The sequence below is a fragment of the Onychomys torridus genome, chromosome 7 (assembly GCF_903995425.1).
Source record: "Onychomys torridus chromosome 7, mOncTor1.1, whole genome shotgun sequence".
Taxonomy (NCBI): domain Eukaryota; kingdom Metazoa; phylum Chordata; class Mammalia; order Rodentia; family Cricetidae; genus Onychomys; species Onychomys torridus.
Window position 1 is genome coordinate 49,400,763 of NC_050449.1, and position 68,701 is coordinate 49,469,463.

The window sequence follows — 68,701 nt, forward strand, 5'->3', positions numbered from 1 at the left end:
TTTAGTGGTATTGCTTTGAGTTTCTCTCCATTTAATTTGATGTTGGCTGTTGACTTGCTGTAAATTGCCTTTATTATGTTTAGGTATGTTCCCTGTATTCCTGATTGCTCCAAGACCTTTATCATGAAGGGGTGTTGGATTTTGTCAAATGCCTTTTCTGCATCTAGTGAGATGATCATATGGTTTTTTTTTCTTTGAGTTTGTTTATATGGTGTATTACATTGACGGACTTTCGTATGTTGAACCACCCTTGCATCCCTCGGATGAAGCCTACTTGATCATGGTGGATAATTGTTTTGATGTGTTCTTGGAGTCTGTTTGCCAGTATTTTATTGAGGATTTTTGCATCAATGTTCATGAGGGAGATCGGTCAGTAGTTCTCTTTCTTTGTTGCATCTTTGTTTGGTTTAGGAATCAGGGTAATTGTAGCCTCATAGAGTTTGGTAATATACCTTCTGCTTCTATTGTGTGGAACAATTTAAAGAGTATTGGTATTAAGTCTTCTTTGAAGATCTGGTAGAATTCTGCACTGAAACCATCTGGTCCTGGGCTTTTTTTGGTTGTGAGACTTTTAATGACTGATTCTATTTCCTTAGGGGTTATTGGACTATTTAAATGGTTTATCTGGTCTTGATTTAACTTAGGTATGTGGTACCTATCCAGAAAATTACTCATTTCTTTTAGATTTTCCAGTTTTGTGGAGTAGAGGTTTTTGAAGTATGACCTGATGATTCTCTGGATTTCCTCATTGTCTGTTGTTATGTCCCCCTTTTCATTTCTGATTTTGTTAATTTGGATGCTCTCTCTCTGTCTTTTGGTTAGTTTGGATAAGGGCTTGTCTATCTTGTTGATCTTCTCAAAGAACCAACTCTTTGTTTCATTAATCCTTTGTATTGTTCTCTTTATTTCTATTTTATTGATTTCAGCTCTCAATTTGATAATTTCCTGGTGTCTGTTCTTTCTGGGAGACTTTGATTCTTCTTGTTCTAGAGCTTTCAGGTGTGCTGTTAAGTCACTAGTATGGGATTTCTCCAACTTCTTTATGTGGATATATAGTGCTATGAATTTTCTTCTTAGCACTGCTTTCATAGTGTCCCAGAGGTTGTTTTATTGTACAGGATTCTTTTGGCTATCCTGGGTTTTTTGTTTTTCCATATGAAGTTGAGTATTATTCTTTCTAGGTCTGTGAAGAATTGTGTTGGTAATTTGATGGGGATTGTGTTGAATCTGTAGATTGCTTTTGGTAAGATCGCCATTTTTACTGTGTTAATCCTGCCTATCCATGAGCATGGGAGATCTTTCCATTTTCTGACATTTTCTTCAATTTCTTTTTTTCAGGGACTTAAAGTTCTTGTCATATAGGTCCTTCACATGCTTAGTTAGAGTAACCCCAAGGTATTTTATATCATTTGTGGTTATTATAAAGGGTGATGTATCTCTGATTTCCTTCTCAGCCTGTTTGCATATTGTATATAGGAAGGCTACTGATTTTTTTGAGTTGATCTTGTATCCTGCTATGTTACTGAAGGTGTTTATAAGCTGTATCAGTTCCTTGGTTGAATTTTTGGGGACACACGCCTTTAGTCCCAAGAAGTGAGCCTTTAATCCCAGGGAGTGACCACAGAAAGAGAAAGATATATAAGGCGTGAAGACCAGAAACTAGAAGCATTTGGCTGGTTAAGCTTTTCAGCTTTGAGCAACACAGTTCAGCTGAAACACAGGGACACTTTGATCAGCCTGGAAGGAGGGGACTGGACCTGCCTGTACTGAATCCACCAGGTTGAATTGAATCCCCAGGGGAGTCTTGGCCCTGGAGGAGATAGGAATGGAAGGGAGGGGCTGGGGGGAAAGTGAGGGTGGGAGCGGGAGTGGGGAGGACAGGGGAACCCATGGCTGATGTGTAAAATTAAAACACAAATATAATATAATATAACAAATATAATAAATAAAAAGGAGGAAAAAACCTGCTTACACTATCTAAAACATAGAACCCTGCAAGAGAAAGTGGAGATAACATTTACAGAAATACATACTCTTCATAAACAACAAGTCAGCTACCTTTGAAAACATTTATTTGTTGTATGTGTGCTCAAGTATGTGCACCACATGTGTGCGGGAGTCCAGGGAGGCCAGAAAAGGGTGTAGAGTGTCAGATCCTCTGGGAATGGAGTTACAGATGGTTATGAACCCACCTTGTGTGTACTTGGAACCAAACCTGAGTCTTTTGGAAGAGCAGCAAGTGCTCTTAACCACTGAGACATTGCTACAGCCCCATCTATTACCTTTTGAGTGTAAATTACACAACTTTAACTATAAAAAGGAACACTTGTTCAAGAAGAAAAGGCCTCCTAAACACACCTGACAGTGGCATTTTGAGTCAGGGATGACTTGGTACAATTTCGTTTCATTCACTTCCCAAGTAAACAACTTAACATGTGTAGTGTGCATGATCTTTTTTATTATTCAAATATAGTATCTATTAAAAATGAAGGGATCAGGACAGCAGCCTTTCTATCTTTAAAAATGTGATGTCCATCTTACCTTCGATGACTTTGCCAACTCTTCTTGTGGGGCTGCCAATTGGCTGTCCTCTGGAAAAACTAGAACACAAAATAACAGTTCAAGGTACAATTTGTAATTGCCCAGAAATCTCTGCTTTATATGGACAAAGATCTATGGCTTTAGTCCATATGGCTGGACTGAATAGATGTAGTTCATTAATAAGCATTGGGCTACTGCAGGACAAATCTTTTCTAGAGGAAAGGGAAAGTGGGAGAATACAAGAAGAGAAATGAGGTACAATAATTTTAGCCTCTCTAAGTAATGGGAATCTAAGACAATGGGAATAATCCATGTTTGACTGTGCGACCACTAACATGAATCTTAACATTATACAGGAGCTCTACCATGTCTTCAGACCATTCTGAAGCCCAGAAGATTGACTTTCCTTTCTAGGAATCTCTCAAATCCATGTCAATGCCCACAAACTGAAATACACAGAATTTGCATTTGTCATTAAGCAAATGGGAATTTAAACTTGATAGTCTACATACTGTACTTGGGAAATTGATTTGGTAGCAGGAACAAGATATAATTATATTCATCCACTCATCCTTTGATACACAATAAGATTACTAAACAGTAGAAGATGCTGACATTAATATATTTTCTAAATAGTAACTATATATAATACAGTTCTTCTGATCTTCCTTTAATATGCTATCTATTTGTTTTTGTGGTGTTATGTGGCTGCCCATATTCGGATCAGTGGACCCACAGTGTAGTGGGTTAGAATGAGGATCTGGCCTCTGTTAACCGTTCCATATCAGAGTTGTCATTAGAATGATATATAACATTAATATTGAAATGCTACTCTGAGTTCTTATACATCAAGTGTACAGCTCATACAGTCTCGGCACTTAACTTCACAGATAACACTAAAAGATATGCCCAATTTTAACTGACTTTATGGCAATGTTGGAGACTGATTAAGGACTCCCAGAATGTGCCCAAACCCTCAGTATCAGTGAACTAATCAAAACAATCAGTTCTTGTGTTTTGCACATAATAACTAGAATGAAATCTGATACTCTTGTAGTGATATATGCCCTGGAGTTTATAAGCATGAGTATGAATAGAATAATATATATAATTTATGTAGGCCAGCAGAAATCCATACACAGATGATGGCTCTCTTCTATGGTAGCTAATAACTCCACAGTGGAATGATGGGCACAGGTCAACAATTAGCGTGTCACTGAGGGCCACACATCTGTTTCTACCTTGGCCCTAAGAGTAGAGGAGCTTGAATATTTCCATCGCTCTCTCTCTCTTTGATTCTCCCCATGAGGGCATACATTTGTGTTGTTGGTGAATGAGTTAATGAACACAAGGCATGTGGTTTAAATCCTCAGGCATGTTAAGTTATTGGCAAAATAAACTGCCCAGTTCCACCAGCTTAGCCTGACCACAGACTCATGAAAGTCTTGGGTTCTAAATTCCAAAGCCATTATTCTTCTATGACATACTCCTACTTAGCTTGAAAGCAACCATTTTTCTTTCATGCATAAATGGGTAGACAAAACCATTTAACAGTTTAAAACTTATGCCTATGTTGGCCTTAGTACACACTCACTGTCCACTCCTAAAGCTAGGCCAGCACTGTTTTTCAGAATGTCCCAGTTGCAATACCTATTTCAATAAGGTAGCCCCAGAATGCTGGGTGCACAAACATTATCTATTAAAACATGCACTATTTTAAGACCTGGAAAACCCACCATCTTACATTACTAATGTGTTACAAATTTGAGAGTATCTCCATTTAGCTACTGAGAAAGTCATAGGAAAGTCTAGAGCTCAACTTTTGGAAGAGCTCAAAATGAAGGGTCAGGAGAGCTAAGCCACACAACACACTGAAACAGTTTTAGCCATTAACATCTTTTCAAATCTACAGGTAACCACAATTCTCTCTGTGAATAATTCTAATCATCATATTATATGTATACATTATATACTAATTGCTGAATGTAAGCCAGTATTAAGTTTCTATGTTCCTATTCATCAGTCTTTATGATTGACCCTAGTCCTCTACTTTTGTGTATTAAAACTGACTCCACACTGAAAAGGCAATTACCACATTTGACAATGCTTAGCTCTGCAGGGAAGTAGGTTGAAAAATTACCTCTAATTGGTACCTCTGGCAATTCAGATAGCTCACAAAATAAATGTTTTCAGATTAATGAAATATAGAAAGTGCATGTTCCTATGAACTATCACATAAATGGAAAACATGTATCCATAATTACCTGAATAAAATGAACCTTTCAGGGAAAACAAGGGAATGTATGTTAAATATAAAAATATACACATGTTATTATACAAAATGCCTCAAAACATCTCCAAAATTTTTATTCACTCCCATTTTTGAGATTAATAATTTAAATACATGTAACTAAATCTTTATCAAAATATACTTTACAAAAGTTATTATATTTTCACCACAGAGCATCTAGTAAGGAAGAGCTTAACAACATAAGCTATAATAGGAATTTACACACACACACACACACACACACACACACACACACACAAATCCCCCCACACACACAATGGCTAATATTGGTTGTCAATTTGACTACATCTTGAAACAATTATAACCCAAGCTTCTGGGCATTCCTATGAGGGATTTTCTTGATTTGATTATCTGAATCAGTAAGATCCAGCCTACATCTGGGCTGCACCTTCTGGTGGTGGCCCAGGTACAAGGACATGGAATAGCAAAGTCTGTTGTTTGCCTGTTTGCCTCACTGTCACTGGTGAGCTCAGCTACCCTGCTGCTGAGGAACTCCTTTGCCAGTCTTAGCACCAATTTCCTTGGGACTCCAATGTAGACTGAAGATCAGCAGCTCTCCGGGACTCCTCTAGGACTCCAGTGCCAGACTAAGAATGCTGAGACATCCAGCCTTTGGGCCCAACCACTGGATTCTGCCTTTTTAGCATGAGATAGCCTTTGTTGAACTACCCAGACAGCATCCCATAACCCAATCTAACAAGTCCCCATATATATATTCTGTTTCTTTAGAGAGCCCTATTTGTAACATATAGAGAAAGGTTAAAATCAAATTCCTTTACAGGACAATTAAATACATGAGATATAATAAAGTATAAAGCATAATCAAAACTATATATATATATATATATATCTATAAGGAAAGAAATATTTGAACAAAATATTTTGAAAACTATTAACCAACTAAAGGCACAGCATCCACTGGTGAATATCATACCTTGGCAGGTATAGTTATTGCCCATTTTAAACATTTACCACGATCAAATATAACAGTCTATATTATCCCAGGTGCTAGTTGAGAAGTCTCAATGACACTGAAATTCAAAACTGAGGCACAAACATATATAAACATATAACCATGGCAACAGTGTGTTACAGAACTTGGAAGAGTGATGTCACAATCTGTACTGTGACATTTATCAGCTGCTACATAGGCAAGAGTTATAAGTTCAAGACCACATTTATCAATAAGTTAATGGTTTGGCAAGATGGCTCAGCTCTAAGTGTTGTTCAAGCCTGACAATGTGAGTTCAATCACCAGAACCCATGATGAAACTCCCAAAAGTTATCTTCTAGTGTACTATGTACTTTATGTATATGTATATATATACTCATGTACTATGCCATACTTGTACCTGTACTCAATACACACACATGCACATACACATCACACAATAATAACACTTTTTTTAAAAAAGATTTATTTATTTATTTATTTATTATGCATACAGTATTCTGCCTACGTGTATGCCTGCAGTCCAGAAGAGGGCACCAGATCTCATTATAGATGGTTGTGAGCCACAATGTCATTGCTGGGAATTGAACTCAGGCCTCTGGAAGAGCAGCCAGTGCTCTTAGCCTCTGAGCCATCTCTCCAGCCCAATACTTTTTTCTTAAAGAAGAGGTTATTACACATGTTTTTTTGTTGTTCCATAGTCTTTCCCTAATAATGTAATACCAAACTGCATGTTTTGTCTCATCTGTTGTTATCACTGTGAGCTGCTTTGTCTAAATTTCTGAATTTACAGAGGAGTTTTTCTCTCAGTGAATTTAAAGGCTGAGCTACTGCTCCCTGGGGAATAATAGGAAAAGTAATTTCCTAAGATCATTCTTCTGACAGGTTAAGGGTCAAGGGCACGGACATAATTATTATATTGCTCAATATATTACCTCAAATAACTTTCACCATGTAGAATTAACTGTGTAGCCTAGCTATAATGGCCACCTGGTCATGCATACATTTGCATAAAGGCCTTCCAACCCCAAACATTCATGTGATCTGCTCATGAAAACAAGCTATGTAAATAAGTGTAACCTTTCCCAAAATAAATGTAAGTGAAAAAGTAGGATATATATGCTGGTTTATAATTCTTAGAAGGTCTTCTTTCTGGTATTTCATATCACAGGACTAAAGGGCATCAATGCTAATAGCTCACATATGTCTGGAAAAATAACAGAGTTCATCTAAGGAGCTATCTTAGGGTTTCTATTGCTGTGACAAAACACTAAGACTCTTTCCTCTTGGATGACTCTAGCTTGTATCAAGTTGACACACAAAACCAGCCAGTACAGGGACCTGTCAAAATTCCACTATAAAAACCAAATCCATGACTTATAAATACTGTGTTAACATAGATGTGCCATAATAACACTAGCAATCATTGAACAGGGGTAATAATAGAATAGGTACAGGAAAAAAAAGATAATTCTGTCTTTTTTCTATGTATGTATACACAGAGAGTTAAAGGCCTGATGCTTGAAAAAAATGCATATTTTTATGAATATGTGTACACATGTTCCCATATAAGTTCTATGTGTTTTATATACTGCTGCAAGCCGCAGGAAAACATAATGGAATTCAGGTGCTATCACAAAAGCTACTACAAATGTCAAGGACTTCTCCTAAGGTCAAACCAAGGCTTAAGGAGTCTTGGTGATATTTTAGCTTTTGTATATATATTATCTGGTTCCTAAAATGATTTTCTTGTATGCTAACTCCTAACAGTGTATTTATCTAAAATGCCTATCAAGCATCCAAGGCCATACAAAACACCACCTGTCTCCTATGTCAGGCGGATAGCTTTATTTCTTGTGCAATTTAGGGTAAGACCCTCCTTTCTTATACAACCTTACTAACAGACCCCTAACTTCTTACCTAACCACTTCTAATATAGACTGAGCACATAGATCCCCTTTTGGATATGCTAACTGGTCATTAGCACTCGGTTGACCTCCTCTTTACCACTCCCATTTTGGATTGTAAAAGAAAGCCTGGTGATCACTGACTGAGGAAAATTCTTACCTGCCTTTATGACCTTGTAGAATTCAAGCCTGGTGATCTTGCTCCACCAGGGGCTTGCTATTGCTTGGGTTTAAAATTGGGTTCCTGGGAGACTAAGGTGGAACGTGGACAATGGAGAGAGATGAAGAACCAACAAGGATAAGGGGGATTTTGACCAGAGAGAACATGTGGACAAGATGGAAGATAAGGAAGAGTCAGACGGGGCAGTACTAACTGGGTAAGAACACGATGAAAAGGACCTAGATGAGGCAAAATTAAGATGAGAGAATTAAGATAGAACTTAGAGGGAGCAGTAGATAAATATAGAGAGAAATCAGGCAAGAAAGGAGCTAGGCACGAGAACAGAACTGAAGCTGTGTATATAGGATGTTATGCCAGAGGAATTAAAGCAAGTGGACTATAACTCGGTGTGCTGAGATTCTATTTCCCAAAAATAGTCCTTGCCATTAGTAGTTCTTTCTCCTGAGCCCCTGAGGTGTATAATATTAAGGCTGGTCCCTCTAATATACAAGATGTGTCCTTGATGGAGGTGTTTGTTACTGGGAGCAGGCTTTGGGTTTCAAGAGACTCCCGCCATTCCCAGTTAGCTCTCGGCATCCTGTTTGTGAGCCAGACTGTGAGTTCTCAGGTGTCGCTCCAGTACCATGCCTGCCTGTTTGCTGTCATGCTCCCCACTGTGATGTGGGTGCTCTTCTATCCATCCGGAACTGTAAGCACCAAGCAAACCCTGCTTTCTATAAGTTGCCTTGCTCATGTGTTTTATCACAGCAATGCAAAAGTAACTAAGAAGTGACAAAGATAAAAGTAAATCCAAGGGTCTCCAACATCAGGAAATTTCAAGGAGTGCAGTGGTGGGGGGCATGCAGAGATATTCCTTCTTAGTCAAAGGATAAATTATTGCACTTAGACCCTCCCACCACCAAGAAAGAAGAATACTTGGTGGGCCTATTTGGATTTTGGAGGAAGCATGTTCCTCATTTGGGTATTTCCAGCCCATATGACAAGTATGATGGCTCTTCTTGGTTGTCAACTTTTCTATATCTGGAATCAACTAAAACCCAAGCTGTCCCAATCCCTCAGGCTCCTCCCTAGCACCACAACAGGACACCAGCTGCAGCTCCCTTCCCCCCTCTCCACACCTGCTGTGGATCCCACAGACTTTCTCCTCCTGACTGCCTCCCCCATCCGTCCCCGACTTGTCTCTGCATCCCACCTTCCAACACCGGCAGGCATTCCCTGTGAACATTCCAGCCCATTTCCCTAACCTAAAGAAGGAGATGCCTATCAAGAGTACAAGAAGCATACAAAACACCAGTAGATTGGACCAGAAAAGAAAATCCCCTTGCTACATAATAATCAAAACACTAAATGTACAGAACAGAGAAAGCATATTAAAAGTGGAAAAAAGCAAGTAACATATGAAAGAAGACCTATTAGAATTATACCTAACTTCTCAACAGAGACTCTAGAAGCCAGAAAGGCCTAGACATATATCCTGTAGATTCAGATGCCAGCACAGACTACTGTACTCTGTAAAACTTTCAGTCACCATAGAAGGAGATAATAAGATATTCCATGATAAAGTCAACTTTAAATATCTATTTACAAATCCTGCCTTATAGAAGGTGCTAGAAGGAAAACTCCAACCTAAATAGGTTAACTCCACTCATGAAAACATAGGAAAGAAATAATCTCACACCATCAACAAAAGAAGAGAAGCGTGCGCACCCACCATCACCATCACCACCACTAATAACAACAACAACAACAACAACAAAATAACAGGAATTAACAATCATTGATCATTGATATCTCTCAGTATCAATGGTCTTGACTCCCCAATAGAAAGACATAGACTAAAAGAATGGATTTGAAAACAAGAGCTACCCTTTTGCTGCATACAAGAAACACACTTCACCATCAAAGATAGACATTATCTCAGGACAAATGGCTGGAAAAAAATATTCCAAGCAAATGAACCTAAAAAGCAATCTGGTGTAGCCATTTTAATATTTAAAAAAATAGACTTAAAATCAAAATTAATCAAAAGAAATAGGGAAGGACTTCACACTCATCAAAGGAAAAGTCCACCAAGATGACATTTTAATTCTTAACATCCATGCCCCAAACACAAGGGTACCCACTTTTGTAAAATAAATACTACTACAGCTTAAATCACATATTGACCCTCACATGCTGATAGTGGGAGACTTCAGTACCCCACTCTCACCAATGGACAGGTCATCCAAGCAAAAACTGAACAGAAAATGCTGGAGCTAACTGACATTATCAACCAAATGAACCTAACAGATATTTACAGAACATTCCACCCAAACATAAAAGAATATAACTTGTTCTCAGCACCACAGGGAATTTTCTCCAAAACTGACCAAATATTAAGACACAAAGGAAGTCTCAACAGATACAAGAAAATTGAAATAACTCCCTGTGTCCTATCATATCACCATGAATTAAAGCTGTATATCATCAACAACAGAAAGCTTATAAACTCATGGAAACTGAACAGTTCTCTACTTAATGAAAAATGGGTCAAGACAAAAATAAAAAAGAAATGAAATACTTTCTAGAATTCAATGAAAATATACACAACATACCAAAACTTATGGGACACAATAAAAGTAGTGCTAAGAAGTTCATAGCACTGAATGCCAACATTTAAAAAAAAAAAAAAAGTGATCTGGGCAGCAGTGGTGCACGCCTTTAATCCAGCACTTGGGAGGCAGAGCCAGGCAGATCTCTGAGTTCAAGGTCAGCCTGGTCTACAGAGCAAGATCCAGGATAGGCACCAAAACTACATGGAGAAACCTTGTCTTGAAAAACCAAAAAAGAAGAAGACGAAGAAGAAGAAGAAGAAGAAGAAGAAGAAGAAGAAGAAGAAGAAGAAGAAGAAGAAGAAGAAGAAGCAAGTTCATCCTAGCAACTTAACAGCACACCTGAAAGCCCCAAATCAAAAAGAAGTAATCACACTTCTTTTTGGAGTAGATGGCAAGAAATAATCCAACTGAGGGGCTTAAATCAATAAAATAGAAATTAAGGGTACAATACAAAGACTCAAAATGAAACAAAGAGTTGGTTCTTTGAGAAAATCAACAAGATAGACAAATTCTTATCCAAACTAACTAAAAGATGGAGAAAGAATATCCAAATTAATAAAATCAGAGATGAAAAGGGAAACACACCAGACACCAAGGAAATCCAGAGAATCATAAAGACACACTTTAAAAACCTATACTCCACAAAATTGGAAAATCTAAAAGAAATGAATAGTTTTCTTGATGGGTACCACTTGCCAAAGTTAAATCAAGATCAGATAAACAATTTAAATAGGCCTGTAACCCCTAGTGGGTTGAAATAGAAGCAATCATTAAGTTTCCTAATCAAAAAAAGCCCAGGGCCAGATGATTTTAGCAAAGAGTTCTATGGGACTTTCATTGAAGAGCTATACCAAATCTTTTCAAATTATTCCACAAAATGGAAACAGAAGGAACATTGCCTAATTCATTTTATGAAGCCACAAAAAGACACAACAATGAACATAAATGCCAAAATACTCAATAAAATACTTGCAAACTAAATTTAACAACACATCAAAAGTATCATCCACATGATGATGTAGGCCTCATCCCATATGGTTCAACATATGAAAATCAGTAAATGTAATCCACCATAAAAATAAACTGAAGGAAAAATTACATAATTATCTCATTAGATATCAAAAAGGCTTTGACAAAATCCAACATCCCTTTATGATAAAACTCCTGGAGAGATTAGGAATACAGGGGGCATTCCTGAATATAATAAAGGCAATGTACAGCAAACCTATATTCAATATCAAATTAAATGGGGAGAAATTCCACTAAAATCAGTAATAAGACAAGATTGTCCATTCTCTATATATCTATTCAATATAGTACTTGGGGTTTTAGCTAGAACAACAAGACAACTGAAGGAGATCAAGGGGGTACAGATTGAAAGAATTCAAAGTATCATTATTTGCAGATGATTTGGTAGTATACATAAGGGACCCTAGAAATTCTACCAGGGAACTCTTACAGCTGATAAACACCTTCAGTGAAGTGGCTTGGTATAAGATTAACAAAAAAAAAATCAATAGCTCTCCTATATATGAATTACAAACGGACTGAGAAAGAAATCAGGGAAACAACATCCTTCACAACAGCCTCAAATAATACAAAATACCTTGGGGTATCTCTAACTAAACAAGTCAAAGACTTGTATGACAAAAACTTTAAGTCTTTAAAAAAAGAAATGGAAGAAGATATCAGAAGATGGAAATATCTCCCATGCTCAATAGAATTAGTGTAGTAAAAATGGTCATCCTACCAAAAACAATATACAGATTCAGTGAAATCCCCATCAAAATTCCAATACAATTCTTTACAGATCTTAAAAGGACAATTCTCAACTTTATATGGAAAAACAAAAACCTTGGGATAGCTAAAACAACCCTGAACAATAAAAAAAACTGCTGGAGGTATCACCATCTCTGGCTTCAAGTTATACTACAGAGCTGAAGTAATAAAATCCTCATTGTATCAGCATAAAAACAGACACGTTGACCAGTGGAAGTGGAAGTGAACTGAAGGCCCAGACATAAATCCACACACCTATGGACACCTGATTTTTCGTAAAGAAGCCAGAAATACACACTGAAAGAAAGCATGTTCAACAAATGGTTCTGGTCAGACTGGGTAGAAGAATGCAGAGATCCACGTTTATCACTCTGCACAATCTCAAGTCCAAGTTGATCCAAGACCTCAATGTAAAACTAGACACACTGAGCCTGATAGAGAAAGCGGGAATAACCTTGGACACATTGGCACAGGAGGCAGCTTTCTGAACAGAACACCAATAGTGCAGACACTAAGGTCAACAATTAATAAATGGGATTTTATGAAACTAAAAAGCTTGTATAAGACAAAAGACACTGTTAATTGGACAAAGTGGCAGCCTATAGAATGGGAAAAGATTTTTACCAGTTCCACATCTTATAGAGATCTAATATCCTTAATATATAAAGAATTCAAGAAACCAGATATCAAAAAAATAAATATTCTGGGTTTAAAATGGGGTACAGATCTAAGCAGAGAATTCTCAGTAGAGGAATCTCAAATGGCTGGAAACAAATAAATGTTTAACATCCTTAGCCATTAGGAAAATTCAAATCAAAGTACTTTGAGATTCCATCTTACACCTGTCAGAATGGTTAATCAATAACACAAGTGACAGTTCATTCTGGTGAGGATATAGAATGAAGATTTGGATTTCTCCTCCAGGAAAAGAACCAAGACCTGGTGAGGTGCCTGCTGAAGGTGGAAGAAATACAAAATGGGTAGTAGTAGCATGGACTGTAATTGACATGGGTGTTTCTTTTGACTCTAGCTTGTGTCAAGTTGACATAAAACTAGCCAGTACACATAGTGTCAATATCTGGACATCTTTCACTGAGGCAGAAGACTGAGCTTGCCAACAGCATCAAGACCTGATAGGGTACCACTCTTCAGGCCTCTTCTATAAATAACAAGGCAGAGATTTGCCCTTGCTGGAATAGATACTTTCTTTTCTTATCTAAAATGATTCTGCAGCATCACCGACTGTGGACCTAGGATGTCATGATCCTATGTGTCATTATCATTTCATCTCGGGCAGTTTCTTTCCACCAAGAGTTGCATTTGAAAGCAAGAGAATCAAGTCCACGATCTTGGAACTGTGTAGTCCTATCACATACCATATTATCTGAGAACAAATGACTTAGTAGATTGGTGAAATGATTGATGGGAGCTGTAAGTAGAGTGCCAGTAGAAAGACAAGGCTCAGCAAGACCAAGTGCCAACCTACAAGATGAAATAGCTGTTTTGAACCAGTGACCAACAGATGGTGCTGTTTCCCTTACACCACAAACAATACCCAGATCCTGGAAACCACAATGCGTTAAGACCCACTAACAAAACTTAATTCTGGTTGACATTTAATTTTAGCAGTCTGGAGGCCGTGGCAGGCAGATTTCTGAGTTCTGGGCCAGCCTGATCACTACACAGGGAGACCAACCAGAGCTACATGAGACCCTGTCTAAAAACAAAACAAAATCTTATTTCCCTCTTTCCAATATCCTTAGACTCCCTTGGTTTAGAGAGCTTTGCCCTGGCTCATTTTGAATTTTTACCCGAAGAAAAGGTCTTGGAGGTGACCCTTGTGAGCATCAGCAGCACAAGAACAAAGTGAGTCAGAGATAAAGTAGATAAGTCCGAGACCATCGTGGGCAACTGAAGCATGATCCCACTAAGAACTCTGCAAAGTGTGGAAGAAGCTTTAGAACTGCTCTTCTGGATGCTGGGCAGCCAAGTCATATGCTCATCAATTCCAATTCATAGGACATTAGCTACCTGACATTTTGAATCACAAAGTTGTGGATCATGGAACCTAACTGCCTATTTATTCAAGAATTGCCTTGCTAGTTTTTCCCCTGTTTTTTTCAAACTCAAGAAACTACATTTTTCGGTATCCTATTCCAAATGCCTTCCAAATAGATTTGGCCGATGAAAAGACCTTGCTGTGGATATTGCTCTGTGTAAATAAAGTTCTGATTGGCCAGTGGTCAGGCAGGAAGTATAGGCGGGACAAGAGAGTAGAGGATTCTGGGAAGTAGAAGGCTAGAGGGAGACACTGCCAGCCGCCGCCATGAGAAGCAACATGTAAAGACACTGGTAAGCCACAAGCCATGTGGCAAAGTATAGATAAGCAGAAATGGGTTAATTTAAGAGAGAAGAAGTAGATAACAAACAGCCTGCCACGGCCATACAGTTTATAAGCAATGTAAGTCTTTGTGTGCTTTCTTGGTTTGGTCTGAGTGACTGTGGGACTGGCGGGTAAGAGAGAATTGTCCTGACTGGGCCAGACAGGAAAATTCAAACTACAAGACCTCCAGTGGATCACGTTTTCATGCTGAATCTGGCTGACTCCTGACCTAATTAATGTTAATCCCATGCCCTGTCAGGTTCTTTGGGGTGTATGTAACCCCCAAGTGGCAGCCTCAGCACACCAAGGATTTGAGCTAGCCTTTACTACCTTGATGATGGATAGAGTCAGAGTAGACTGCCTGGGGTAATAATAATAGCCACTAAAATATGAGCTATGTGTGAGTACATGGGCCAATCTGCCCAGGCTCTATACAGCATATGCAGCTGTAGGACAGTGGAAATGTGCTTGATCGGAATTAATATTTACACCAAATGCAAACTACACACCAGATTTCAAAGACTCGGCATAAAAACTAAACCATCACTATAATTTTCATATTAATTATATATTGATTATATTGATGATAATTTAGATATTTTAGATTAAATACATTAAGTAAAATTAATTTCACCTGTTTCTTTTTTCTTTGTGTGTGTTGATGTGTGCCCACTTACATGTGTAGGGAGTGGCAAGAGATTAATGCCAAGTGTCTTCTTCAACTTCTCTTCACCTAAATTTTGGAGAGAGGGTCTCTCACTGAACCTGGAGCTTGCAGATTTGGCTAGCCAGCAAGGCCCATAAATTCTCCTGTCTCCACATTCCAGCATTGGGATTACAGGTGCCAGTCACCGCACCCAGCTTTTTCATGTGAGTGATACTGGGTTTTTACTTGGGTGCTGGGGAATCAAACTCAGGTCCTCACATTTGCATAGCAAGTGTTTTACTGACTAAGCCATCTTTCAACCTTTTTAACGTGGCTACTAGAGAAATTAAAATCACACATGGAGTTAACATTATAGTTCCATTGTAAGGCACTGTTTTAGAGGCCAAAAAGATCTTTAAAGGGAGTAAGAACTGAAAATAGCAAAGATGAAAAGAATTGTAGTTGACTGAGTAATAGCTTCCAAAGATACCATTCCCTAAAAATTATGGATGTTACAATGTAAGATAGTGGAAATTCACAGTGTATATGTTATCCAATATTCACATCCATAGATTATCTACATAAGCCTTAAATGTGAATCAAGCAAAAAGCAAAAGAGATTGATACAGAAAAATGATATTTAACTCAATCAATGGTCAGAGCTAAAGTAAGAGATGACATTGCATGCATGAAATACCAAGGAATGGTCCTTAGTCACACAAGGCCTGCAAGAAAATGAAATTCTAGAAGCTGGAAAACACCAGGAAGCAGATCCTTCCCTAAAGCTTCCAGAGGGGATACAGCCTGGCTGACTCACTAATTCTGGCCCAGGGAATTGATTCAGACTTCTTAAATCTAGTGCTATAAAAATGAAGATCTGGGAGTGCAGCTTAACAGCTAGTGTGCCTGAGGCTTGGGTTTGCTACACACACACACACACACACACACACACACACACACACCCCACACCACACACACCACACACACACCATACTACTTAAGTTACTAATTTTCTCTTAATTTCTTACAGCAGCCAGAGAAAGCCTGCTGTGGATATCGCTCTGTATAAATAAAATGCTGTTTGGCCAGTGGCCAGGCAGGAAGTATAGGCGGGACAAGAGAAAAGAGAATTCTGGAAGGTGGAAGGCTGGGGTGGGGAGACGCTGCCAGCCGCAGCCATGACAAGGAAGATGTAAGGTACAGGCAAGCCATGAACCAAGTGGCAAAGTATAGATTAATAGACATGGGTTAATTTAAGATAGAAGAACTAGATAACAAGAAGCCTGCATGGCCATACAGTTTATAAGTAATACAAGCATCTGAGTGATTATTTTATACATGGGTTGTGAGACCACGGGGGCTTGGTGGCACCTGGAGAGAAGATCTCCAACTACAAAAGCCAATAAAGAAAACACATGAAATACACACATACACACACACACACACACACACACACACACACACACACACACTGTATGTACATGCCTGCAGTTTTCCTGTGTTGTCTAAGTTTAACCTTATAAAATAGAGTCAAGTCAACATGAAATAAATATACACATTGGTTCTCATGTTTGGTAGGTATTTTGGAGGCAAGGAAATCAAGATATAGAGACATTAAGAAACTGCCCAAAAATGTTGCATTTCATAAAGGGCAAAACCCCATTCTGTTTCCATTATGCTATACAAGTGTCTCCTAGGTCTGCAGTTTTCTTCCAAATAGGTCCATAAGTTAGAGGTCACATCGGTCATAAGAGTCTATATTTTACTTCCTGCCATCTGAACTAGTATGTATCCTGACAATGTACCAAAAGCAGATTCCATTTCTGGACATTGCTCAGTCTCATTAATATGATGTCATCAGTATAGTATAGTATAGTATAGTATAGTATAGTATAATATAATTAATATAATATAATTAATATAATATAATTAATATGATAAAATTAATATGATATGATAATATAATTAATATAATATAATATAAATCTAATGTGATGTTCCATGAAATATCCAGATGACTTGAGTCCCTTTGTATAGGGACAAGATTGAATGTACACATTCCTCCATCCTGTGTGAACAAGCTACACCATTTCTAATTGTGAGATTTAGTTTTTATATGCTAATATCCACTGTAATTTTTATATGTATTTAACTATTTCTGTCTTGGAGGGAGCATGTGCCTGTCGCAGTGTGCTTGTGCAGGTTAGAGGGCAAATTTCAGGAGTCAGTTCTCTCCTTCCACCATGTGGGTCCCGGAAGTTTAACTCAGGTCTTCTGACTTGGTAGCAAAGTGCATGTTTTACCCAGTGAACACTTGTTCTTATTTATCTTTACCAATTTTTAAAAAAGATTTGTCTTTGGGGTTGAGGATTTAGCTCAGTGGTAGAGCGCTTGCCTAGCAAGCACAAGGCCCTGGGTTCGATCCTCAGCTCCACAAAAAAAAAAAAAAAAAAAAAGATTTGTCTTCATTTTGTGTGTGGGGTGTGGGGTGTTTGCCTGCATGTGTGCAAGTTAATGCATGCTTGCCTGTGCCCACAGAAGTCAGAAGAGGAGTTATAGCTGTAAGCCCCAGGTCCTCTGCAAGAACAACAAACACTAAGCCATCTCTCCACCCCTAGCCTTTACCGGTTTTTGTTTGTTTTTCGAGACAGCATCTCTCTGTAGCTTTGGAGCCTGTCCTGGACTAGCTCTGTAGACCAGGCTGGTCTGGAACTCACAGAGATCCACCTGCCTCTGCCTCCCGAGTGCTGGGATTATAGGCGTGCACCACCACCACCCAGCACCTTTACCATTTTTAAATGAATTTTTCTTTTGTGCTAAAAGATACATAACAGAATTTTAACTATCTGTGTGCATAGTTTAGTGACACTAAGCACTTTCTCATTGCTGTGTGGCATGCTGCTAGAACCAACTTCTAAAACCTCTTCATTATTCCAAACAGAAATGCAGTACCAGCTAAACAATGACTACCTTCCCCTCGCTCTAGTCCGCCTTTATTTTACTTTCTATCTTTATGAACTTGGCTTTTCTAAATACTTCATGTAGGTGGAACCATATAATGTCTTTTTGGTGTCTGACTTATATCAGTTAGAATAATGTCTTTATGGCTCATCTATGCTAAAACAAATATCAGAATTTTATTCCCTTTTAAGGTTAAATAATATTCCACTGTATGCATACATCAGTTTGTTTACCCATCCATCTGTTGGTAAACATATGAGTTGTTTCTACCTTTTGACTATTGATAACTTATACTTTTATAAAGATTGGTATGTATGGGAGCCCACAAAGGTTCTAGTGAGATCTGAGCTTGGTTTACACAGCAGGGCTGCATTAGGAGATGGCTTGACCACGTGCATGGTTACCAGTTACCTGGGATGGACTGCACTTGGCTGTGCTGGGGGGAGGTCTTTTGCTTCACCCCTTGGCATCCCTTTAAAAGCCCTTTAGTAGAAACAGAAGGGTTGGTGGGTTTTGACCCAGGCCCTCCCGAGGCTATACTATGTTTGTAACTGTCTCTCTTCTCTATATTTCTATCCAAATATTTCTCACTTCTCCCTCCTCAAGAGTACCCTGGGGGAAAAAGAGGAAGCTGGTTTCCCTCACAGTACTACAAAATAGGTGTTTTTTCCTGAACATTTAAGAGACAACAACCCCTGTGTTCCCAAACCAGGTATTTATAATACTTACACTTTATCAGTTTCTTAATTATTAGCCACAAATTGTATGTGAAAGAGCCATCTGCAGAAAGAACCCTCTCCCCCAACCCCATATATGAGTGTTTTGCCTGCATGTATGCGTTTCATCACATGTGTGACCGGTGCCTGGGGAGGCCAGAGAGAGTGGTGGGATGATTTGGGAATGATTAGGAGGTGTGGCTTTGTTGGAGGGTGGGCTTGGAGGTTTTAAAAGCCCATGCCATTCCCAATGATCTCTTCCCACTTCTTGTTTGTGGATCAGGATGTTGAGTTCTCCACTGCTGCTTCAATACCATGTCTGCCTGTCTGCTGCCATGCTCCCTGACATGGAGGTGACCCACTCCTGTACCTCTGGAACTATAAACACCAAATAAACCCACCTTTAAATAAGTTGCCTTGATCATGGTGTCCTTTCACAGTGATAGAAAAGTAATTAAAACCAGGCAGTGGTGGTTCATGCCTTTAATCCCAGCCTCAAGGAGGCAGAGGCAGGTGAATCACTGGGAATTCAAGGGCAGCCTGGTCTACATGTCTAGTTCCAGGACAGCCAGAGCTATATAATAGAGAGACCCTAATCCCCCCAAAAAGAAAAGAAAAGTAACTAAGACAGTACCCTGTTACTAAGTACAGTATTTTATACTTTTGTGTATTTGTTTTAAAAGATACAAAAATATTTTATAATAAGGCCTCACTAGAAAAACATAACAATCGTTAAGTCTGGAAGCCATTAATAGCAAAGCCTGAATATATATGACAAAAGAAGTAGAGAAATATGTAACCATAGTAGGAGATTATGAAACATACATCTCAGTAACTGATAATGACAAGCAAACAAAACATCAGTATAGAGAAAAGATTCACAGTACACAATTAACCAGTGTTTCAGAACACAGATTCAGCTGGAAGGTTTCTCTGATCTCGCCTGGCCCCACAGTCCCACAACTGCTTATAAAATAATCACTCAGAGGCTTAATATTATTTACAAACTGTATGATCTATGGCATACCTCTTGCTAGCTATCTCTTATTAACCCATTTCTATTAATCTGTGTTTTGCCACATATTCTGTGGCTTACTGGGTCTGCTGGCATGTTGTTCCTTGGACAGCAGGCTGGCATCTCTCTCCAGACTCTGCTTTTCTCTTTCCTGTCTCTCTCCTTGAGTTTCCCACCTGCCTCTAAGCTTCCTTGCCATAGGCCAAAGCAGCTTATTTTTAACCAATGAGAACAACATATATTCACAGTCTACAGAAAGACATCCCCCAGCACTTCTCCTTTTCTATCTAATCAAAGAGGAAGGTTTTAGCTTTAACATAGTAAAATTATATATAACAAAACAGTTATCAAGCAAGAAATACAGTTACAATATCTAGTCTATTTGCATTTGGCAAAATTGAAGAAAATATTTTATCATCTAGCCTATATTTGTGACTCTAAAGTTTCATATCTAATTTATCTTTTATTATAACCAAGGAAAATTGTAACTATCTAGTCTTCAGCTACATCAAAGACCCTAGAAGGATACAATATTACCTAAGTAAACAGAAAGAGCATTGTAAGCAACTTCCAAAAATCTAGAATGACAGAGACATCTGGCTGCCTGGACAGTCACCCTAAGTTCCTCTGCAATGTTGGGGCATCCATCTTCAGCCTATAGGTCCAGAGTTTCTCAATTGCTTTTCCCTGTGTCCTGCAGAATGTCTGGCAGTCTCCTCTGTGAAGCAGGAACCTGAAGGACCATCTTGCCTTGTTTTTGGCAAAATTTAGTGGTCATTTTTCTATGGGTCTTGTATGTCCAGTTTATATAACATAATGTCAAGCAGTCCAGAGAAGAATAGTTTCTTGCTCAAATGGTCCATTCTGCCAAGAAGAAAATAAACTTCATATGAAGTGTCTTCGATGCCCATCTTCCTCTGAAGTAAATGGTGCTGCCAGGAGCAGATGTGTCTAATTGTACAGGAAAGTCTAAGCTCTTAAAACATTTTAAATGCCATATTCTGTAGGTCTTTGAAGTGTTTAAAGATTATCTACTTAATTGAAATATATCTATGTATAACTAGAAAACTTAACTAACATGACTATAAGTTTGATTATCATGGATGATTATTAATCTGTATTTCTTAATTATACATTACAATTTCAAATGTGCTGCACAAACATAATACCTTAAACAAGAGTAGAAATATATATACAATATAACAAAATTAACTTTAAATTTGTATCACTAAACTAAAATCCATAGCAATGTAAAACAATTTAAACAAGTTGTTGCTCTTTAAAAGTAGATTCAGCACTTGGGAGGCAGAGGCAGGCAGATCTTTGTGAGTTCAGAAATAATTCCAGTCTACTGCAAAATGAACTATAACAAAAGTGCCAAAAAATACTTTGGAGGAGAGACAGCTCCTTCAGACAATGCTGGGGGTTAGAAATCCAAATCACAGGAACAGACTCCTGCAAGTTGTCCTCTGATCTCCACACACAGTGTGGCACATGTGCATCCTGCCCACAAAAATAAGTAAATGTGCCAGGCTGTAGTGGTGCACACCTTTAACCCCAGCACTCAGGAGGCAGAGGCAGATGGATCACTGTGAGTTTGAGGCCAACCTGGTCTACAGAGTGAGTTCCAGGACAGCCAAGGCTACACAAAGAAATCCTGTCTTGAGGGGAAAAAAAGTAAGTGTAACTTAAAAATACAAATAAACAAAAAGTTATGCATAGCAAAGGAAATAATCAACAGAATGAAGAGACAGCCCACAAGGTGAAAGAAAACATTTCCCAGCTATTCATCTAACAGGGGATTAATATTTAGAACACAAATAATTTTAAAAAATTTAACACCAAAAGAAAATTAAGATTGGCCAATGATCTGAACAGACACCTCTCAAAAGAAGACATACAGATGTCTGACAAATATAAGAAAAAATGCTCAATATCATCAGCCACCAGGGAAGTGCAAATCAAAACTTTAATGTACAAAAAAAGGGCTGGAGAGGTGGCTCAGCAGGTAAGAGCACTGGCTGCTCTTCCCGAGAACATGGGTTCAGTTCCCAGCACCCACATGGTGACTCACAACTATCTGTAACTCAAGTTTCAGGGGATCTAATGCTGTCTTTCTGGCCTCTGTGGGCACCAGACACATACATCTATATACACATCCATGCAAAACACTCATATATATAAAACAAAATTAAAAATTTAAAAGTTTTAAAAACTATGATGCATGGTGAAATAAGATCTCACCACAGTTAGAATAGCTATTACAAAATAAACAAATACATAACAAATACTAGTGAGGGTGTAGATAATAATGAACCCTTATATAGCAGTGATAGGAATATAAATTAGTCCAACCACTATGAAAAGCAGTATGAATGTTCCACAAAAAAACTAAAAATAGAACTACCATATTATCCCACTCTATTACTGCTGAGAATATATGAAAACAAAACTAATTCAACATATGAAAAAGTCAACTGTGTGTCCATGTTTATTAAGGCACTATTATGGAATTAACTTAGCACCTATTAGCAGGTGAATGGATAAATAAAATTGTGTGTGTGTGTGTGTGTGTGTGTGTGTGTGTGTGTGTAGTATTATTCATCCATAGAGAAGAATAAAATCTAATCATTTATGGCAAAATGGATGAGCTGGAGGATATTATGTTAAGTGAAAAAGCCAGACACAGAAAAACAAGTTTCACGTGTTCTCTCTTACATGCAGAAACTACAAAAGAGGAAAAATAAATGAGCAGATCTAAAAGCAGAAGAGCAAGTACTAGAGCTGAGAAAGCAGTGGAGATGGTGGTGTTGTGTGAGTTTCCCTGGGGAGACATGAACAAACATCTGTCATTCCAGCCAGGGCACCAATGGCACAATTTCATCTGAGGCCAGCTTGGTGAACCAATTTATTCATTGGGGTAACCAAAAATTCCACCCCAGCATGGTGACAACTCACAAAAACCACATCCCTGAAAATTCCTGACCAGTTGCCAGGCAACACTCCCTGTGCCTCTCCTCCAGCAATTTTTGTTTGCATAACCTCAAGGAGAGGCCTTGTAAGTCTTTCTGATCTTCCTGAGTCTTATGAGTTTCCTTCCTTCTTGGAAGGTAGGTTACAATTTGGAGGAAATGGTTACAACAATAGCTGTAGAAGAATGGTGGCTGAACACAGTTAATTCAAAATATGTGAACATATGGAAATATCACAATAGTCTCATTAATTGGTGCCATCAGAAATAAAAGAATGCTTGAACAACAGGATTCTGAGGTCTAGCCTCTATTTCCACTTTCTGTTTTAATTCCACTCTAATTTGGTGGAGAGCAGGCAAGAGTTTGTTTAGGCAGGGTAGGTTAGATAGTTCTCACTGGATGAGTAAACGCTGAGTAGAAACCAGAAGTCATATTTTGGAGCAGTCTATCTTGTTCTACGCAATTCTAAAATAGATGACATATTCCTGGAGGTCAGATGGACCCAGACTCAAAAGGCCAGATGGAGCTCAAGGTCAGCCTGGTCAATTTAGCAAGAGTGTCTCAAAATAAAAAACAAAACAAAAAAAGGACCGGAGATACAGTCCACCGATAGAATGCTAGCCTAGTATGTCAGAGGCCATCCTTTCAATCCCCAGTGCTGTGAAACAAACCCAAAAACGACCAGATTGAGCCAGTTGAGGCAGTATTTGTGATAAGAACTAAAAACTCATACCCAGAGAGGTGGAAGATGAAGAAAAGGAAAACCACATTAGGCAAAAGTGACTCGCGGCAGAAAAACTCCTGGGATGAAATGTGGCTACTTTCCGGCATGGATAGTGGACAGGCACGTGAACCCCCAGCCCCAGCTGAGGAGCTATATTGGCAGTTAATGACTGGTGGGGGATGGAAGTCATTTTGTCTTCTGAAGTGGAAGGTAAATTGTTTGGGTAAATTGCCCAGGACCCTAAATAAGCCCTCCGCACACACACATTCAGGCAGCCCTAACTCAGCTCAGTGGGTTGTTGAAAAAGGGAAAAGACATGAAAGTTGAAGGAATATGTTAGGAAAAAGAGAGGGTCCATGGCAAGTAGGAAGGAAATGAGCAAATGGGGGATGAACATGATCAAAATACGTAATCTACATGTATGAAATTCTCAAAGAATAAATAAGAATTATTTTTTTAAAAAAAGGTGGATATTTACTGAAATTTTTGGGAGTGTTTCGAGGCCTCTTGGGTCATTCTGATCTATGTTCCTCGTTCCTCTGCTTTTTTTTTTTTTTTTTTTTTTTTTGAGACAGGGTTTCTTTGTGTAGCTTTGACTGTCCTGGAACTTTTCTGTAGACCAGGCTGGCTTCAAACTCACAGAGATCCACCTGCCTCTGCCTCCTGAGTGCTGAGATTAAAGGCGTGCTCCACCACCGACCAGCCTTCTCCCCTGCTTTCTTAAGCTACAGCATCTGCCTCTGTAATCTAATTTGTATGAGGCCTATCTGTTCATCCCCACATTCATGTTGAAACTTAATCCCCAAAGCAACAGAGGACTTTAAAAAGTGGGACCTTTAGGAGGTATTGAGGCATGAGGTTCTGCCCTCTGAATGCTATTGTGTACCTGTGAGAACACAGGTCGCCTGGCTCTCAGGGATGGACTAGAAGCAGAGAACAGTTTTCCCTGGACACGAAATCTGCTGCCACCTTAATCTTGGACTACTCCTCCTTTCCTCAAGTAGAAATTTCTGTCCTTTATAAATATAAAAATTACTCTCAGGTATATCGCTACAGCAGTATCAATAGAACATGCACACTCCTGCATTCACACCCATACACATGCAACTGAAAACTCTGGTCAGCTATACATCAAGTGTTAATAGTAATTATTTATGAGAATAAAATCTCTTGGTTAAGCAACTTTGTACTCCTCTTTTTCCTTGTTCTTTGTATTGCCATTTTAAGCCAAGTTTCATTCCCTTCTTTATGTTCTTAAGTTTTCCTGCTAAAGCTGTGGGAAAGGATTCTGGGGCTTAATAAAGCGCAAGTCTTAGGGAGGAGCCTAGTGAGGAAGCTGGACAGATTGAGTGTGAGGCTCACAATTAAGACAACCATATACCTTATCTTCTTCCATATACTCTACCTTCTAGCTATTTTTGAGTGTGTAAGGAGCATGATCAATAATATCAGGTCTTCTGGGGTGTGTGGACACCCTACAGGTGCAGGAGGAAGATGTTCTGTTTAATATCTGGCCACCTGTGGGCTTTAGGGCCAGAGATGGACCAGTGAAAGTGACAGAGAGCCATAAATGTGAATTGCCGGAAATAGGGGAGGAAGCTATCATTACACTTGATTATTGGGACAGATAAGTGTTTCATTTGTGGGAAATCTTTAGTGCAAAGCAATCACTTTGAATTTCTTTGAAGTACTGCTAATGGGCTATTGTGATTTTATGAGTCTTATACCTTTTGGATACTCCTGAGACATGAAACTACTTTCTGAGTACTATATACACCCACCACTCAGGTATCTTCTATCATCCTCTATGACTTTGTCATAACCCTGGAATTCTCACATCTCCTCTCCAAAGACTGACAAAAGACTAACCAACCAACAAAATCCTCCTAATTGTGTGATCGTTCAGTCCATGTTGTTTGCCCATTTGCTACCCTATCCCTGTCCCTTTGTTCTTTGTGTATTCCATCTGGGTGGAGTTGTAAACTATTGAGTTTCTTGGCTTTTCTACGTAGGTTGTTTATGGTGCCAAACCTCTTTCATTCTCGGTGGAGAGGCCTGTGAACATGCCACACACGTCAAGTACATGCTGCTTTGTTTTAAAAACCACCGTTTCTTGTAAAGCACAGCTTATCAAACTCAGAAAGTAAGAAATCCACAAATTCCTTTTCTGAATCATTTAGCTAACTCTAGAACCTGTAGTATATATTTCCAAAACAATCCCAATAGAGCTGAACTCACTCATTCACAAAAACGTATGGAATTTCTCTTATTAGCAAAGCTTTTTGGAGAAATCACAGTTTCTGATCTCAGGCTTCCCACAGCTTTGTGGTCATGTTAACAGTCACAATAAACTGCTAAATGCCATAGCAGAAAAATGTGTTAACCACAAAATAGGAAAGAAAAAAAAAAAGACCTAAGAGATCAACAATTTTGCATTCTAGGAAGTTGAGGGTCTCTCCTTTAGGAAACACGTATGGGGTCTGAAAGATAGGAATTTTCTAGAAGAAAAAGACAAAAGGTTGAACCTCTTTCTGTGGGGCAGATACTTCAGGATATCTAGTAAATGTATTTTTCACAAAGCATGCATCAGATGGTTTTGTTTTGTTTTGTTTTTTTGAGACAGGGTTTCTCTGTGTAGTTTTGGTGCCTGTCCTAGATCTCACTCTGGAGACCAGGCTGGCCTTGAACTCACAGAGATCTGCCAGGCTCTACCTCTCAAGTGCTGGGATGAAAGGCATGCACCACCACCACCAGGCCTCGTTTGAGTTTTTAAGTGAAGTCATTTATTCAAAGCTAGAGAGTAGGAGAGCTAGAGAGTGAATGTTTGGGTTTGAGTCCAAAGTTGTCTGTGATATTTATTTATTTATTTAGATTATAATATAGTTACATTTCTCCTTTCTCTTTTCTCTATCCAAACCCACCCATATACCCCTCTCTTCTCTCCTTCAGATTCATTGGCCTCTTTTGTCTATGATCTTTCTATGGCATCATACTGCTTGCTAGCAAGGCAAAATACTTTAAATGTTGTATGATACCATCTGTATAAGGTTCCAGAACAGGAACCGTGTATCCATGATGAAACAGGCCAGAACTGTACATACTCCATCCCTTCCTACTCTCCTACTGCCAAATGAGACTTCTCTGTGTTGTCCAGGCTGGTCTTGAACTTGAGGAGCCCTCAAGTGAATCCCTTTCCCCAGCCTCCAGGTAGCTGAGACTACAGGCAGGTACCAATGTCTCTGGATGTAGATACTTTGGGAGGAGAGAGACTCAGAGTGCTGAGCAGATTTCACAAGTGTACATGCACTTCAAAAAAAAAAAAAAAAACTGAATTACCAGGCGTGATGACTCATGCCTGAAATTCCAGCACTTGGGAGGCAGAGACAGGAGAATTGCGCTGAGTTTGAAGCCCAGTTTGACTTACTATCTTAAAAAATTCATTAAGTTGCATCCTTGTATTTGTGTATTTTATAGAATATAAATAAGTCCTAATATATAAATAAAAGAAAATTGGAAATTGATTTCTGTGTTTTCATGTTCTTTCACAGAACTTGAAAAATATTTTTCTCTAAAGAGAATTACATGCAAATGACAAAAGATCAGTTTGACTTCTCTTGAATATACATTTTTACTATAGTCTGTTTCCAAACTCCCCCAAAACAGGAGTTTATGATCTAAGAGGTGAAGAGTTGCCTAGGACTCCTTCAGGAGTCTTTAAATGTTTCTTCTACTTGGATCCTTTTGAAACTCCAATGAAAGCAAAGCTGGAGAGTTTCCATCCAGAAATGCACACAGCCATAGAATTCTGCATAGGCTTTGGGAATAATCACACTCCTGAACCCTGTGCAGAGTCATTTAGTGCCCAAAGATCTCAAAATATGGTCTCCTGAGTTAGGTTAGACCCTTTCCTACATTTGAGGCAGGGGTGGGGGTGGTGGGGGGTGGGGGAGGTGGGGGGGGTGGGGAGTGGATAGTTCATAAGAAAGAAAATAACTAAAAGAAAGCAGGTCCCAGAGCTTCTATTGTTCATTTGTACTGATACTTCATAGCCATTTAAAATCCTGATATCTGGGCAGTGGTCTACACAGTTCCAGGACAGCCAGGACTGTTACAAAGAGAAACCTGTCTCTAAAAACCAAAATAATAATAATAATAATAATAATAATAATAATAATAATAATAAAAAATCCCACTAGCTTTCTTTGTTCCCACTTCTCCATCTGGGGAGTCGTTGAATTTAAAAAAAAAAAAAACAACTCTCAAATACTTTGTATCCAATCCATTGTGATTAAATTACATCAGCTCTCGGAATTGACCTTTTACTTGGGAATAATCCACCCAAAACCGGTAGGATTATTTTATTTTTCACAGACTACCTCCAAACTCAGAACTGAAATAAAATGTAATATGACCCAGTAGTGAAGTTTTTGTTCCCTTAATGAAGTCGACTATGAAGTGTTGCCTGTATTTACAGTCTGATATTTAAAATGCTGTTCTACACTGGATTGATCTTCGCTCTGAAACCTTTGAATGGTCTCTGACCAAACCTAAGATACTACTCTGACTCAAGAAACTTCTGTAATTCATTCCCACTTGGTTTTCAGTTTGGAACAGGATTCTTTGTTTCCAATCCAGAGCCTTTGGGGAGTTAAAGACAACAGCCTCCCTAAAAAAAAAAAAAAAAAAAAAGAGAGAGAGAGAGAGAGAGAGAAAGAGAGAGAGAGAAGAAAACCTTCCCTTCCTATGAAAAGTCCTGAATCTAGATAGAACAGTCAGTAAACAAACAGTTCAAGTTATAACATCTCTGGACTTACTATGCAAAGGATGAGATAGAGAAACTACACAGACCTGAAGCCGGCATGAGAAAACAAAAAGGATGTGTGCACGCATTCATCCATAAAGCCACTTGGTGAGCTATTTTTCTGTACACCGCTCCTTTGGTTCCCCCCCCCCCCCCCATGGATGAAAGCATACATTTACCAAATACTTGTACGTACCAGTTACTGTTCTAAAGGCATTATATCATTTAATTCGCTTTTCACAATTATTTAAGTCTCTTTTTAAAAAGAAAAGAAAATGCCTATTTTATAAAAGCGCAAACAGGTTCTTAAGGGCCCAAATAATTTAACCAGGTCACAAAATTGAACATCAGATGCAAACATCTGGCTGCAATTCCTGATACTGTACTTCCTGCCGTGGCGAAATTAAATAAGACACACTGAAGCCTGGGAAATGGATACGGCTGGTCTGTTCCTCGGGCAAAGATTTTTTTTCTAAATACAATAGTGTATTGTTTTGTTTTGTTTTTTTTTTCAGCAAAATCGCAGGCTTTCTCACAGACGGAGGCTAGGAGGGATGCGCGCAGTGGTCAGGGAGTTTCCCGCCAGCACCAAGACTGAACCGAAAAGGCAAAGTGCTAGTGAACTGGGGTTATATTCCCAAAGGCGTGGCGGAAAGGGTGAAGGGGCCCGCGGGGGTCGCACGGCCCCCGCAGCTCGCTTGCCTGCTGCCTCCGGTGGGAGGCTCTGAACAAGGGCCCGCCTCTGGGACAACATGGCCCAATCAGCGACAAGCACAGCGTTCCGGTCCCGCCCCCGCCCCCGCGGCCATATAAGGTTGGGCCTGGCGGGCCTCCGCAACGCAGTAGTCGTTGGAGTTCGCGCTGGGACTGTGGGGTCGGGCGGTTGCTGCTGCTGCTGCTGCTGCTGCTGCTGCTGCCGCCGCCGCCGCCCCCGGCCGCTGCCGCCGCCGCTGCACCCCGGGCCCCCGCTGGCAGCGCCGCCCCTCTGTGGCGGCCCGCGAAGCAAGGCTGCCAAGCCCGGGCTCCGCCTGCCTCCTTCCTCGCGGCTCTCCGCGTCCTCGCCGGGCGGGCGCGATGCAGCTGGGCCCAAGGCCCGCGGCGCTGGGGCTGCTGCTGCTGTGCGCCGCGGTGGCTGGCGCCAGCAAGGCGGAGGAGCTGCATTACCCGCAGGGCGAGCACCGGGCAGACTACGACCGCGAGGCGCTGCTGGGCGTCCAGGTGAGGATGCCACGGGCTTTGTCCTGTGACAAAGCGGGGCGACCAGGCGAGGCCTCGGCTGGGGCGGCCTGACAATGGGGGCCGGGCGGGGCTCCGCTTGCGCTCTAGGGGACCCTGAGGCCTGTAAAGCTGATGGAACTGTTGCCGCTCCAGAGCTAGATCCTTTCTATTCCTGGAACTAAGGACCGGATCACCTAAGGTGGGAGGGGACGTATTGTAGAGAAAGTGTGGCTCATCCTGAAACCTTGGGGGCAAATGAGACATGTGGTAGCCCTATTCCCCCGCCCCCCACACACACACTACATCCCCCATTACATCCCACTGAGCGTAGTGCATGATTCTCCTGTGTATGATTTCCCTCCCCAAAGGAAGACGTCGATGAGTATGTTAAACTTGGCCACGAAGAGCAGCAAAGACGACTGCAGTCGATCATAAAGAAAATTGATTCGGACTCAGATGGCTTTCTCACTGAAAGTAAGGACTGTCTTGCACCACCAACAATGGAGAATGCCCTTTGTAGGAGATTAATGTACATTTAAAAACAGCGTTGTCTGTTGAATGTAGATTGCTAGTGTTCCAGCGAGCTAAAAGTACTATGATATGGAAAATAGGCCTTATACCTAGAAGTTAGGCTACTGAGTAAAATCAGTGCTTTCTCCAACGGTATGTAAACATCACTTATCATAATAGGGTAAGTTTGCAAGTCATACCTTGAGACACTGTTTCTCACATCACTTTCCTCATTGTCCATAGTATGATTCATTTTAGAGACATTTGCCCAAACCCTTCTTAAGACATCACATGACACAGCACTCCTATGGTATGTAGAATTTTAAGAATCTGCTTTTATTAGTTTATTATAGCAATAAGCAAATAGAAAACATCTTATTGCATGTGAATTATATTTATAGCAACATAAAAAAATATTAGTGCTGATGGGGCCTTAGAATCATCTGCCTCTCTTCAGAGAGATGGACTGAAGTACAGAGAGGAAAACCTTATTTTCAAATGATTGGCAAACCCAGGAGTAGAATTCAGCTATCTTAGTCTTAATTCAGTTTTTAATGTCCTCGGTTCAAAACAAACAACAAAAGAGTGCTCTTAGGTAGGTTGGTAGGCAGAAATGGAACGTAGAATTAAAAGACCGTTCTCAATAAATTGTTCACAATTGAAGCCATGTTAACTAGCAAACCTTGATTGATGTGTGATGATACCCAACTGTATTCAATCTCAACACTTGGAAGACAGGAGGAAGGGGATCTCTGAGTTTGAAACCAGCCTGGTTCATGTAATGAGTTTTAGGCCAATCTGGCTGCATAGCAAGACCTTGTCCTCAAAAAAACAAAAAAAACAAAAACAAACAAAAAAAAAAAACAGTAAATACATATACTCATACATATTTTTGGTCGACTTATAAGTTAAAGGAAAGCTTAAACCTTTTATAAATAATAAAACTTTTTTCTAATACATAGATAAATAGTCATTCAAATACCTTGTGCTTAAGAGATATATGGAAATTCCAACATTCTTGAACTCTGCACAGCTATCCCCACCACATTTTTTTTTTTTAAGACAGGGTTTCTCTGTGTAGTTTTGGTGCCTGTCCTGGATCTTGCTCTCTAGACCAGGCTGGTCTCGAACTGAAGTTACTTTTTCAAAAAAAGTTAAGAAGTCTTCACTCAGGTTGGGATTCTTGTGAACATTCATTCTTGTATTCTGGGAAATTCTCATAGGTGAGCTCAGTCAGTGGATTCAGATGTCTTTTAAGCATTACGCCATGCAAGAAGCCAAACAGCAGTTTGTCGAATATGATAAGAACAGTGACGGTACTGTGACATGGGATGAATACAACATCCAGATGTACGATCGTGTGATTGACTTTGATGAGAACGCTGCTCTGGATGACACAGAAGAGGAGTCTTTTAGGCAGGTGGGTCCAAGCTGTTCCTTTTGGTCATACCCTGTCTCTGTCCTCTTGTTTAAATACAAACAGGCCTGAGATCCTAGTCAGTTGCCTTGTTCACTGGGCAGCCTCCAGTTACACTTCAGTGGCTACTTTGATGGTTCCTTTTAGCCAGATGTTTGACTCTTAACTGGGCCTAAATTATCCCTGCATCTGTTCTCTTCACTAATTTGTCCTCATTTCCAGAGTTGTTCCTTAAGTGCATTTTGGTGATACTAATATGATATATCTCAGTATTTTATTTTTAAAATAATTTAACAGTCAGCTTTATATCATATTTAGATATTTTATGGCATATTCCCATCCTTTAAAAGATTATATGAAATAGAAATGCAGTTGTAGCAAAAAACAACATTCTCCATTATCTTACTTAGTTTTGTTGTGTGTATATTCCTATTTGGGCACTTGTGGAGGTCAGACCAACCTTGGACGTCAGTCTTTACCTTGCACTTTGAGGGAGGGTCTCTTGTTCACTGCTACATATTCCAAGGTAGCTGGTTCTTGAGCTTCTCAAGTTACATTGTCTCCACCTCCATTGTTACAGTGATTACAGACCATCATGTCCTGCTTTACGACAGTTCTGGGTATCTGAACTCAGGTCCTCACACTTTCATGGCGAGCTCTTTACCCACTGAGCCATCCCCCCTTACATTTCCCATTGTAACATTTTTTTTTAATGGCCTTGGAGATTAAACCCCAGGGCTTTGTGCATGCTAGAGCAGCACTCCACTATGAGCTATATCTCATGCCTATTACGACCATTTTAAAGAGTTTTCAGTAGTGTTCATTATATTCATCTTGTTGAACGATTGGTCAAGCTCTTTTTATTTTGCAAAACTGAATTCTGTACCCGTTGTACCCATTAAATATAAATTTGCCTATCTCCCGGTATCTTATGTAAGGAGAATCATGTTTGTCTTTTTTATGACTGCCTTATTTACACTTAACATAATGTTTATCCATGTTTTAGCATGTGCCAAAATTTTCTACATAGAAAGGACATATTCTAAAAAGACCAAATATCTGCCAGGTAGTGGTTGTACACACCTTGAATCCTAGCACTCTGGAGGCAGAGGCAGTCAGATCTCTTGAGTTTGAGGACAGCCTGCTCTAGAAGAGTGAGTTCTAGGATAGCCAGGACTGCATAGTGAAACCCTGTCTCTAAAAACAAAAACAAACAAACAAACAAGATCAAATATTCTAGTGTGTGTTTTTTGTGTGCGCCATATTTTGTTTGTCTACTTGAAATTTTTTTTTATTCTCTGGAAGTTTCATACATTTATGCAATGTGTTTTGATCACGTCCACCTGTTGTTCCCCGTCTCCAGCTCCCTCTAGTGCCCACCTCTTCCACTCTCCCAGCTTCATGTCCTCCTTGTTTTTTATTTGAATCTTGTAATGAGTGTGGTATTCAGATCTCTTGGATCTTGCTTTTGAGAATCTTGGGTAATTTCCAGAAATGAGATTGCATGGATTCTCTGTTACTAGTTTTTGAAGGTACTGCAGTGTGGTTTGACATAGTGCTACATTATTATAATAACTCAGTTCTGAAAATCCAATAGTTTTGCAGTCTGTTGAATTTTATTTTATTTTATTTTTTTGAGACAGGGTTTCTCTTGTACTTCTGGCTGTCCTGGAACTCTATATATAGTCCAGCTGGCCTCAGACTCACAGAGATCCACCTGCCTCTGCCTCCCAAGTGCTGGGATTAAAGGTGTGTGCCACTACCACCTACTGAGTTTTAATTTTTTTAAGCAAATAAACAGTTTAAGCAGAAATGAGAAGAGCTATTTTTATTGATAATTTTTCAAGACTTCAGGGAAGTCTGTTAAACCCAAAGTATATCAATACAAATGACTATGTGTTTGACAAATTAATATTCCAAAAGCATTTTAGAAGATTGTTTTACTATAGAAAAGAATAAAAATAAAAACAAATACTTTGTTGTAAATGATATGTCTCAAAACAAGTTAAGGTGCTTGGAAATCATTTGAGCCTTTTTGCTTTATCTGCATATGTACCTCTAATGGTCATCATTTACCTTTATATTTAGTATTTATTGTGGAAGTTCACATGCACTGGCCGCGTGAACTATATAGGCCACCACTAACTCTACCTTCTTAATTTCCTGCTAATGTTTATTCTCTTTTTGTTTTGTTTTTTTGAAGGAGTGTCTTACTGTGTAGCTCTGGCTGGCCCAGAACTCTCCATTCTTCCTCAAATTCACAGAGCCTCTGCCTCTGAGTGCCTAGACTAAAGGAGTGTACCACCACTCCTGGCCTAATAATTAATCTTAAGCTGTCCACATATTACCAGTGTTCAGGTTAAGAGTTCCAGCCTCCGAGCCAGTCTGCCTGGTTTCACATCCAGCTCTACCACTTAACAGTTGCTAAACTAAACTTCCCTTCCCTCAATTTCCTCATCTCTAAAAATGGAGATTATCCAGTGAGGATAATCATAGTATGGGGAAACAATATATAATAGTTAGAACAATGAGGAGTTATTTCCAGTTGAAAGACTATTGTAAAAGAAGCAGTACTTGAGAGGTAGAATCTAAAAGATCTCAAGTTTGAGGCTTGACTGTCTTGGGCCATTGAAATGGCTCAGTGGGTAATGGTGCTTGCTGCCAAGACTTAGGATATGAGTTTAATCTCAAAGACGCACATTCCAAGACCCACGTGGTAGATTAAGAGAACTGATTGTCACAAATTGTTCTCCAAGCTCCACATGTGTGCTGTAATACCACCACCACTTTCTAAAATAAATAATGTTTAAAAAAGTCACGAAGAGTTGAGAGATGGCTTAGTTGTTAGGATCACTTGTTCTTCCAGAGTACCCAGGTTCAAATCCCAGCACCCACATGATCACTCACAGCTCCCTGTATCTTCAGTCCTAGGGATCGATACCCTCTTCTGGCTTCTGTGGGTATCAAGCATGCACCTGGTACATGCAGACAAAACACCCATACACATATTTTTTTTTAATTTAATGGAAAAAAAGACCCTGTCTCATAAACAGAAGAAACATGTACAATTCACAGAAGTTTACATTTAATAAAAGTGTATAGGCATTTGCTAACTACATCAGCTTTAGATTAGTTAGGATTTAATTTGTAAGAGGAAGATAAACTTTGTTTCCCTTCTCCTTATTTGAATCTTTCTTTTCCAGCAGCCTAAAGGGAGTATGGGTGAGTGGCTTCACCCTGGACACTGCTAAAGAGAACACAAATGACAATAAGATTGATAAGGGTTCTCCTAAGCACCATTAGAATTCTGGGACTTTTCTAAAACCATGACATTGAATGTAGTGTTTTAAAACTACTAGTTAGGTTATAATTTCCTGCCTGTTTCCTATTTTCATTTCTTCCCAACTTCTTCTTACCACTCCAAAGAATTACTATTCCACTAAAAAAGTATGTATCTGTGTGCCCAAGTACCTGCATACATGAATACACACAGGAAGTATATGTGTTTCTGTATTCTTAGGAATTTTATATAAGATGTGATGTTGACATTGAAGTCTTCATTTTGAAGAGGTAGATTGCTCATTTATAGAAAATACAAATAGTCCTTTTAAAAGGTGTCTTGTTCAAATGCCATACTCTCATCAAGTACTCAATACATATTGTAAGACTTTTAAGAATGAATTAAGGGGCTGGAGAGATGACTCAGAAGTTAAGAGCTTTTACTGCTTTTTCAGAGAACCTGAGTTGGGGGTCCCAGCATCTACATAGCTTTGTAACTCCAGTCCCAGGGGATTGATTGGGTGACGTCTTCTGGCCTCTGAGGGCTCCAGTACTAATGTGGTGCACATAAATTACACATGTACACATAAAAGTAAATATATGTTAATAGTTTCTTTAAGAATAAGTTAAATGGATCTTTGTATCCTAATGGAAATTATATAGCCTCAAAATGAACACTTACAGTAGGAATCCTATTGGCTATTATTTGACCAAGAATAAGACAGTCTTTTTGAAGTTCTAATAATACTTTTTTTAGTTGTTTTTTTTTTGGGGGGGGGGGGGGTTGAGACAGGGTTTCTCTGTCTAGCTTTGCGCCTTTCCTGGAACTCACTTTGGAGACCAGGCTGGCCTTGAACTCACAGAGGTCCGACACCTGCCTCTGCCTCCCAAGTGCTGGGATTAAAGGAGTGCGCCACCACCGCCACCGCCACCACCACCACCACAGGCACTTTTCAAATAATTGGTGTGAAATATAAAAATAAACCCAGAGAGAGTGTGCATTAGTCTTCAGAATATAATATAAAGAGTCTGGGCATGATGGTGTATGCCTTTAATCCCAGCACTCATGAAGCAGAAGCAGGGTTCCAGGCCAGCAAACGCTACACAGTGAGACCCTGACTCAAAAAATAAACTATGAATGATGAAGCTTGAGTCAATTTCAAAGTTACAAACTAAATTTAGATGAGAATAAAGTTGTCATAAAAAGCAGATATCTGAACAAAATAAAATCTTTATATTGAAACCTAGTAGAAAATTAAACTAAAATCAATTTGTACTTGAATCTTATTTTTGATAAGTTTCCATATAAAGAATATAGACAACAAAATAATTACCTTTTCACATTGTGAAATATCTGAAGAAGTTTTTTGGGATAATGTGAAGAACACAAGATAAGCAGAGCAATTGAAGTGGGGGAGCTGCCTGGCAAAAGCTCAGTATCCTGACTTCCGCAGTCAACTGCTGACTACATATAAACAGCATTTGTCTATGTAAGATAGGAGCACTGCTGTGATGGTTAAGACTTAAACTTTCTTCTAGGATTGTAGGTTATATATTCCCTCATGTCAAATAATGTTTATCAAGATTGCAGTTTTGTTTTTCACAAATTTCTGCATAAAATAAATTATTAATATGGTTTTCTTTTTATCACTGTATTTGTCTTTTAGTACAGTGGTTCTCAACCTTCCTAAAGCTGTGACCCTTTAATACAGTTCCTCATGCTGTGGGGACACCCAGCCATAAAATGGTTTTGTTGCTACTTCATGAGTGTAATTTTACTGCTGTTGTGGATTGTGCTGTAAATATCTGAATGCAGGACACCTGACTGACTCCTGTGAGAGAGTCATTTGATAAAGTAATTGCCGCCCACAGGTTCAGAGCCGTTGCTCTAGTAGTCTATAAGAAGTTTTAGAAGAGAATAAAAGTGTTCAGTTTTGTGGAACTTTCATTATTGTCTTTCAATTTACAATTAAAAACTATATATTGACTTCTTTAATATGAGGCATTTTTTAAGAGACTTTGTTTTCTTTTTTAATTTTTATTTATGTGCATGGGTGTTTTGCCTTCATGTATGTCTGTGTACTATGCATGTCTGATGCCCTCAGAGGCCAGAAGAGGACATTGAATCCCCTGGAACTGGAGTTACAGAAGGGTGTGAGCTGTCCTGTAGGTACTGGGACTCAAACCTCTGTTCTCTGGAAGAGCAGCCAGTGCTTTTAACCACTGAGCCACCTCTCCAGCTTCTAAAGACGTAATCTCGCCATGTAGCCCAGGCTGTCCTCAAACTTGTGGTCCTCCTGCCTCAACTTCTCAAGGGCTGGGGTTACGAGCGTGTGGCATCGTGCCCAGCGATTGGCACTGTTAGTTGCGGTCAAATGGCCATGAACTGTGACACTCCCCCAAACACTTTTCCTCCCCTCCTTCCTGTTTCCCCCCACCTCCTCGGTTTGGAGAAAGAGAGCCTTTCTTTCCATAGGCAGATTTGGCCACAGTTAGCTCACTGCTTAAACATGGACTTTTTTAAAGCTCCAGATCGAAGGGTTCTTTCATAAGGAACTCAAAACATTTGGTATTTTGAACAGTGATTTATTCAAAAAGACTTAGTTGACGCTACACAGAACCTCAAATTCTTGTTTTTCTACTTCTCCCCATGTTAAATCTGAGCGTTAAATGTAAATTACTTGATCTTAAGTTGCAGCTATTTAGAAACAGGTTTTTTTTTTTTTTTTTTTTTCGTGTTATAATTGAGAGAATGTGGCTGGCTTATAGAGTCTAGATGTTTAAAAACCAGATTCTTAAAAAAACAACAACAACAACAAAAAAAAACCAGATTCTTTAGGGGAGGTGTGAGCTTTCCACTGGGTGTCAGTGAAATACCTACTGTTTAAGTATATGACTTCTGACTAAGCTATTCTGAACAAACAACAATGGTAAAACATAAATTAAAAATTGCTAAATTATTTGTGATTATGTTTAAACAATAATGTTTACTACATGCAAGTTTTTAGAATAAAAGGCTGTTCCCAAATATATTCAAAATAGAAAGTGTGTGACGTTAGGAATGTCATATTTATGGCTTTCAAAGTTGTTGGTTATAGAATTATCTTCGAACATATGTCAAAAGCATCCTTGTCCCTAATTGCTGAATCTTTTCTGTACTTGAACAGACTTTAAAAAGAAAAACAAAAGTTTGGTTTTGGTTTTTCAAGACAGGGTTTCTCTGTGTAGTTTTGGTGCCTGTCCTGGACCTTGCTCTGTAGACCAGGCTGACGTCAAACTCACAGAGATCTGCCTGGTTCTGCCTCTGGAGTGCTGGGATTAAAGGCGTGCACCACTGCCCAGAGCCAATGAGACCCTATTAAGCCTTTGGACTATTTATTTCTGAATATATGTAATTAGCAGAAAGAAGAACCTACTAAGAACAGGCTTCCATGTAGTAGTCAGAGGAGGGGTTTCTCAAAATAAGGAACCATTTTTCTGAAACATATTTTTATTTGTTTGAGTGGTTTTGTTTCTTGGTTTTTTTTAAACAGGGTCTTTCTATGTAGCCAAGGCTAGCCTGTATCTCATAGGCTGGCCTTGAACTCAAGAGATTCACCTGCCTCAGCCTCTTAAGTGATGTTAACATATTTTTGAAAAATCATTTAGAGGACCAGAAGCAATTTTAAAAGGCTCTACCAAGATATAGTTGGTTGTCCTAAATTTATTGTTTTGAAAGTATTCCAAAATTATTGGGCTGAGTTAATGAAATGTAAGTATCTGTGGCTTTTATTAAATTGTGTAATCTCAGTTACTCTGCCAACAATCTAGTAATTTATTGTTTGGGGTTTGGTTTAGCACAGGCTGGCCTCAGTCCTGATCCTCCTGCCTTGGTGTCTGGAATGCTGAGATGGCAAGTGTGTGCCACCACACCTGGCTAACATAACATGCTCAGTATACTTCATGGTTACGATTGGGGTTACCCAGTGCCAGCTGTCATACAAGTTTCTTAGTAGACATTTTTGTCCAATTTTATAGAAGAAACCAAAGAGGTTGAGCAGTTTGCCCTGAATGCCATAGTTAGTGTCTTGTACAACCAAGGTCTAGCTTTGTCTGACTATGGTGCTTCTGTGTGAATGTTTAGGATTATAAACCTAATTTCAGAAGGCTATTATAAAGATAGATGAGATAATGTATGAACATGTACATTGTGTGCATTTTTTTAAAGCTGATATGGTACTGAGATCTTTAAAACTGTTCTTTTTTTGCCCCTAAAGCTTCATTTAAAGGATAAGAAGCGATTTGAAAAAGCTAACCAGGATTCTGGTCCTGGTCTGAATCTTGAAGAATTTATTGCTTTTGAGCACCCTGAAGAAGTTGAGTTTATGACGGTAAGGAGCAAGTTTAAGAGCATTCTGAGTGACTAAAGCCTATTTGCTAAGTTATTAAAAAAGGGTTGTGAAACAGGAATTTAGAGATGAGCAGATTCAAAACATTCAGATGTTCTCCTCACGTAAGATTAGAAGTGGTAAGGGTTTCTGTGGTGGCGAGATGCTTCTGGGAGGGAGAAAGTGGAGGACTTTGTTTTTAATCTGTGTCTATGTGCAGCAGTCTTCTCTGGCTACCCCGTCTGTCGTAGCCTACCAAGGCCTTTCTCAGTCCTTTCAGGGATTTCAGACGTTTGTCTAGGCTTTCCATGCTCTTACCAGTACAGCACTCATTGTAGCTCACGGCCCAACTTATGAGAACTTTGGGTCTGGAAAAATGGATCACACTTTGATTGGTTTTCACAGGATGGGATACTGTTTTGACTTTATACATAGTAAGTCTTCTCATTCCATGAGTACCTAAAAGAAGTACTGGGGGTATTGTTTAATAGCCCGCACAAGGCTGCAGTCCCCAGCACCACAAATAAGTGATGGGTCAGCTCTTTGACACTCAGCTGTTGGATTCTAGTTTGTTTTAACACTGGTTGAGTCCCTGTGTTTTTAGCAAGCTTCTTGAGAAGCTTTACTTCCCATCGTAATAATAAGGAAACCTTCCTGACAATCCATGTGTGCTGAGGTCTGTTGTATGGCATAAGCCTCCAGCACTGTGGCTTGCTTTTTTTTTTTCTCAGTTTTCAGATTGGCAAAACTAATTCCATTTTATTTTATTTTTATTATTATTATTATTATTATTATTATTATTATTATGTTTTAAATTTTATACATCAGCCATGGGTTCCCCTGTCCTCCCCCCTCCCGTGCCCACCCCCACCTTCCTCCCAGCCCCTCCCCTCCATTCCCATGTCCTCCAGGTTCAAGGCACCCCTGGGGATTCATTTAAACCTGGTGGATTCAGTACAGGCAGGTCCTGTCACCTCTTTCCAGACTGAGCAAAGTGTCCCTGTGTAAGCCCAAGGTTTCAAACAGCCAGCTCATGCCCTAAGGACAGATCCTGGTCCCCCAGACTGGGTGCCTCCCAAATAGATCAAGCTATTCAATTGTCTCACTTATCCAGAGGGCCTGATCCAGCTGGGGACTCCACAGCCATTGGTTCATAATTCATATGCTTCCATTCAATTGGCTATTTGTCTCTGTGCTTTTTGCAATCTTGGATTCAACAATTCATGTTCTTGCAGTCCCTCCTCCTTCTCGACAGTTGGACACCTGGAGCTCCACCTGGGGCCTGGCCGAGGATCTCTGCATCCACGTCCATCAGTTATTGGATGAGAGTTCCAAGATGACTGCTAGGGTGTTTAGTCATCTGATCACCAGACTAGGTCAGATCAGGCCCTCCCTCGACCACTGCCAGCAGTCTACAGATGATATATCATTGTGGATTTCTGGGGACCTCTCGAACACTCTGCCTATTCCTGTTCTCATGTGGTCTTCATTTATCATGGTCTGTTATTCCTCATTCTCCCTTTCTGTTCTTGATCCAGCTGGGATCTCCTGCTCCCCTAAGCTTTCTTTCCCTCAAATCTTGCCCTTCATTACTCCCACTGTCGTCCAGGTTGTTCATGTAGATCTCATCCATTTCTCTGTCATTGGGTGATCCTTGGGTCTTTCCTAGGGTCCTGTTTTCTAGGTAGCCTCCCTGGAGTTGTGTAGCAGTCTAGTCATCTTTGTTTTACATCTAGTATCCTCCTATGAGTGAGTACATACCGTCTTTGTCCTTCTGAGTCTGGGTTACCTCACTCAGGATGATTTTTTCTAGATCCATCCATTTGCCTGCAAACCTCATGATGTCATTGTTTTTCTCTGCTGAGTAGTACTCCATTGTGTATATGTACCATATTTTCTTTATCCATTCTTCAGTTGAAGGGCATCTAGGTTGTTTCTAGGTTCTGACTATTACAAACAAAGCTGATACGAACATAGCTGAGCAAATGCCCTTGTGGTATGATTGAGCATTCCTTGGGTATATGCCCAAGAGTGCTATAGCTGGGTCTTGGGGGAGATGGATTCCCAATTTTCTAAGGAAGTGCCATATTGATTTCCAAAGTGGCTGTACAAGCTTGCATTCCCACCAGCAGTGGAGGAGAGTTCCCCTTGCTCCACATCCTCTCCAGCATAAGCTGTCTTCTGTGTTTGTGATCTTAGCCACTCTGACAGGTGTAAGGTGGTATCTCAGAGTTGTTTTGATTTGCATTTCGCGGATAATTAGGGATGTTGAGCAATTCCTTAAATGTCTTTCAGCCATTTGAACTTCCTCTGTGGAGAATTCTCTGTTTAGTTCTATAGCCCATTTCTTAATTGGACTGTTGGGCATTTTGATGTCTAATTTCTTGAGTTCTTTATATATTCTGGATATCAGCCCTCTGTCAGATGTGGGATTGGTGAAGACCTTTTCCCATTCTGTAGGCTGTCACTTTGTCTTGTTGACCATGTCCTTTGCTCTACAAAAGCTTCTCAGTTTCAACAGGTCCCATTGATTGATTGTTTCTCTCAGTGTCTGTGCTACTGGTATTATATTTAGAAAGTGATCTCCGGTGCCAATGCGTTCAAGAGTACTTCCTACTTTCTGTATTATCGGGTTCAGAGTAGCTGGATTTATGTTGAGGTCTTTGATCCACTTGGATTTAAGTTTTGTGCACAGTGACAGATATGGATATATTTGTAGCCTTCTACACATTGACATCCAGTTATGCCAGCACCATTTGCTGAAGATGCTTTCTTTTTTCCATTATACATTTTTGGCTTCTTTGTCAAAAATTACATGTTCATAGGTGTGCAGATTAATGTCAGGGTCTTCAATTCGATTCCATTGGTCCACATGTCGGTTTTTATGCCAGTACCAAGCTGTTTTTATTACAGTAGCTCTATAGTAGAGCTTGAGGTCGGGGATCCTGATGCCTCCAGAGGTTGTTTTATTGTACAGGATTCTTTTGGCTATCCTGGGTTTTTTGTTTTTCCATATGAAGTTAAGTATTGTTCTTTCCAGATCTGTGAAGAATTATGTTGGTAATTTGATGGGAATTGCATTGAATCTGTAGATTGCTTTTGGTAAAATCGCCATTTTTACTATGTTAATCCTGCCTATCCATGAGCATGGGAGATCTTTCCTTTTTCTGACATCATCTTCAATTTCTTTTTTCAGGGACTTAAAGTTCTTGTCATATAGGTCCTTCACATGCTTAGTTAGAGTAACCCCAATGTATTTTATATCATTTGTGGCTATTGTAAAGGGTGATGTATCTCTGATTTCCTTCTCAGCCTGTTTGTCTACTGTATATAGAAGGGCTACTGATTTTTTTGAGTTGATCTTGTATCCTGCAATGTTGCTGAAGGTGTTTATAAGATGTATCAGTTCCTTGGTTGAATTTTTGGGGTCACTCTTGTATACCAACGTGTCAACTGCAAATAGGGAGAGCTTGACTTCTTCCTTTCCAATTTGCATCCCCTTAATCTCTTTATGTTGTCTTATAGCTCTGGCTAGAACTTCAAGTACTATATTGAATAAGTAGGGGGAAAGGGGACAGCCTTGCCTTGTTCCTGATTTTAGTGGTATTGCTTTGAGTTTCTCTCCATTTAGTTTGATGTTGGCTGTTGGCTTGCTCTAGATCGCCTTTATTATGTTTAGGTATGTTCCCTGTATTCCTGATCGCTCCAAGACCTTTATCATGAAGGGGTGTTGGATTTTGTCAAATGCCTTTTCTGCGTCTAGTGAGATGATCATGTGTTTTTTTTTTTCCTTTGAGTTTGTTTATATGGTGTATTACATTGACGGACTTTCGTATGTTGAACCACCCTTGCATCCCTCGGATGAAGCCTACTTGATCATGGTGGATAATTGTTTTGATGTGTTCTTGGAGTCTGTTTGCCAGAATTTTATTGAGTATTTTTGCATCAATGTTCATGAGGGAGATCGGTCTGTAGTTCTCTTTCTTTGTTGCATCTTTGTTTGGTTTAGGAATCAGGGTAATTGTAGCCTCATAGAAGGAGTTTGGTAATATACCTTCTGCTACTATTGTGTGGAACAATTTAAAGAGTATTGGTATTAAGTCTTCTTTGAAGATCTGGTAGAATTCTGCAGTGAAACCATCAGGTCCAGGGCTGTTTTTGGTTGGGAGACTTTTAATGACTGATTCTATTTCCTTAGGGGTTATTGGACTATTTAAATGGTTTATCTGGTCTTGATTTAACTTAGGTATGTGGTACCTATCCAGAAAACTATCCATTTCTTTTAGATTTTCCAGTTTTGTGGAGTAGAGGTTTTTGAAGTATGACTTGATGATTCTCTGGATTTCTTCATTGTCTGTTGTTATGTCCCCCTTTTCATTTCTGATTTTGTTAATTTGGATGCTCTCTCTCTGTCTTTTGGTTAGTTTGGATAAGGGCTTGTCTATCTTGTTGATCTTCTCAAAGAACCAACTCTTTGTTTCATTAATCCTTTGTATTGTTCTCTTTATTTCTATTTTATTGATTTCAGCTCTCAATTTGATAATTTCCTGGTGTCTGTTCCTCCTGGGAGACTTTGCTTCTTCCTGTTCAAGGGCTTTCAGGTGTGCTGTCAAGTCACTAGCATGAGATTTCTCCAGCTTCTTTATGTGGGCATTTAGTGCTATGAATTTCCCTCTTAGCACTGCTTTCATAGCATCCCATAAATTTGGGTATGTGGTGTATTCATTTTCATTGATCTCTAGGAAGTCTTTAATTTATTTCTTTATTTCTTCCTTAACCCATTGGTGATTCAGTTGAGCATTATTCAGTTTCCATGAGATTGTAGGATTTCTGTAGTTTTTTCTGTTGTTGAAATTTAACTTTAAACTATGGTGGTCTGATAGAACACAGGAGGTTATTCCAATTGTTTTGTATCTGTTGAGATTTGCTTTGTGCCCAAGTATGTGGTCGATTTTAGAGAAGGTTCCATGGGGTGCTGAGAAGGAGGTATATTCTTTTTTGTTTGGGTGGAATGTTCTGTAGATATCGGTTAAGTCCATTTGAGCCATAACATCAGTTAAGTCCATTATGTCTCTGTTAAGTTTCAATTTGGCCGATCTTTCCAGAGGTGAAAGTGGGGTGTTGAAGTCTCCCACTATTAATGTGGGGTTTTATATGTGATTTAAGCTTTAGTAATGTTTCTTTTACAAATGTGGGTGCCCTTGTGTTTGGGGCATAAATGTTCAGAATTGAAACTTCATCTTGGTGGATCTTTCCTGCTATGAGTATGTAATGTTCTTCATCATCTCTTTTGATTGATTTTAGTTTGAAGTCTATTTTGCTGGATATTAGGATGGCTACACCAGCTTGCTTCTTAAGACCATTTGATTGGAAAGTCTTTTCCTAGCCTTTTATTCTTAGGAGGTGTCTATCTTTGAATTTGAGGTGTGTTTCTTGTATGCAGCAAAAAGATGGGTCCTGTTTTTGTATCCATTCTGTTAGTCTGTGTCTTTTTATAGGTGAATTAAGTCCATTGATATTAAGGGATATTAATGACCAGTGTTTGTTCATTCCTGTTGTTATTTTTATTTTTTGGTGGTAGTGTGTGTGTACTTCTCTTCTTTGGGGTTTACTGCTGTGGTGTTATCTATTGCCTGTGTTTTCATGGGTGTATCTGCCTTCCTTAGGTTGGAATTTTCTTTCTAGTGCTTTCTGTAGGGCTGGGTTCGTGGATAAGTATTGTTTAAATCTGTCTTGGAAGGTCTTATTCACTCCATCTATGATGATTGAAAGTTTTGCAGGGTATATTAGTCTAGGCTGGCATCCATGGTCTCTTAGTGTCTGCATTATATCTGTCCAGGTCCTTCTGGCTTTCAAAGTCTCCATTGAGAAATTGGGTGTTATTCTGATGGGTTTGCCTTTATAAGTCACTTGGCCTTTTTCCTTTACTGCCCTTAATATTCGTTTAGTTGTTTAATTATTATGTGGCGAGGGGACTTTTTTTGGGAGTCTAGTCTGTTTGGAGTTCTATAGGCTTCTTGTATCTTCATAGGCATTTCCTTCTTTAAGTTGGGAAAGTTTTCTTCTATGATCTTGTTAAATATATTTTCTGTGCCTTTGAGTTTGTATTCTTCTCCTTCCTCTATCCCTATTATTCGTAGGTTTGGTCTTTTCATGGTGTCCCAAATTTCTTGGACATTTTGGGTCATGACTTTGTTGGTTTTAGTGTTTTCTTTGACTGATGAATCTATTTCTTCTACCGTATCTTCAACACTAGAGATCCTCTCTTCCATCTCTTGCATTCTGTTGGTTATACTTGCCTCTGAAGTTCCTGTTTGTTTACTCAGATTTTCTATTTCCAACATTCCTTCTGCTAGTGTCTTCTTCATTTTTTCTGTTTCCCTCTTCAGGTCTTGGACTGTCTCCCTTGCTTTTTCATGATTTTCTTTCAAGGGCTTATTGTTTTCTTCTGCTTTAATTGTCCTTTCCTCTAGTTTTTTATAGCGTTCTTCCCATTTTTTGTTTGTTTGTTCCTCTACTTTATTTTTGATTTCTTCTATATAAGGCTCTAGCCTCTTCATGATGTTACTTATAAGGTTGTTTTCCTCTTCTTCTTCCATTCCATGATGTTCAGGTCTAGCTGTTGGAGAAGGGCTAGATTCTGGTGATGCTGTATTGCTCTTTATTTTGTTGTATGTACTTCTGCCTTGACGTCTGCCCATCTCCTCTTGTGTTTGTTCTTGGTCTTATCAGTGTACTTGGTCCAGAGAGAGATTTAGGGAGCCTCTCTCTGGTCCAGATGGCAGCTCTGGGCCAGATGGGAGCACTGGTCCAGATGAGAGTGCTGGCCGGATAGGAGCTGGGGGGCTGGACTCTGAGTCTCGGGAAGTCCCTGGGGTCTCCTTATTTTGTCCAGATATGAGCTCCTCTTGTCCAGATGGGAGTTCCTCTGGTCTCCGTTCCAGATGCGAGTTCCAGGGCAGAATGGAAGCTGGGGGCTGGTCTCTGATTCTCAGGAAGTGGCTGGGGTCTCTGGCAGATGGGTGTGGGGGCAGGGTGTGGAGACTGCAGGGTCTGCCTGCAGTCTTGGGAAAGGGGAGCCTTCCCGCAGGGCCCGCCGCCGATTGGCAGGAAACTGGGGCCAAGTTAGTCAGGTCCTCCCGGGGTGGCCTGTGTCCAGCGGTGGGACCCAGGCGCAGTTGCCTCTCTGACTATAACCCAGGCACTCACCTCTGGTCCTGATGGGAGTTCCTGGGCAGATGGAAGCTGGGGGCTGGTCTCTGAGTCTCAGGAAATGGCTGGGGTCTCCAGCAGATGGGTGTGGGGGCAGGGTGTGGAGACTGCAGTGTCTGCCTGCAGTCTTGGAAAGGGGAGCCTTCCTGCAGGGCTCCCCATTGGCAGGAAACTGGGGCCAAATTGGTCAGGTCCTTCTGGGGTGGCCTGTGTCCAGTGGTGGGCGCACTGTGAATTTATTTCCTGGGTGTTTAATGGAGGGAGGTGTAGCTTTTGTGGAGTGGGTAATGGCCAGAATCTGCTGTCTTGAATGACAAGCAGGCGCATTCTCTCGGTAACTCAGTGGCAAGGCTGTGCCATCAGTGCCACTTTTCTTGTCATTGTGTAGTTTCTAATGTCTTCCTTGGCACAAAGGACATGACCTAGTTTAAGACCAGGGCTAGGTGTTATTTAAATGCCAAAGCTAAGCTGGGCCACGCTAATTGAATTCTAGAAAAGCAGGCAGAGGATTTTGGACCTTGACTTTTAGAGAACAAGGAGCAGTTGACTGAAGATGGGGAGGGCTGGTGAAAGCAATTAAATAATAGGCATTATGTAACAGGAGCCTGGCGAGGGAGCAGAATAGATTTCATCAACATTTTGAAGACCTTGTAACAGCAATGTCAAGAATGTTGATTTACAAAATAAGTGTTAAGAAACAGACAGGACCCTAAAGTTTTCAGCTTGTGTAAAAGTGACACAGTCAGATATGGCGGATGGAGCCCTCCTTGCTTGTGCTTTCCATGCTGTGTTGGAGCTGATGGCATCACGGGAGATGTGTGATCATAGTGTAAAGTACCATTGAGAGCGGAGGCTTTGACTCCTACTTACCTTGCTTATTTTTGTATCGTCTTTTCCTCTAAAGGGTATGCAGGGTATAGGAAAAGACAGGGATACAGGATCATTTAACTGACTTTTACTGTGGATTCGAGTTAGAATTTAATTTGAAAGGTTTGTTCTATTTTTGTGATACTGGGAATTTAACACGGGATTTTGCATATGCTACATCCCCGGCTCTTATAAGTTATGCCGGGCGGTGGTGGCGCACGCCTTTAATCCCAGCATTAGGGAGACAGAGCCAGGCGGATCTCTTGTGAGTTCGAGGCCAGCCTGGGCTACCAAGTGAGTTTTAGGAAAGGCACAAAGCTACACAGAGAAACCCTGCCTCGAAAAACCAAAACAAACAAACAAAAAACAAACTTATAAGTTTTGTGAACTCATTGTGTGGTGTGGCCTTGAACTTTCAATTCCCCTGCTTTAGACTCCCAAGTTTCTGGGTTGGCCAGCCTGCTCTACCAGGCCTAGCCTTGAAATATTTTCATTCATACTGTTCTAAATATTCTTTTAAAGTATGGCAACATAATTAAAATAAATCTGCTATTGCCCAAGGATATTGCTTGAATGGTAGAATTATCATTTTGATCAATGATTCTTAACTTTTGTTAGATTACAATCTCCCTTCTCCTTTAAAAATGTGATTTAAAAAATAAATAAAAACTGTAGCACTATCCCAGAAGTGTATATAGGCACCCTACCCTAAATAATGATTATAGTTTTATGAGATTTCCACACACTTTCTCTAAAAACGAATCCTTGGGTCCCCAGCCTCTTCTATATGTAAAATGTGTACAGTTGGGTTTTTAAAAAAAAAAAATGTGTCTTTCAGTGTTGCTTCATACAAATATAGGTGAAGCCCTTGGATTTGTCCAGACTGGAAATTTGAGAAGATATTTTCATTACAGTTCAGATACAAAGTCTGGATTGGGAGGCTTAGGGGAGCAGCACAGGGTGAAGCTGAGACTAGTCAAGGTGATAATTCAAAAGTAAAGCAATGCCCTGGGGATGTGCACATCACAGTAGATGTAGGTAAAGGATCTAAGGTCAGAGAGTCAGAGGCTTGGGTGATGTCAGTGCTGAGAAGTGAGTTAAGGGAAAGAAACACTGTACATTTGCAAAAGATGGAGGACTGGTTGTTTGGTAAGAGCTTGAAATGAGTGAGGAACATTTAGATTGGTGAATAAATGTAGGTTTAGAAGTAGTAAGGGGACTGAGTTTGGAAGTCAAGAGCTATAGTCAGTCTTTTTTGTTGGACTTTCTTTGGATCACCAGCCCCCAGATAATGATACTGAGACTTACTATCAATTATGAAAGCTTAGCCTTAGCTTAGGCTTGTTCCCAACTAGATCTTCCCCCCCACCCAAGACAGGGTTTCTCTGTGTAGCTTTGGAGCCTGTCCTGGACTAGCTCTGTAGCCCAGGCTGGCCTCGAACTCACAGAGATCCACCTGCCTCTGCCTCCCAAGTGCTGGGATTACAGTTGTACGCTGCCACCACCACCCAGCCCCAACTAGCTCTTATAACTTAAATTAACCCATTTATTTTCATCCATGTCCTACCGCGTGGCGTGGCGTGGCGTGGCTTGTTACCTCCCTCCATACTATATGTCCAACTCCCATGTCTCACTGGTTTAATCTCCATGCCTCAAGTTCTTTCTAAGTTCCCTCTCTCCCCGGAAGTCTTGCCTATCCTCTCCCATCTAGCTGTTGGCCATTCAGCTCTTTATTAAGCTAATCAGAAGGTACCTTAGGCAGAGACACATCTTCACAGCATACAAAAAGATTATCTCACAAAATTCCCCGCTTTTTGTCTAAATAAAAAGGAAAGGTTTTAACTCTAACCTAATAAAACTGTATATAATAAGAACAATTATCTGATAAGAATTACATCCAAAATATCCAGTCCATTAAAATTTGGCAAATTTTGGGAAAGTACTCTATTGTCCAGCCTATCTTAATGAGTTCAAAGTTTTGTACCTAAGCCACTTGTATTACTAGCCTAAAAATATCCTTTTAGACTTTAAAACATTCTTTTTTAGATAATCAACTTAAGCTTTATGTCTCTCAGCCTTTATAAACTTTACATCTCTTCTGAGAGTTTTTTTTTTTTTTTTTTTTTTTTTTTTTTTTTTTTTTTAATTTGGTAACAAAACTGTAAAACTAACTAATTTAGCCTTCACTCCAACAGAGACCTGAGAAGGATAAAATACTACCTGAGTAAACAAGAAGTGCAGAGCAAGCAACTTCCAAAACTATAGAAATGACCGAGACAGCTGGCCACCTGGACAGTCACCCAAGGTTCCTCTGCATGTTGGGGCATCCATCTTTGGCCTTTAGGTCTCTATCTATCTGACAAGACTTTTCTGTAAAGCAGGAATTTTGAAGGCTGCCCTACCTTGTCTTGGCAGTTGCTTTCTTTTGTGTCCTGCTTGTCCGGGTTGGACAGCATACTGTCAGCAGTTGAGGCAAGGGTAGTTTCTTGTCCAGTGGCTAAGTTTACCACATTGAAAGCGTTGGCCATCGTCATTGGTGCTGCCAGGAGCAGACATGTCTTACTGTCATGAAAAGTATTATGTTATTAAAACATCTTAAATATCATATTTTGTAGATCATTCAAGTATTTGAAGGTCACTTATCTATAAATATGTTTGACCTTGAAAACATACCTGTCTACAAATTTGATTGTTATAGATGACTAATTACTTACCTGCATTTCTTAATTATTCTAAACAGTTTGTAGTAGCTTTTAAGGACTAGAATTTTACATTTTTCAAATGAGCTTCATAGGTACAATACCTTAAATAAGAGTAGAAACGTATATTATATACAGTATAACAATAAAAATGACCTTAAATTTGTATCAATATACAAAAATCCTTACCAATGTAAAATATTTGAGACTAGTAGTTTCTTTTTAGTTTAAAAGTAGATTCAATACTTTATCCTATTATTCTTATATCCTATTATTATCCCATTATTCCATATCCTCCCTTGTTTTTCAGAGACAGATCCCTGAATCTAACCTCTTTTGCTTAGTTTCCTTTCTTACCATGACTAGTAGCAACTTGCAACCAACTCCCCTAAACAATGACAAACATCTATAACCCACCAAGCAACCAAAAACTACTCCACCTCTTGGAAATGGGGGTGTTGAGTTCTTAAAATTGCTTCCTGTTACCTGGGGGTGACAGCATCTTTGGTAGACCCTGAGAAAATTGAAATAATGGTCAAGTCCTGGAAGAGCTGGCTGTATCTTTTTTTTTTTTGTCCAGTCTTGATGGGATGGGAAGGTACAGGGCTAACTGAAGTCCTAGCTAGAGTAGTCTGAGGCTTCACCATCTCAGCTAGCTGCTTTGAAGTCGTTTTACATGTCATTTTTGAGGAAACTGCAACAAAGGCATTCTGAGAGTCTGGATCACATGGGCTACTTGTCTTCATTGATTTCTGGTCCTTTTGTTCTGAAAACACACTAATTTTTAAAGGTAACATATCTGTATTAACACAAGTATGGCATGTGCAGTATGCACAAATCACCTAAAGATGATTTTCTTTTTTAAATTAGAGCAGATAAAAGGCATCTGTCTATTTTGTAAGTCCATTTGGACTGCATAACCAAACTGTAATTAATTTCCATCCGATCTATGTGAAAGGATGGCATGTAATAATAAGTCATGAGGACTCTGTAGCCAAGGAGATTTATCATATCTTATCCAGTCTCAGAGCTGTTCCCATGTAGAGGGATCAGCATATATGCATATATGTCACCTGTCTTGCAGTTTTTCTTGGTTTCTTTTTTTTTTTCCCCTTGGTTTCTTCCTTCTTGTTTGTATCCAAGATTTTCAGGAGGTCTCCCTTGGCCAAATCTGATCTTTATTAATTTTGAAGAAATCCATAGTTTTTTGTTTCCTGTGGAAACAAAAGCATAACCTCTCTCCCAATGCAACATATTTCCTGACTTCCATTCTGAAGTTAATATATCCTTAAAATATATATGTTCATTTAATTTAGTAGTTTCTATAATCCAATGTCTCTTAGCAGTATTTGTCCTTCACTCATCAGCATCCAAAAAATTCAGTTAACAAAGCACTATATAGGATTGAGATGCCCCGTGTATTTCCCATCCTTATATGGCGTGTGTGTGTGTGTGTGTGTGTGTGTGTGTGTGTGTGTGTGTGTGTACATATATATGTATATATAGTGTGTGTATATATATATATATATATCTTTTTTATTAAAGATTTTACTTTATTGTTTTTAAACTATTTTTTCTATGACTATACCTATTTTCTTTTCTTTCTTTAGCACCTAAGCACATTTTCAAGCATACTGTACCTGTGCAGGGCTTTTTGGTCTGGACCTGGCTTTTTGTATGTCTATAGCCTTCTCTGACCACATGAGCCAAGCCTTAAATGACCAAGCCATCCTCTGCGTGGTTCTGCTTAGCACATGGTACTGGTGGCTGGCTCTGTACCCTCAGATCCATCCAGCAGGCTATCCCACTGGTTCTGGGCTGCAGCTGCTGTTTGCCCTTCCATGAGAGCTGAGCCTCATGCCTGCAGGTATCAGCAAGAAGCTGCATTTACCTGCCCCAGCTCTGGGAAATTGGTGGGTCCGCACTGCAGCAGGTGTTTTTACCAAGTGCTGAGTAGCAAGCTGGCTGCATAGCAGGGCGTCTTAAAGGAGCCATACTTGTGTGCGCCATGAGCACTGGGCCTGCTTGAGAGCATGGTTGCTCGGGAGCCGTGTCTGCCTCCAGGTCTGGGACTTTTTCAGCTTTCTTAGGCCCTATGTGGATATATGTGGCCCCGCACTGGGAGCCAACTATATAGTCTTACCAGACGTTTTTGGTCTCTCAGCTCCCAAATAATGACATAGAGACTTTTTATTAATTATGAAAGCTTGTTATTGCCTTGGGCTTGTTCCCAGTTAGCTATTATAACTTTATAAGAACTCATTTATATTCATCTATATTCTGCCACATGACTTAACCTCTGTTCCTTGCTGTACATCTAACTCCCTCCCTGTCTCTGTCTTATTTCCTCATCCCTCAGATTCTTTCCAAGACCCCCTTTCTCCCCCCAGAAGTCCCACCTATCTTCTCCTGCATAGGTATTTAATAAAGAACATTCCGCTCTTTATTAAACCAATCAGAAGGTACCTTAGGCAGAGACTCATCTTTACAGTGTACAAAAAGATTCTCCCACAGCTGTTTCCACCCTGGAGAAAGAACAACATCTGTGTGCTGAGGAGTATAAGGTCATGTTCGTTGAGAGCCCTTACTGGATTGCAGAGCAAATGGAGGGGGAAAGGGAGTAGTCAGAGGTGGCATTCTTTTTCTTCCATACATTTTTAATAAAAATATATTACTTCCCCCTTCTGTTTTCTTCCCAGCTCCCCTCCCTCTAACTCTTTCCAAGCTCCCCCACAGTACTCAGATTGATAGCTTCTTTTTGTTTTATATGTATATGTGTGCATAAGTATGTAAGTACAACCTACTGAGTCTACTTCTGTTGCTTGCGTGTGTGTGGTCTCAGGGCAGACCGCTTTGTTGTATTGGAGAGTCAGTTAGGGGCTCATCCCTGGAAAAGACTAATTCTGTCTTCAGTAGTTATGGGTTTCCCTGCAGTTCTTTGTCTAGCAGTCCACTGAGGCTTTGAGAGATGGCGTTCTTGAGAGGGAGGAGAACACAGAAAGCAGGAAGCCTGTGTTTAGTGCTGAGGGTGTTTAGGAAAGTAGAAAATAGAATTCTTCCCAGCACAGGAGAATAAAGATGTACAATTTGAAGTCAGTCAGTACTTGGGAGTTATTCTTACTTCTGAGTACCAGAATTTACATTTTCCTGCAAATGTGAACAGCCAGAATGATTGCTTACAAAGAAGTTCTACAGTAGGATTGGTTAAGATGGTGGAATTAAAATGTTTGTGACATGTTTGTTTATTCTTCTCTGAATGAACATGTAATAGGAGTTCGTCATTCAAGAGGCTTTAGAAGAACATGACAAAAATGGCGATGGGTTTGTTAGTTTGGAAGAATTTCTTGACGATTACAGGCGAGACCCAAGTAAGTTGCCCAAGGGTAAGGCGGAAAGCATGGGGTTGGAATTCACGAAAAGGGGTTCTGTGTGACTGACTGGAGGAGCCATGCAGGCTCTCAGCTCCTGACATGCCACTCTGCTCATTTTCATATCCATGTACGTCTAAACACTTGCTTCCTTTCCAGCAACTGTAATGCCATTGTCATTCAAAGGAGGAAGGAGGGTTGTCTTTAAACTCCGGTGTCCCTGCATGTAGCTCTTGAGAAGGGACGTAAAATACTGCAAATAGTGTAGGCTAGATGAAATAAGTTTGTCCTTAAAGGAGTTTCCTTTCTTCCTTTCCGTTTTTTAAAAAAAAAAATATTTATTTATTATGTCCTGCATATTTGCCTACCCATCAGAAGAAGACACCAGATTTTATTATAGATGGTTGTGAGCCACCATGTAGTTGCTGGGAATTGAACTCAGGACCTCTGGAAGAGCAGCCAGTGTTCTTAACCTCTGAGCCATCTCTCCAGCCCCAGGAATTTCCTTTCTTTAAGTTGCTGTCCTTTACCAGAATTGTTGCTTATAAGCTTAAAAAAAAAAATACATGAAGTTTTAAAGTTGTTTTCCTGGTTTGTTATTGCAAATGGAACTTAAATAAGGCATTGCTGTATATAAACATGTAAAGCAGTCTGTAGTCACATGACGTATGTCAAAGCATTGCCCTGGGCTGGGCATGTGGCTGTTTACAAAGTGCTGCCTAACATACAGGAGACCCCTGGCTTCTAGCCTTAGTTCTGCACAAACCAAGTATGGTAACACAAAAAGTTCAAAGTCATCCTCAACTACACAGGAAATTTGAGACTAGTCTGTCTAGACCCTGTCTCAAAACAATTTTTTAATTAAAAATAAATATTATCCACTTAAAGATTAGGAGAACTAGAAATTGGGGTAAGTGGCAACACAGTAAAAGTACTAGTTTATTATCCTTATTTCAGAATTTGTCTGCTAAGTAGTTCTGTTTCATTGGGTTTCAAAATTTGTAGTAAACTTTAAATTCACTTCCTTTATTTTAGAGATACACCAAACTTCTTACTCATTTCATATGATACTCTTAATATATTTGTGGTTTTGTTTTTGCTTTTTTATTAAGCTGCAAATGAAGATCCAGAATGGATCCTTGTTGAGAAGGACAGATTTGTGAATGATTATGACAAGGATAATGATGGCCGGCTCAATCCCCAAGAGCTGTTATCATGGGTCGTGCCCAATAATCAGGGCATTGCAGAAGAGGAAGTAAGTATTACAGAACTGCTGTTTTCCCCCTTCCTAACACACACTTTGTGTTACTGATGGGAAAGGAAGCTGGAAATCTCTATCAAAAGAAAAAAGAAATGGAATTACTTAGGATGGATATATTGTTGTGCTTTGAATTAAACGATGAAACTTTCATATTGTCAGGGAGACAAGGAAGTTAAGATTGTATCATGCACTGATCTTAGGACACAGTCAATAGGATGACACCTTGTGTCATACTTGGAGGGTCAAGTGGATTAGACCCTGCACTAACTGTATGGCGATGCAGAACCCAATATAGATTAAATAAGGAGATATGAAAGAAGCAGTAGACAGGCACAGTGGCATGTATAATAATTTAGAGACTTAGACATTAATGAGATCTTGGTATATCTAAGTGGTTTTGACAAATCAAACCCAAATGTGAACATTTTATTTCAAAGACTTATTCTGGACACCTTTTGGTTTGGTTTATTTTAAAGGCTCTTCATCTAATTGATGAGATGGATTTGAATGGTGACAAAAAGCTCTCTGAAGAAGAGATTCTGGAAAACCAAGACTTGTTTCTTACCAGCGAAGCCACAGATTATGGCAGACAGCTCCATGATGACTATTTCTATCATGATGAGCTTTAACTCCTCACTGTGCCCAAGTGCAGGATGGGTCCTTTTGTAGTTTGCTACCAGCTTCACTTTTATGATGAAATATTGATGTTGTATTTTACACTCTGAAGTCTTACCATATCAAATCTTAGATTATAATTTTTGGCCTTCTAGAAGAAAGAACAAAACTTGATATTTATTTCAAGATTTATTGAAGGAGTAAAACATTAATATTGTGCCATATAACCACACAGTCTTTCCCAAGTACTCCATGTGTGTAGTGCTGTGTTGTGGGATGACTGAGTTTTGTTTCCATACTTGAAAAAATGGAGGACTTTAGACATGTAGTATTTAAGTAGCATGTGATGAAGTGATCAGTTTTTGTTCTGTACTAAGTAGATTTGCTTTTGAAACTGACAAAGGACAGTGTTTTTAGGTTTAGCGTTATATTTTAAAACCTTTAAAGGAACCTTCGGATGGACTTAAACCTCACATAGATGTTGAGAAGTTCTACTTAATTTTAAAATGGTTTCTATAAAAGGTTTTGTCGTATGAAATAGAACTTTATATTTTTGCATATGTATAGATAGTAATTATATTTAATGTATAATTATAGCATTATGGTGAGTGGAAGTTGACATTGTCCAGACTCTTCATTTTTGACTGATTAAAAATAAACTGTCCTATCTTTTTATATGTTTGGTTTTTTTTTTTTAATTTTTCCAGATAAATCTTAAACTTAGCACAGGTTTCATTGTATTATACATTATATTCATTCCTTTATCTAGGTAGTGAATGTTCTCAAAACTGTTAATTATTCTAGTGCATATTCTTATTTTGCCTTTTTTTAATAAAAGAATTATGTTGTAATTGAATGTGCACCTGAGACATTTTCAATTGCTCTTATATTGAGTGTGATTTTGCATTTCGATGCTAAAAAATCAGGTTTTTGTCTGTTTTGTTTAAGATGTTAGGTATCAAGCCTAGGGCCTCTGGTGTTCTAGACAAATGTTCTGCTACTGAGCTGAAAATTAGGGAGGTTGAGAGCCACTTATCCACACCGAGACAATTGGTTTTAATCATATTTAGGAATCAGCATACCTTTGTCAGGGTGGAGAAAAGTGGGTGAGGAACTAACTGTTTGGATTTGTGATTTGCAGATCCTTTATTTGTGGGTGAAAAGTCAGTTGAAAAATTCATTAATTATTTTCAGCTACCATTGTTTCATAGGACACCCAGTGTAGATCACCAAGCTCTTCTTGGTGTTTGAGAAGACCCCCAGCTCTCTTCTGATAGAGTGACGACCTACTACTGCCCTGTCTTTGCTGACGTTGGATACAGATGCAAACTCAAAACTCACCTTTAATGATAGCTCTTACCTTCATAGCTGAGGTGCATGGTTTTTATTAACTTAGGACATAGCTAGTATAGCCATTTAAGAATTGAATTATTGTATCACTCATCTGTCACTTCTGAGCCGCACTGACGGTTAAAATAGCTGCTTGGGTTTTCAGCGTGTTAACTGTTTTTCTTAGTAGATCCTCTAAAGCTCCCGTCACAGACGTTGAACCATCAGATACAAATTTCATTTCAGTCCTTGGCAGAAATGCTTTCACTGAGTTAAGAAGTTAATATTGTCCATCCATACGGATAGACATAGTAGCCCTCTTATGGTGGGCAGTGACCGGCTCCAGCCAGCTGAGTGTAGTAGTAGCTGTCACTCCCTGACTATGTCAGTATCAACCCCTTTCCTCTACCATGGCACTGTGGAGAAGGCTCAGTGAGACAGTGGGGCCATAGAGTAAATGTCAGTGATTGCTCAGTAGCCACACTGTTAGGATCCTGCACATGTGCAGGTCTGGGTCTTGCGCCTTGAGTAGGCGCTGATGACTATGTATGCGCAGCACAGTCACACAGTCTACACCTTAAAAGCCGGATGCAGACCCCACCCTCTCTCTCTGCTCTGCTCTGTTCTCCCTCCCCCCCCCCCCATCTTTCTGTCTCTTCAGGCCTGGCTCTCCTCTTTCCCCTCCCCCATTTTTCCCTCCTAATAAAGCTCTGAAAACTATCGCTGGGTTCTGTCGTGGCCGTGACCTTTCCATGCGGTACCCAGCGCCGCCACCAGCACCGTTTATTATCCTTTCACATACACAGATCAAATGGATCCACAGTGGAAATAAACTTTTAATATGCTAGATTAGAGGTTTGGGTATTTTTGCTGTTGTTGAATCACAGCAAGATTCAACCCATCCTAGGTGGAGATTTAGCATTAAGGAAGTGACTTCCATAGGCGTTTAAGCACAAAGCATCTTCCACTAAAACAAAACAGAATGTTTTTCATTTCATCTTGTGTTTTGAAAGAGTTCACCCAGGCTGGCCTCTAACTTGGGATCCTCTTGCTTCCCCATACACTTGCACATCTCTGTCCACATCCTGCCCTACAGTCATGACAGTCCACACTAATCAACATACACCACCCAAACTCCCTGTTGTCCAGTCTGATTCATTCTGGTGCTGTATAAATAGGTCATGAAACATAGCTGTGCAGTAGCTCAGAAATGGTTTCATTGTCCTTAAAGTTGGTGCTGCAGTGGGCTGTCTCTGCACTGAGGAGGCTGGGGGTAGTCCAGTTGGTAGAGGTTGGCCTACCATACACAAAACACAGGTTTCCGTCTCTAGCACTACGTAAAATTGGGGAGGTAGAGGCAAGAGGATCAGAAATTCAAAGGTTTTGTTTGTTTTTGTTTTGCGGGGCTGTGGTGGTGCATGCCTTTAATCCCAGAACTCCGGAGGCAGAGGCAGGCGGATCTCTGTGAGTTCGAGGCCAGCCTGGTCTACAGAGCAAATTTCAAGACAGCCAGGGCCACACAGAGAAACCCTGTCTTGGAAAACCAAAATAGAAGAAGAAGAAGAAGAAGAAGAAGGAGGAGGAGGAGGAGGAGGAGGAGGAGGAGGAGGAGGAGGAGGAGGAGGAAGAAGAGGAGGAGGAGGAGGAGGAAGAGGAGGAGGAAGAGGAGGAGGAAGAGGAAGAGGAAGAGGAAGAAGGAGGAGGAGGAGGAGGAAGAGAAGAAGAAGAAGAAGGAAGAAGGAAGAAGGAGGAGGAGGAGGAAGAGGAAGAGGAGGAAGGAGGAGGAGGAAGGAGGAGGAGGAGGAGAAGGAGAAGGAAGAAGGAGAAGGAAGAAGAAGGAGAAGGAAGAAGAAGAAGAAGAAGAAGAAGGAAGAAGAAGAAGAAGGAAGAAGAAGAAGAAGGAAGAAGAAGAAGAAGGAAGAAGAAGAAGAAGAAAGAAGAAAGAAGAAAGAAGAAGGCATAAAAACTGAGCTAGAAGTCAGTGTAGCTTGTCCGAGATAAAGTGGAACACAAGTTGAGCTGGAGATCCCTCTGTCTTCACTAGTGCTTCTTCAATCCCAATGATGAGCACATAATGGACAATTAGGGGATCCGTGTACAGGGGGCAATTGACATGGCAGTCTATTACACTGACTTTTTTAACAGCTTGGTCTCTGATTCCATGTATGTGAAATGTGTAGAAACAGAAAGTAGATCGACGTTTGCCAAGGGATAGGAGGTTGTGAAAAGGGTTGACTGGTGGATGCCTGTTTGTCTGTTGGCGTGGATGAAAATAAAATCGTATGGTGATCATGGTGTGCAACTCTGAAGATACGAGCGTTTAAAGAGGAGGGTGAAGAATCCAGGTCCAACTACTTTATGGACAGCCTTGCACAGAGGTAATTATTTTTGTCTTGCATGATGTCTTAGCACCCCAATGGACATCATAGAAATGAAAAGCCTGCCCGTGAGCAGCCAAGCCTAGAGTCAAATTCTCCTTTAAATGAATGCTTTCTATATAGCTCTGAAATGTGCTACATTTCCAGAATCTGCCTGCTTTATAAATCAAAGGAAAGTGATATTTTTATCTCGGCCTTTTCCAGTGTTCTTCAGAAAACCAGGTCACCGTGGCAGTGCCACCATCTTCTGGTGCAGTCTTGTGGGTTAAACTGAAGGAATGCTCCTTCAGGCCTTCCTTTGTTTCTCTTTATCTACGGTTGTTAATGAGACAGGTCCCCACGGACTTCTGGGTAACAAACGCTACACCATTCACAGAGACAGGGCAGGTTTAAGGGAACCTATAGGGAATGGTGATGCTTCCTGCACCTTGACCTCTGTTTGACGATGAAGTTCAGTCACGTGATTGACCTCTGTTTGACGATGAAGTTCAGTCACGTGAGCTGTTACCAGGCAGACAGACCAATTCTGCAGGTGTAGATGTAACGGTCTTGTTAAATAAGAAACAGATCCAATTGCAGAGTTAAAAGCCAAGAGGTCAGAGCAATAGCTGAGAGCTGAAAACCTTACCCTTCACTGCTTCTGCTGTCTTTCCTCTCCACAAGAGACCTACTTCTGTGTGTTTTTTCTTTTTTATAGACTTTCTGTTCTGCTTTCTCATTGGTTGTAAACCCAGCCACGTGACCTCCTCATCACTGCATGTCTGTACAGACCTCCAGGTCTTCTATGGTTGGTATTGAGATTAAAGGTGTGTGTCGCCATGCTGGCTGTATCCTTGAACACACAGAGATCTGCCTAGCTCTGCCTCCCAAGTGCTGGTATTAAAGGCGTGCACCACCACCATCCAGCTTCTGCTATGGCTTGCTCTGACCCCAAGGCAACTTTATTAACGTACAAATAAAATCACATTTCAATACAAATAAAATGTCACTATATGCAGGTGTCTCAGCAAATCAGGTAAACAGTGTCCCGATCTCTTACCCCCTGCTTCTCCTCCTCATGTGCTGGCCTGGTACAACCAGAAGCTCAGAACCTGGGACCTGGGCTGGTGTCACCTGTAAACCTCTGAGCTGAGCATACACAGGAGAAGAGTGTGTGTTGTGTTTTGTTTGTTTGGGTTTTTTTTTGGGGGGGGGGTGGTTTTGGTTTTTGTTGACAAGATTTCTCTGTGTAACAGCTCTGTCTGTCCTGAAACTTGCTGTAGACCAGGCTGGCCTCAGACTCACAGAGATCCACCTGCCTCTGCCTCCCAAGTGCTGAGGTTAAAGGTGTGCACCACCATCACCCGGCCAGAGTGGATATTAGTTTTTTTAAAACTGTATATGTAATCATCAGTTTCTCCTTCCCTCTCTCTAAACCCTCCCATGTACTCACTGCCTTGTTCTTTTTCAAATTCATGGCCTTTTTTTCTTTAATTGCTGTGTGTGTGTGTGTACTGAAATATATGACTATCATCTGCTCAGTCCATATACTATTACTTGTGTATGTGTGTTTTGGGTTGACCGTTTGATATTGGATAACCAGTAAGTGTGCGCTTCCCTGAGGAAAACCATTTCTTCCACTTTCCACATTCCTTACCTGCCTGTAGTTTTTGTCCAGTGTTGAGGCCTCCTGCATTACCCCTCTGCATTAGCATGTCTATGGTGTTGTCCTTGCTCAGCATGTTTAGACAGTCATGTTGGTGAAACTTCATGGTCGTAGCTTCCAACATTTCTAGGACACACAATCTCACAGCAAACTTCCAGAGAAATGATGTAATTGTAATAAAACTATATTATTTAAAGTTGGTGTATGTAGAGAAGTTATACTACTTAGGAATTTCATTTCCCAAAGTAAAGAAGATGTTACAGCATCATGATCCTCGTGGAGCCGCTCGGTTTGAAAATGGCTGGCCAGTCTAGAAGGGAAAAAAGTTTTATTTTTTTTTTATTTTATTTATTTATTTATTTATTTATTTATTTATTTATTTATTTATTTATTTATTTAGAGCTGGGGATCAAACCCAGGGCCTTGCGCTTGCTGGGTGAGTGCTCTACCACTGAGCTAAATCCCCAACCCGGGAAAAAGGTTTTAAATGGAGGCTAGTTAAAAATGAGAAATAAAAATGAAAAAAAAAAAAAAAAAACTAAACAAAACCCTATGTCCTGAATAATGAAAAAGTGATGCTCAGGGTAGTGACACACACCTATAGTCCCAGAACTCAGGAGGCTGAGGCAGGAGGACAGCCTTAGGTTCAAATCTAACCTAGGCTACATATGGAGTACAGGGTAGCCAGGACTACACAGTCACAAGAGTTTATCCCAAAAATAGTTATTTCAACAGTCTGATGTCCTAAGGAAGGGCACAAGCATCTCTTCACCATATCTGCCTTCTTGCCAGGACCATTACAGAAACAGCAAGTTTGCTTCTTTAACAAGTCCAGGCTGGGTTACAGAGGGTGGTCCTGTTTTGAAATGGGAAAAGGAACACTGTAGGAGCTGGAGAGGTGGCTCAGTGGAATAAAGTGCTTACTATCCTAGCAAAGACCTGAGTTCGGATCCCCAGCACCTATATAAGCTGGGTGTGATGGCTGTAACCCCAGCATTAGGGAACAGACAGGTGGGGCCTGGGGACTCTCTGGGCAATGAATCCCAGTCACTGGATATGAATGAACCCAGCTGAAAGAGCAAGCTCCAGGTTGAACGAGAGACCCCAAAAATCAGGTGAAGAGTATTCAACTTTGGCCTTGACATAGGCATACCTGCACTTATACACAAATCACACACACACACACACACACACACACACACACACACACACACACACACCATGCAAAATGGAGAGTTGTGAACAAGCTTGGCTTTGGTGTGATTTGAGGAGCCCTTGCTTCTTCCCACTGTTCTCTCCCATGGCCCTCTTGCTGTGGCACATTTGCTCTTTTCTTACACAAATCACCCTGTGGGATGGAGTTGACTGGCTCTCTTTCCTGAAGGTTCCCCAAGGCTAGGACTGTATGTCTTCTGAGTTTCAGTTTCTTTTCACATAGATGCGTGGTAGAAGCCGAACCTTGTGTTCAGTTGCTTGCTGGCTTCTTTCCATTTGTGGGGGCTTAGTGAGTGATTCTCAAACAAAGAGCACATAAAAGCAATGGAAAATTCTCAAACCACCAGTCCATCCATTGCCATCCCTAGAGATTCTGATTCAGTTGATCCATGGCAGCCTAGCTGGACCTAAAATGCAGCCAGGGTGGGAAAGCCTGACCAAGGATTTCTCAGCCCTGCCACTGGCGGCATTTTGAGCTGAATAAGTTTTTGTTGGGAGCAAGGGGACAGTGCTACTTTGGGCATAGTTAGAATGCTTAGCCACATCACTGGCCTTCAGCTGTGTATCGGACAAAAATAGTCGCCAGATGTTCAGATGGGGCAAAATTGCACTCTTATGTTTTTGTGTAGGGGATTGAGCCCAGGGCCTTGAGCATGCTAACTAAGCCTGCGTGCTGGTCACTGGATATGCCCTGTCCCTGAGCCTTGTTTAGAACTCTGGTATCTGAGTTGCTGTAAGTTACTCTATTGGTTTGGAAAGCCAGTGATTTTGTTTTCCACATCTGCTCTCAGAGGAAGCTTCTGGACTGCCTGAGAAAAACACTAAGGTCCTGTGAACACTCCTTCCCCTCCTTCCCCTCCCCGCCCTCCCTCTCCTGAGTCTATTTTCTTAGCAGAGGGCTATGGAAGGAATCTTAAGCAGTGGATCTTTACATTTCTTTCCAGCTCTGACATTTTGTCTATACCTGCTGTCCTCAGCAACTGCTGGAATAGAAGTGTGTTCTGTACTTGATACATTTATTGAAAAAAAATTTCTATTTCCCAGTTAATTAAGAAAAAGTTAATTAAAGTGCTGTATGGTTGTAACTAAGACTCTGCCTGCACCCCAGTGAGTTTCCTGGGTACTCTTCCCCATGGCCCAGCCTCCCAGAGGACAGACTGAAAGCATGGCATTGTTTTCATTTCTAAGTTACAGAACCACTCTCAATGTAGACTATGACTTAGACAGGAAGAAACAGCTTTTTTATGAAAGGACTTCAAAGTGAGTATGATGGACTTAACTATTAACTTTGAAGAAGGGGGAGGGGCTGGAGGAGTTTTAGAAAGTTGAATGCTGGCATTAAATGAACTTGAGTGAATCGTCTTATCTTTGAGGGTATGACTTTAGAGTCTGTGGTAATTTGAAAGAAAGCCTTTTCTCCTCTCTCCCTTGTTTTCCTTCTCTGCTTCCTGCCCTTCCTTTCTTGAACTCTTCAGGAATGAACCGTTGGCATAGCCCATGGCCTACACTGTGAAATGAGTGTCCTGGAGTCCTGCCAACTAGCTCTGCCCCAGGCAGCAGAGGAGGCCCTGCATCACTCCCACTAAAGGACGAGGCAGCCCCAGTGAACCAAACGTTTGCAGTCCTTGTGCTGGGTTTTAGACACATGTTCCAGAACCCTCTGTCGAAGGACTGGTTCCCTGACCTATGGCCATGATGCAAGCTGCTGGGGCCTTTTAGAGGGAGGGCCAGTGAATGTTCTCTAGTCCTATAAGGGCTTGTATTTAGAGGGCATGTTGGACCTGCATACCTCCTTTCTGTTTCCAGTCACCATGACGTGAACAGCTTCCTCTACCACATGCTCCCGCTGTGATGTACTACTGTGCCACCAGTGGATCGTGGGCTGAAACTGGAAAAGCAAAAGAAATGTTTCTTTGTAAGTCGATTTGCCTCAGATATTTGGTGAAGTCACGGAAACCTGGTTTACACCCTTTGCCACCTCCCCCCCCCCACGTCTCTCTCTCCTCTCTCCCCCATCTCCGTATACAATCCAGCCACTGTTCATTATGTCCATAGCTACTAGCTACTGCTGGAACATACCTTGACTGCATTCACGCAGTCGCCTCCACTCTGCACTCATGTCTTCTCTACTCACTGCTCTCCGCAAGGCACCCTCTTAATCATGTGACTCAACACACCGGCCAAGTCCTTGCATTAGCCACAAGACTATCCCCCAACTAATTTCCTCCTTCCTTCCCTCCACACGGAACACCATAGGTAGTTCCTCCAAACACAGGACAATTGCACTTGTCTGCCCCAGGGTTCCATGGGGATGCTCATTTCCATCCAGGGTGAGGGCTCCTGCCCAGCGCTTCCACCCTCACACATCTGTGTATAGAGTGCCAGACCCCTAAGCCCTGCTCTTTTTTTCTAGTACTTGTCACCTCCAAATATGCTACATACTTACATTATATGTCCTGCCATCCATTTTCATTCACTAGGATGGAAGATAAAGATCCAGAAGGGTATAGCTCTTCATTTTTATTCCATGTTTCTCAAGCACCTACAACTGAAACATAATAAATATCTCCAAAACAATTTGGAAGGAGGAAGGAAAGAAGGAAGGAAGAAGAGGGAGGGAGGGAGGGAGGGGAGGAGGGAGGGAGGGAGGGAGGAAAGAGAGAGGAAGGAAGGAAGGAAGGAAGGAAGGAAGGAAGGAAGGAAGGAGGAAGGAAGGAATCATTGAGGCCTCACATTCTATCACTGCATTGAACTATTTAATCTTCTTTAACTATTAGATGAGGTTAATGAGTTACTAGATTTACCCCAGGTGTAGATTAGATGAGTTCCTATGTTGAGACCAGTGCCTGGCACACACACAGTCTTTGATATGTTAGCTGTTGTTATTAGTACTGAACTGTTTCCTGGGACAAAAATAGTGGACACTGAGTGGAAATGCATGAATGGGCATGTTCTATTAAGATTTCTATTGCATGGGCTGGAGAGATGGCTCAGAAGTTAAGAGCACTGACTGCTCTTCCAGAGGTCCTGAGTTCAATTCCTAGCAACCATATGATGGCTCACAACCATCTGTAATGAGATCTGGTGCCCTCTTCTGGCCTGCAGTCATACATGCTGTATACATAATAAATAAATCTTCTAAAAAAAAAAAAAAGATTTCTATTGCTGTGATGAAACACCATAACCAAAAGCAAGCTGGGGAGGAAAGGGTTTGTCTGGCTTTCTCTTCCATATCGTAGTCCATTACTGAAGGAAATCAGGACAGGAACTCAAACAGGGCCGGGACCAGGAGGCAGGATCTTATACAGAGGCCATGGAAGGGTGCTGCTTACTGGTTTGCTCCTTATGGCTTGCTCAACATGCTTTCTTACAGAAGCCAGGACCACCAGCCCAGGGATGGCACCACCCACAATGGGCTGGACTCTCCCCCATCAGTCACTAATTAAGAAAATGCCCTACAGCCCTGCCTACAGCCTGATCTTCTGGAGGCATTTTCTCAATCGAGACTTCCTTCTCACTGATGACTCTAGCTTGTGTCAAGTTGACATAAAACTAGCCAGCTCAGTGCATGAGCTCCCGTCTAGCTAACAAGCGAAAGCTGGAAGGCAGGAGGGAACATGGATGAATCGTAGATCAGATAGAACTGTGAGACTGTGGCCAGATGGGAAGAGTCAGTCAGGGATGGATCCTGTGGAATATAAAAGTCTGCCTAGGGACCAGGCCTATTTGAAGAGTACAGAGAGTGAATTGTTCACAAGGCCCACATGGGAAAAGGATGCCAGAGATCAGGTAGGTGGGTGTGCACTCATCTGGAAAGGGAAGACACCGTCCTCTGAGCCTACAGCCAGCAGCAGTGACTACTGGCAAGAGGCCCTGAGAACCAGGCTGTTTAGATTCTCTCATGCAAGAGGATAAGCAGGTCATTAGACCCTCATCTGAGATTCCAGCTCCTCCATTCACCTTCCCAGCTATGAGTAGCTCTGCCCAAGCTGCACATGGTCTTGGGTTTTGCAATAGAATGCATACAGTGTGAACTTTACCTGAGGAAGTGGGTACTCTACCTGAGAAGTTGTCATCCATTCTGGAGGGAGACTCTCCAGTGGATCCTGGAGGGCGTTGGAGGGAGATGTCATTCCAAGATCCTGTATGTAACCTTTCACCCCTGCTCTGTAAGGAGGCGCAACAACTCATTAGTTCACTCAGACTTGGGTGGAACTGTACTCTGGTCTGTCACTGGGGACCTCTCTGAGGTGAGTAGACATTTGTTTACTTCTCCACAGGGGAAGTTCACAAAACACTTGGGAAGAGCAACTATAGTAGAAACAGGATGAAGACACTGAGTGGCAGAATTATCAGTAAGACTGACAAGTCTTTCATCATTAAGATGTAAGCTGAAGAACCAGCGTCTTCAGAGCAAGAGAAGGAAGGCCCTCTCCATGCTCCACTAGCAGCAAAACTCTAAGCCATAGGAATTGGACTGAATCTTACCTACCATTAATTTTTAAATAGACTTCATTTTTATTAACAGGCTCTTTGGGTTTATTGCTCAATAGGGAGCAGACTATTTTTCTCGTGATAGAATATTTAGACTAGACATTACCTTGCTGGCTAATAAAAAAGAGAAAGCAAACATGGCCAAAATACAACATGAAGGCAAGCTCTGGAACCCGCTGACGACACATTCTCATCAAACTCCAGCGGGCATTAGAGCGGGTTCCTCTTAAAGGTCATAACAAAAACAGCCAGTTCTCATTAAAGCCCTTCTAAGTTCTGATAGGAGCAGATGATGGTTTGAAGACACAGGCATTTCCACTTTCTACACAAAAGGGCAAGCCTTTGATGGGGCTGTAAGGGGAAATGAAGGCAGCAGTGGAGGGAGGCTGGCAGCATGCAGTGCCTCTTCTACAGACACTGGCCACCAATTGCCTGGTCTTTATGCCACATTGCTTCTCCCTTGGGCCCAGGAAATTTCACAGCTTCTTGTTAGTCTTTGATACTTGGTGGTGTTAACTAGTTTAAAGCCAACAAAACCTCCCAAATTCTAACACCTCTTTGTCCTGAGGACAGCCAGCTCCCTCCTGTGATTCCCAACTGGCCTCTCATTAGCCTGTGCCAGGACTGCCAAATCAGGGACTGACTGCTGTCATTTAAAAATAATCCAAATTCCACATCTCCAGGGAATCATAGTTCTTAGAATTTTACAAGGCTAGAGACACAGGACCACAGCGGAGCACTTGCCTAGCATGTAAGGCTCTGGGTCCAATCTCATGCACTACAGAGAGATGTAATTTTACATTTTTCAGTACTAAGGTCAGGAGGCCAGTGAAACAATATGGATATTTTATTTTATTTTTACTATTCTGGGGGGTTTCATTGTTGTTACTTTGAGACAAGGTCTTACAATGTAGATCAGGCTAGCCTCAAATTCTCAGAGATCTACCTGCCTCCACCTCTGCCTTCTGAGTGTTGGGTTTAGGCATGTACCTCATGCCCAGCCTTATTGATGATGATGATGATGATGGTGGTGGTGTTATTGTTGATTCAACAAGTATATATATAGATGCATGATTTGTCTATTCTCTGATTATTACCACTTCTGAACAAAATGGTTTTCCTATCTATTTCTTTAGTGACCAAAATCAGATGCAGAGGAAAGGTTTCCTTGCTCTTTAAAATAAAATGGCATGTCCAATGCTCCACTTCCACCCTGGAGGCCATCTTTGGGGGATGCTGTCGGCAGGGCAGTGGCTCAAGCAGCTGCGGGCATGCAAGCCTGGCTGCACACTACTCTTCTGGGTACTCAGAAACCCTTATATTCTTTGACACCTTGCTTTGCTTTGAGACTATGGCCATTTAATCCAGTGATTCTCAGAGTTTAATGAGTCCTAAAATCATTAGCATCAGCATCTCCAAAGAAGGGGTAGACCTAAAGATTCTTGGGCCCAACCTACACCTCCTGAACCCTTACACCACCTGACTCTCACCCTCTTGGGTTATTTGGGTGATTGCCATGGAAGGTCAGGAATTCGGTGTTGCTCATTCCATGGGCTCCTCATAGAGTTCTGTCTTCAACCTTTTTTGTCGATGCTTTACGGTGAAGTCTCCTTGTAAGGTTACTGTGACTGTCTGTGACCGCTCTGACAGGCAGAGAAAAGGCTGCAGACGCCTAGGGAAGAAATCTCCAACCTTCTGGGGCCTCTTTGAATCTTCACACCTTTAAAAAGGTTGAGAACTCACAAATGGTAGGGGGGAACCCCAGCAAGCCTGACACCCTTAAAAGAGAAAAACAACTACCATTTTGAAGGGCAGCACAGAAAGCTGAGGTGATGATCATAGAGCATGTTTACTTCTGGCAAAGGGACTCTCTTTAGGGCAGGCAATGGTGTGGTAAACACCAAAGAAGCAGAGACAAGGCCCCAGGATATTGACATGGAGACGACAGACGAGGTACAGGAGGAGGAGGAGAATCCAAGCTCTGCCTTTAGTTAGCCACAGCCCTGTGGGAAGAGAATCAGGTATGAGACCAAGGCAGAGAGAGCAGCATCTTGGTGATTAGAGCTGCCCAGCAGTGAGTAGCATCTGAGGGGCATTGAGTCTCCATGACTATGTGTCACAGCTAGCACAGTAGAAACATTTTTAAAAACTTTTAAATTACATTTATCAACTTATTTATTTATTGTGTATGTATGTGTATATACATGTATGTGGACACATGCATGTCATAGCATGCATGTGAGGTCTGAGGACAACTTGCCGCAGATGAGTCTCTCTTTCTTCCACATGGGTCCTAGGGATTGAATTGAGTTCAGCAGCTTGGTGGCAAGCCCCTTACCCTGTT

At 40.5% G+C, this 68,701-nt stretch overlaps 1 protein-coding gene across 1 annotated transcript; it reads left to right on the plus strand.

Moving 5' to 3' along the window:
- Positions 1-29,334: 29,334 nt before the first annotated feature.
- On the plus strand, positions 29,335-55,973 carry Rcn2 (reticulocalbin 2). Its single transcript, XM_036193559.1, has 7 exons — positions 29,335-29,701; positions 30,070-30,175; positions 31,435-31,631; positions 39,164-39,277; positions 53,324-53,420; positions 54,533-54,675; positions 55,158-55,973. The coding sequence occupies exons 1-7, from the start codon at positions 29,558-29,560 to the stop codon at positions 55,308-55,310; spliced, it is 954 nt and encodes a 317-aa protein (XP_036049452.1). The 5' UTR covers positions 29,335-29,557; the 3' UTR covers positions 55,311-55,973.
- Positions 55,974-68,701: the final 12,728 nt, after the last annotated feature.

Coding starts and splice junctions, on each gene's coding strand:
- Rcn2 (XM_036193559.1), top strand. CDS start 29,558: ATGCAGCTGGGCCCAAGGCCCGCGGCGCTGGGGCTGCTGCTGCTGTGC. Junction 29,702..30,069: donor AGGCGCTGCTGGGCGTCCAG/GTGAGGATGCCA, acceptor CCCTCCCCAAAG/GAAGACGTCGATGAGTATGT. Junction 54,676..55,157: donor AGGGCATTGCAGAAGAGGAA/GTAAGTATTACA, acceptor TTTATTTTAAAG/GCTCTTCATCTAATTGATGA.